Below are 72,089 nucleotides of genomic sequence, written 5' to 3'. Positions count from 1 at the left end.
TTAAATAAAATACTCTACATAGTCAATAATAATTTAGAAATGAAAGAAAATATTTTATTCCATACAAAATAATTAAAAAATATATTTTATTCTATACAAAATAATTTTAAAAAATGGCTTAAAAGATGTTATGAGTACTATAAAAGTTTGTAATATTCTAGTGATTTAGGTAAATACATGATAAAAATATTTTTTCTTTAATTTCTAAATTATTAGTGACTACGTAGAATATTTCTTTAATGCTCTAAGTCATTAGGACATTACAAATTTTTATAGTACTTTTAACATCTTTTAAGCCATTTTTTAAATTATTTTGCATAGAATAAAATATTTTTTTGTGGTATAATTTAAATAAATTTATTAAAAAATATTCATGAGCTATCAAGAATGGGCAGAAGAAGAGTATTATATAGAATTCGAATTGCTCACCATATAATTTGAATCAGAGTGATTCGAACTTCCCCATAATTCGAATCATGTCACCATATAATTTAAATAATTTTATTAAAAAAATATCATGAATATTTTTTAATAAATTTATTTAAATTATACCACAAAAAAATATTTTATTCTATGCAAAATAATTTAAAAAAAAGGCTTAAAAGAAGTTAGGAGTACTATAAAAATTTGTAATATCCTAATGACTTATGACATTAAAGAAATACTCTACATAATCAATAATAATTTAGAAATTAAAGAAAAAATATTTTTATCATGTATTTACCTAAATCACTAGAATATTACAAATTTTTATAGTACTCATAACATCTTTTAAGCCATTTTTTAAAATTATTTTGTATAGAATAAAATATTTTTTAATTATTTTGTATGGAATAAAATATTTTCTTTCATTTCTAAATTATTATTGACTATGTAGAGTATTTTATTTAAAATTTGAGTACATGTATGTATTTACCTAAGTTATTAGAACATTACAAATTTTTATAGTACTCCTAACATTTTTTAAGCCATTTTTTTTAAATTGTTTTGCATAGGATAAAATATTTTTTGTAGTATAATTTAAATAAATTTATTAAAAAAATTCATTAAAAAATATTCATGAGCTATTAAAAATGGACAGAATAATATTGTATGGAATTCGAATTGATAGCTCATTAATATTTTAAAAAAATTTCGTAATTAAATATTTTGTTAGCTTTTTTTTAACGTATGCAATAAAATATATATTTTTTTAATTTTTAAATTATTAATTTTTTTAATAAATTTTTTAATAAAATTTTTTTAATAAATTATTAATTTTTTAACAGCATAATTCGAATTATAATTTAAAAAATATAAATTAGTGTAAAATTTTGCTCCCCTTAACTTATTATTGTGATTTGCCCTTTAAAATACATTATTTAATCCAAAGTATATTGAAATAAATATTCATAAGTGACAATTTTTTTATTTATTTGATTCTGCTAGTGTCAAAATAATTTTAAAAAATTAATATGTATTATGCGGAATCAATGTTGTTAAAAATCTTAGATAGCTTGTATTTTCAATATTTAAAATATCTTGTATACTCTTCTTTGCATTGGGCAAGAGTTAGATGGGCAAAAACTGAAATTTTACCTTTGAAAATTACAAGTTTAACAAATTCATGTATGTGTGGTTGGAGGCTTGGTTGAGTGGCATATCATATGCCTCCTTAACAACCACACCAGGGTTCAAGTCCCATGGAAGAAAAAATGAACCCAAAAAGTGAACTCATGTAGCGTGGGTATGCTAAAAAAATAGATACATATAACCCAAAAAAAAAAAGAAGATACAAATTAACCCATGGAATTTAATTGTAATCATGTATGCTAAAAAAAATTAGGAACTAATTATAAGTGCATTTCCAAATACTTTTCTCACAGGAAATTGTTGTCTTTAGACCAAAGTCAGCGACTAGCCACCCCTTGAAGCTTGACTCCTAATGAATACCATCATGACACATCTAAACCATATAGGATACATTAAATTTCATTAAAAATGAAATCTACATCAAATTTTACATTAAGTGGCTCTAAGTTATGGAAGACTAATCCATACAAAAATGAAAATACTGCTCAACATTTTGGATACTCTATTAGTAGAAGGAGATGCCATACAACAACTTCCGCCGGTGTTGTTTTTCAAAACCACCAACAATGTCATCAATGGTCTCCTCCCATGAATCAGTAGCTTCAATCTATGCACACAATGCATATACACATCATTAACTACGAAACTCAAATCATTCATAATCATAACAGAAAATTCTAGAGTAGGCATCCAAATTAGTCCCCAAAGAATTTTACATCAGACACTCTGGTCCCTGACAAATTTTTGTTCTTTAGAAGTCCTCGATAATTACTTATGTCTGACAGATTGGTCCCTCCGTCGCTCTCAATCAAATTTTTAAAGATGTATGTTGAAGAAATAAGTTCTAACATATTTTATTACAATATGATTAGGTCCTAAAAAATATCACAAGACAAATTAGTCACCTTTAAAACAATGGGGGAACCAAATTGTCTGATGGGAATAATTCTTGAGAACTTTTGGATAATAATTAGTTAGGAACCAAAGTGTCCTATCTGAAATTTCCTGAGGACCAATTTGGATGTTTATTCAAATTTCTAAAATGGCACATTGATTTTAGTCATGCCATTTTGTTGGTCTCTTGGGGCTAATGTTTGGCAAGTGTCGGAAAAACACGTACAAAATACAAAAAAATTCTGTTTCTATCTTGAGCCAGTTACAAAATGGAGACATACAATTAAGATAAGCATCTAAGTTGGAAAATTCGTTTGACCATTTTTAGCATCGACTAGATACTTTTGCGAGAACTATGAGGGGTCACTTTGTTTGTCAATGGTGGAAATCCACACTTGACATACCATGTTAAATAATATGAATGCAAAGATAAAATGCATTGCGTTTGAGTTCGAAACAAACCTCTTGACATAGATCTAAAGTAAGCCTTGCTCCTATTGCTGCTTCCTCATGGTTATCTTTCACCTCCAAGTTGATTACCAGCACACTTTTCATGTGAATGTGATTTCTATTGTGAAGATCTGCACTTTTTTTCAAGTTAGACCATTGTCAGACATTGATTTAAGATTGAAGAGTCATTAGACCCAACATGTTCTTCATTCCACATATGGCTATAACAGCTTTCTGAATTGTACATGACTAGAAGATAGATCATAGATTGGAACAAAAATATCCAAGATGGCCTATGATTCTATGAATGGATTTAAATAAAATCATAGTTTCTGCAAGTCTGCAACCAATTGCAAATATATCTGAGAGTTAAGTAGACAAAACAAGAGTGGACCACTCTAATTCCCTTAAAGCGCCAATAAAGTTCGTAAGGAAAATATTTTTCATCCATGAAAAATTTGACGCCATTTTTACCCCAGCAACATAGAAATGATAAAGAAAAAGCAGAGAAACAGAGAAAATTAGTGAACTCCACTGGCATTGCAGCTCTGCTGCTAATAACACACAGTTAGGAGACATTTTATTCGCAAATATATTGCCTAATTCTTTTATATTGCAAATATATTGCTAAAACCATGGCTGATAATCATCTCTTCGAAACTGCATTATAATGCCAATGGCAGACATCTCAGCTTAAAACACAAGCACGCTATTCAGTATGTTCTATTTACATATACTAAGAAACAGAAGAAAAAAGCTTGTTTTTCGAATTCATTTATCCAAGACACCAGGTTCAAACTCAACAATCAGAAACAGCAAAAAGATTGAAACAAATCAGCAAGAATGACAACCTTCAATAACCATATCAAAAACTTTTTCCTCAAATGTAAATACCACATCAAAGGAGCCATCAGCAGCATTGTCTTGCCATCGTTGAGGTGCTGTTTTGACTGTTGAGTTTCTTTTAAGCATCGGCAATATTCCATTTCGTCTGTAGCTGTGCTCTTGTTAAGGTTTGCCATACACCCATACCATATGAAACAATGAACAAGGGCTCAACTTCAAAGGTAAACACTAAACACAAATGCAAACATTCAAATCCACCAGCAGAAACATATATCATATATGAATAGTATTCAATGGGTAACCAATTTAATCAACTCTGCATCTTATTCAATTCAATGAAGCCATTTGCTAAGGAATCACCATGCACTCCAATTAAAATTCTCGGTTCTACATCTATATGCCAAAATACACAAATAAACAAATCATAGATTTGAAACAAGATTTCCATGGAAAAGAAGACAATTGCCTGATATGACACCACCAAACATTGGAGCAAAACTGCATTCTTCTTAGCTAAAATTTCGATTTTTTTTTCTTTTTTTATTCTTTACCCATTTGAAGCAACTCACGATCTCTGATTTTCATTTTTGGCCAGCATAGCAAAAGGGATACATTTACATAAACAAATCATAATACACAAACAAGATTGAAGAGAAAAAAGTGAAGGATAAAACACGTCCGATGCAAAACACCATTCAAAGACTCCAGCAAAAAAAAAAAATTTGCATTCATTCAGCTTAAAAATTCGAACTTTTTTCCAGTCAAAGAAACCCCAGAACTTCGAATTTTCATGTTCAGCCAAAGAAATCAAGAGGGTAGAAGAAAATGCAGAGAAAACGAAAATTGATTCACTGAAGAAGTAGAAGAAGGATACAGTTCAGGGTCTTTTCTGCGAAGGTCATCGAACATTTGCTTGTAAGGGGTACCGAAATCGTAGACGTTGGGTTCTCTGAGGGAGGGACCAGGAAGCTTAACGTGCGCACCTGTGCCGTAAGAAGAGACGTCGAAGCCCTGCCTCTTTAGGAGGAAGTGCGCTTCCATGCTCCTATTCTGGTTCGATGAACACACCATGGCGTACCGATATCTCATTATTCTAAGAAAAAAAATTCAGTTAAGAGTGCACAACAATGGAATCCAGTGATTTTTCACCGCTAAGACGAAGAAGAAGAAGAAGGTTCTTCAGTGTTGCGTACTATTACTACCAATGAGTTAGGGCTATTTTGCATTTTTGCAAAGTTGTAGAATAAAAATGTAAATTCCAACATAGTTATCAAAACCGAACCGGTAATCAACTCGGTCGTAGGCAAGGTTGCAAGAACCAAACCGGTCATTGAACCGGTAAAGTGACTGGTTCAACGGTTCAATGTCTAACCGGAATCGAACCATGATTGAACCGGTTTAATTAAATATACAATGAAATCATTAAAAATTCAATATACAATTTTAAATATTCAAATATAATATTTTCTAAACCAGTAAAATTTAAAAATTTACATTTCACAGTAATTTGTTCATATTTTATCTTTTAGAATTCATAATAAAAAAAAATTAATTAACTTCTAAACTCTAATCAAGCTCAATTATTTGACAATCAAGATAAACACTTCAAGAGAAGAATTCTTGTGATATAAGAAACAAAGAAATGTATTCAAAAACTTAAAATTGAGAACATAATTATTGAGAATCAATACACATTGATCGTATTATTTTCAACACTTCCAAATATAATGTCTGCACTATATATATGAAAGCTATTGACCTGAAACAGAATAACTAACTAAATCAAGAGTTTACATGCTCTTCTTTCACTCTTTCTTAAACCAAATCTTGTTCTATTACATTTATATTCTCAATACTAATCAAGTATTCAACAAAAACTCAGAATCCAAAAACTTCTCGGCATCCAAAGCTATCCAAAGCCAAAGAATCCAAAAACAGAAAATTAAGCAGAGTCCAAACTCAACATCCAAACTAAATTCAAAATCACATCAGCAACAATCAACAATCCCAACTCAAAACACAAAATTATTTCAGAAAATCAGCAAAAAGGATATTACAATAATAATTGTGCACCCAGAGTAGACCAAAGCAGCTTCACTCACTTTCTGCTAGCTAGCTTGCCCGCGGGTAAAGCCTAGCCTACTTTCTTGCTACAAATAGATACAGAGATATACAATTCGCTTCCATGGCTTGCATATGAGGGAAACTCAGAACTCAGAATAACAATTATTTTCGAAAATTTAACAAAACATTATCAACCAACAGATTTCAGATCTCAGCAACTCAAAATGAACAAAAACAAAAAAAAAATCAGCAACTCAATCAGATTTCAGCAACTCAGAATCAGTAAAATAACAAAATAAGAAAGCATAAATTGAAGTAGCTTTGCTTACGGCGGCGAGGGAGGAAGAAAAGCGACGGCGACGGAGGGAGGAAAGTGAGCTCGGACAGAGAGGGGATCGAAGACAGAGGCTCGATGCGCGCGCGAGGGAGGGCTCGACGACGAGGACAGAGACACAAGTTCAGGGTGGCCGACGACGATGAGGACAGAGGCGGCAATGCCAACAGCAGCTCCAAGAAGACCTAGCGAGCGAGGAGAAGGGATCTAGGAAAAGAGGATCGGCGACACCGGGGCTGGACGCTGGCTGAAGAGAAGAGTTCGTCGGCGACGGCGGCGCTAGGAACTGGGCGCTGGCTGCTGCTGCTACAAAACAAAGAAGTATCCATAACCAGATACGAAATTAAAGACTAGCCACAGCACATTGAAAAATCAAAAAATTATCAACATGACCATATTTAAATTCTGCCACCAACATTCAGCAACAAACAAAGAAATAAAAACAGCAGGACATTCAGCAGCAAAAACACCATTACCAACAGCATTCAGCATTCAGCAACAAACGGGGCATCCAACAACAAAAATTAGCATTCAACAACAAAGTGTCATCAATCAAATCCATATGATCTTATCAAAATACAATCTCAAAAGTTAAATAGTAAAAAGAAATATCTAAATATTAAAAACCAACATGAAGATTTATCAATCATCAAAATCCATAAATTAGAAGAACCTTGTGACTGACTATTATTCGAACTAGGTGGACTAGGATTAGCAGAATCATTTGAATTAGGAGGATTGGCAGACGAATTATTACTCAAACAGGCATTATCAGCAACTGTTTCTTGATTAATACTTTCATCCATAACTAAAATCAATAAATCATAATCCAAACTAAAAACAGCAACAGAACGGCTAGAAATCCAATAATCATCCATAAGACCATAGAACAGAATCAGTAACAAATCCATTACTCAATTTCAGAATAAGTAACAAATCAGTAACAAAAGCACATATTAGAACAGAATCAGTAACATATCAGAAATCAATCACTAACTTCAGAGTTCAGATTCACAAATCCCTAATTTCAGAAATTGCATATTTGAGTAATTTGAAATTTCAGAGTTCAGACCACTAACCTTGACTGAGAGAAATTATAAAAGCTAGAAATTATAAAACCAATCAGAAATATGGTTATAGCATTTCATCAAACATGTTGAGTGCGGTAAAATTAAAACGAAATAAGAGACTCCAAAGCTTAATTTCAATGTGATAGAGAAGAGAACAAAACTATTGTAACTTTAATTAAGTCTATGAAAAAATCCAAACCACTACCAAATCAAATAATTACTTATTGTAGTAGAAATCAGAAGTTGCAGAGTTTGAAGAAGAGTATTGGTGTTGTCTGTTGTGTGAGTGTATTGTCTGGTGGCGGGTTTAGGGAACTCACGGCGGGGACAACAGAGAGCAGTTCGACTGCTGAGTGGAGCACGCGGGTTGGTCGCAGAGTTTGAAGCAGAGCAACGTGGCTTCCAGACGAACGCGAACTCGAACGGTGAACAACGAGTGAACGCGAACGGTGAACGCCGAGCGAACGCGAACGTGAACGGCAAACAAACGGCGACGGAAGCGCGGCTGAGCAGACAAAGACGACGGACGCCGAGCTCGAGGAAGCAACCGCGATCGGTGACAGCGAACAGGGGTTGAAGAATTGGAGCACGAGGGAAGCTAGATAACGGATGGCGAACTTTGAGTGCGACGGACGGCGGCAGTATGCACCTCCTTGTGGCGGTGGTGTAGGCTTACAGTGCTAGGGTTTTGTGGTTGGGTTTGTGTGATTTCTCTGACTGAAAGAAAGAAAGGGAGAACGGGAGAAAGAAACGAAGGAAGCTTCCCTTTTTGTGTAAACCGGCCGGGTTCCGGTTCGGTCTGACCGGCCAATTCTCGTCCGGTTCAACAGTTTTTTCCGATTTTTTGATTGTCGGTTTTATAAGTCTGACCGGACTGTTAATATTATCGGTTCGTAGTTAAACCGATCCGACCGTCCGATCCGATCCGATTTTCAGAATATTGATTTCTAATTAATTCGGTTGAACCAAAAAGTCCAGTTCGATTTTCTAAATAATAGTTGTAGGTCACTAATTTAACCGATAAAACACTTATTCTTCTGGTTAACTTGGCTATAATTAAAAAAATATATAAAAATATAAAATTAAAATTAAAATTGGCTTTTCCATCATGTTTAAAGACACTTTCATCCCAATTCACTTTTACAAAATTTATTTTCAAACATTTTTAAACATCACCAATAAACAAACAACATAATTTATTCAAGAACTCTGTAGAAAAGAAAAACTCCATTGTAAACATCTAAACCAATTAAAAATATGGTTATTGCGATTCAACTATTATAAAGTATAAACATTGATAATATAGTTATTTCAATTCAACCATATACTCCAAATGTTAACAAGAAAGAGAATTTGGCTACGATCCTTGATCCCAGCCTAAAACCAATATGCAATGAAAGATTAGTTAATGAGGTGTTACCGTTCAAAACTCAAAAAATGCTAGACAGTATCTATCATACAATGCAAAATAGTTTCATTTTAGGCGAGTGATTATTTACCGCAACAAATTCAAGGTTTAGTGATGATGATAATAAGTAACAAATTTAATTTAGTGATATTTTTCAACAACAAAAAAAATTGCTTAGTGAGATATTTAGTAATAAATTTAACTTACAGCAATAAATTCAGTTTATTGATAATTTTTAACAATAAATTCAATTATGATCATTTTCAGCAACAAAAACTTTACCTCTAATTCTCCAAATATGATTTACAGCAAAAGAAAAAGTTAGCTAAATTATTATTTCAGTAACAAATTCAACTTTCAACAACAAATTCAAGGTGTACTGATAATTTACAGCAATAAAATTGAAAAAGAAATAACAAGACTAAAGGAAACTGAAACTCACTTGGCTAGGGACCAACTGATGGCACAAGATGGTGTAGGAAGCTAACCAACTGAACACACGATTAAAATAAGAAGACGACAACGACTACTATCCGAGGGAACAGATGCTGGTTCCGTCTATTTCTGCTTTTGACAAAGCAAACGCAGGAAGACGCAACTGAGCTTGAGAAGGTGACAGAGTACGACAGAGTTTGAGATACCGGAGACGAGAGAGGTCGCAACGACACCAATCGTGAGAGAGCTGAGAGAGTGATGAGAACAAGAAAAAGTTTTTTTTAAAAAAAATAAACATGACCCGGTTTGAGTTATATAAACCGGCTGGATCACCGACTTTACTGAAACCCATCCAAATCAAATCGATTTTTATCAAAATCCAATGCTGAAGCAGTTCAACGAGTAATTTGACCCAGTTAAATGATTGAATGACCAAATTTTCAATCGAATCGATCAGGTAGGAGTGAATTTAATAACTATGAATTTTAGTAAAAAAATTCTTAAAAATAATGTGAAAACAACAATTTGAGATTTTAATGGGACTAAAAGCTATTTTATTATTAATTATTCTATTTTATTAATTCCTTATAAAAATAATAACATAAAACTTACGGTCATGTATATTATTTAGAATAATTACTTAATCAGCTCTAAAATTTTATAAATAAATATTTTAATTTTTAATCTAAAAAAATTAATAAACAAATATATTTTCAATGTTATTTTCAGGCAATATCATCTCTGACCATAATTCTTTGGCAATCACTATTATTAATTGTTAACTCACATACATAATAATTAAATATTCACGTGTTGTGAGAGAAATAAATTAATTATAAAATTTTGATTAAAATGATAAACCAATTGCTGAAAAAAAAAAAGAAAATAAGGCCAATAAAATTTGATATAAATTTTTTTTTAGAATTATGCTTCCACATAAAATTAGAAAGTGATATACTCGGATATAATGAAATCAGACTTTTTCGCCAACGAAAAGAATAAATATAATTTAAAAATAAAATAAAATGAAAGAATCTCGCATAGAGTGAGAGGAGGAGTTTAAATTTTTTTTTTACTACTCTTACTAGTATTCTCGCTAATAGCTTCGAATGAGAGCTAAAGTTGGTGGGTTAGCATCATAGAGGAGTTCAAGAGCAATGCAGAGCCGAATGTGAATCTTAAATTGGTGGCCAACTTATTCTGGCAATTTTTAGAAGGTAAAAAATGAACTGATATTTAAAAGATTTCGTAGAGCACCATCTCTCAGGTTAGAACTAACTCAGAAAATAGTAGATGAGAGAAAGGAGATGATCTAATTTCTTTCCCAATTGCTAATAAATGATAGACGTCTTTCACATTTTTTATTTCTCGTGGAACAATTCCAAATTTACCTTTGTTTGTTGTCCACTTTTGAACCAATCTTTATATCAATAAAGCTATTTACCTTAGTTTAAAAAAATAGTGAGATGACTTTTTTTTTTTAAATTAAGAGTCATCTGTTTGTTGCGAGAAGCTTAAAAAATAATATTTTTCTTGTAAAAAAGTGATTATGCACAGTGCATGAAATGATGTTTTCAACTATTCGCAAAGAGCAAAAAACTTACTTTATCAGGTTAATTTAACAGAGTCAGTCTCTTGTTATAAGCGAAATAGCAATAGTTTAATATTATTTATACCCAAATTCACTGTTTTGTAGTGAAGAGTAGTTAAAAATATTGATTTTTTTTGTTTATATAAAGGATTGCCAACAGCGAAATTGGGTTAGCATCATAGAGGAGTTCAAGAGCAATGCAGAGCCGAATGTGAATCTTGAATTGGTGGCCAACTTATTTTGGCAGTTTTTAGAAGGTAAAAAATGAACTGATATTTAAAAGATTTCGTAGAGCACCATCTCTCAGCTTAGAACTAACTCAAAAAATAGTAGATGAGAGAAAGGAGATGATCTAATTTCTTTCCCAATTGCTAATAAATGATAGATGTCTTTCACGTTTTTTATTTCTCGTGGAACAATTCCAAATTTACCTCTGTTTGTTGTCCACTTTTGGACCAATCTTTATATCAATAAAGCTATTTACCTTAGTTTAAAAAAATAGTGAGATACCTTTTGTTTTTCTTTTAAATTAAGAGTCATCTGTTTGTTTGTTGTGAGAAGCTTAAAAAATAATATTTTTCTTGTAAAAAAGTGATTATGCACAGTGCATGAAATGATGTTTTCAACTATTCGCAAAGAGTAAAAAACTTACTTTATCAGGTTAATTTAATAGAGTCAGTCTCTTGTTATAAGCGAAATAGCAATAGTTTAATATTATTTATACCCAAATTCACTGTTTTGTAGTGAAGAGTAGTTAAAAATATTGATTTTTTTGTTTATATAAAGGATTGCCGACAGCAAAATGAGAAAAAAAATTTATACTTTCTCCTCTTTTAGAATTGTGTTGTTTCCTTTTTCGGTGTTTCTTTCTTTCTTTAACTTCAATATCTCAGAGATTTTTAATTTAGATACAACAACTTTTTTTTAGGAGTAATAGAAAGAAATGTGAGTTTATTAATATATTTTGATGGTGAGGTTATACCATATGCAAAAAAGGTGTGAAATTTATTTGTAGGAGTCCAATTTTTTTTATTATGTTTTACACGATGTCATTTGTAGAACTACAAAGTGGACTATGTTAACACATACACAGTGATATTTCAAAAACAAAGTCAAAAGTATTTTATATAGGTAACCGGTGTTAAGGCTTTGGTAGTGTAATACAGTTTCAATTAATGAATGTGATTGATGAAGCCACTATGTTAGAGAGGTTAATGATTTATCAACAGAGTTAGGCTCAAGTGTCGACACTAGAGTTATATGTTGAGTTCGAGAAGTTAACTATTAGTGACGAAGCAAACAAATTCTTGCTAAATGAAGAGGACAACAAGACTACAAAATAAACAGTAGTGACAGTGAAGAACAGTTCTTAGCCAATAATGACACGTTGGGAAGAAATGATGAAGGGAACAAAACCAGTGACCTGGAAGGTGCATGCTTTAATGAACACAGTAGCAAGCCAATATTTCTTTGATTTGCCATCTTTCATGCGTGCTCTGGACCTCGACTCGACGCTATGTGCTCCCCATAATTTCCTGAGTTTGTAAACTCAAGTATGTGACTATCATTTTTTAAAGAATATTGGTTATTTTGATATTTCAAATTTTGCATATTTTTACAGTAATTGTTAATATACTTCGTTTGCACCAAATAAAAAGAAACAAATAAGTTACATTATTTTGCTTGATATTGTAAATGCTTAAATTAAAATGAATACAAATCAGTGATATTTTAATTTTATTTTGAGTTATGACGTTAAATATAATGATATATACTTTTATAGAACTTTGAAATTGTTTTTCGTTGTCTGTAGGTGTTCCCTTTCATGGTAATTAGGAATTACACCATTTTTAAATGGGTCGATTACAGGGTCTACGAGTCTAAGCCTTTGATATTTTATATGAAATGCCTGCAGTATGGTAAAGGTTGTGGTTGGCTGATTTGGGGCTAGTTTGATTCAACGAAAGTGTTGTTGGAAAATTAGGCGATACAATCAAAGTCATATGTGTACTATGGGGACAATTTCTCAAGACCATTCGAAACTGGATTAAAACACAATTGCAGATGCTATAAGGCCTCTAGTTGAAGTTCACCCATCTTTTATGCAAAAGTCAATTGCAAAGTCTTTGGTGGTTGGAAAGTTTTCTTTGAGTATTTGCCGGCATAGTGTATGGCAATGTGTGCTCAGAACCCAGGATCTATGGTTCAAGTAGATACTATATTAGTATATCGTGGATCTGAGGTAGAGGAAGGTGTCAAATTAATGTGCCCGAATATTTTGGAACTTCCATCCATGCATTAGAGTGTTTCGACACTGCAACCCACTCGTGCATGTTGATGGCACACATCTGTATAAAAAATACAAAGGACCTCTTTCGGTTGATGTGTCTTAAGATAAGAACTAGAATATTGTTCCACTTGCTTTTGCCATCATTAAAGGAGAGACTACTGACGCATGACACTTTTTCCTAAATAATCTACAAAGGATTGTCGTCAGAAGAGATGGTGTCAATATTATTTCTGATTGGCGCAACTCTATTAGCGCAGCAATGGCTATAAGTAATAGTGTGTGGAGTCCTCCTGGGACATTTCATCTTTTATGTGTCAAGCATATTGCATCGAACTTCTTATGAAGATTCCAGACATCGTACTTGCAGAAACTCATCATAAATATAGTTAAACATTTTCTTTATAGAAAGTTGGTCTTTGTAGATTTGTAATTTGTTATATACTTTTTGAATTAGTAATGAGTAGTATCATCTTGAAACAATTTTTTTGTAGGGTATTCAAAAACAAAACAACAATACAACGAGCAGTACCAGCGATTGCGGGAGCAGAGAGAGGCATATACTCAATGGTGTGTCAGAATTGATCGTCGGTAGTTGGTTATGACTTTCGATGAAGGGCATTGCTAGGTTTATATTACAACCAATCTGGTTGAGTGCATAAACTCTGTGTTGAAAGATACATGCAATCTCCCTGTGACGACATTGATAAAGGCAATCTTTTACCGCTTGAATGAGTTATTTACCTGAAAGAGCGCAGAGGCTCAAGAGTGCATCAATGTTGGACATGCCTTCTCAGAATTTGCCATTGCAAAGTTACAGGCAAATTTACAAGAAGTTTTCGAGATTCGTGAGATGCCTAGTGGAGTTAAATACACGGTTGACTTCAGGCACATAGTCTATAGCAGTGGTAACTTCTAGGTGATTCGACTTTCATGTCACCAAATTTTTACATGTTGTGCCAAGCAATGTCTCGATTTACGAGTTTATGTTCATGATGTCTACAAGATAGACAAAATTCATAGAGTTTACACTGACTTTGTACCAGTTGGAGATCCAAGAACATGGCCAGCTGACACCGAACCACGGTTGATCCCTAATCCTGTAGTTAGGCAATGTAGTAAAGGTCGATTCAAATCAACCCGATATTTGAACGAAATGGATACTCGCCAAATGTGTCATCTGCGATGATTAACCTTTGTAGGGACAAGGGACATAGCCGTAGTCGATGTCCTCATCGTGCCGAGTCGAGTTCAAGTGGCACATGTCCAATTGCATAGTTAGTTATGATGTGGTTTTTGAAAATCAATATGTTCGTAGGGTTTATTGATTAATTCAGATGTTGTCTTTGTGTTTGATGTATTATTGTTGTTGTGATTAAAGTATTATTGTTGTAACATGTTGACATTAAGTTACTGGTTCTTCTTTTTTTTCCCTACTCATGTAACATAAAAAAGTGTACTCAACAGTAGGTGAATAAGGATCCACGTAAAAACAATCAATGTTAATGGTGTCAATTTAGATCCCACCTAGTGATTCAGTCGCCATGGAATTCTCTGTAGTCAGTGTTCTATTCACCATGCAACCTAACATTGTGATGCTACTCCAGATTCTTTTCTGGACCAAATAGAGGTTGTGGATAGCCAAATTGCTGACGAACTCGATCAGCTGGGTGCCATTCTGTGATCTCAAAGTTGATCAAGGGGCCAACAACAGTCCATACCTCATGATAAGCGTATACATCTTGTGGCACATCATGGTAGATGTGGACTTACGGAAGCCACATAAAATGTATTAGAATGTTACATCAACAAAGCAGATGTTAATAACGACAAGGATACCAATTGTTATTATAATTCAATGTTTTGAGTTATTACCACTTCAGCTTGCATATCATCAAGTATCTACCTAACATGTGTTACCTTCATTGCTCTATAATTTTGGTGTTGCCTCCAGTTATTCCACTTGAAAATATTAAGCTCTTTAATTAGAAACATAACAAAAATGACTTAATATAATAATATACAATTTACCGGATGATAATTCTATTTTTCACAAGAAAATACAATTTTATCTTCATGCCAACAGAAAGACTCCACCTGAAAGAATGGAGAGCCAATGTATTTGCTCCCATGCCCAAATATGCAACAACATCGGTGGACCATCCATATCCTTCGTAAAATAATGCGAGGCCCAACATAAAAACTTATATAGATATGTCAAACATGCCGATTCCCAACTATAAGATTTGATTTCCAAAAAAATTCTCAACAGGGACAAGTACTTGCAGCTCACCATCGACGTCAACTTGTCAGAAAATAAAGTGGTCCCAATCAAATCGCATATGAGACATCGGACATAGCGTTACGTAAACTCTAGAGTGTCCATCGCCTTTGCATCATGGATTTATCTTATCCATGACAACTTAATCGCACTAGATACATGATCATTTTCATCTGACGGTATCCCAAAATTGGCTACGCATTCATCCATCAAGTGAGAAAAACTACTGTTCATCCTTCCACTTACAGCACGACTATCGATTGTGAGACCATAGATGTGTATCATATCTTCCAGTGTGATTGTGCATTCACCCATTGGTAGATGAAATGTATGTGTCTTAGACCTCCATCTACCTTTTAATGCAGTTATTAGAGATGATTTATATTTTACTCTTCCTATTTGAGATACGTGATAGAAATCGATTTTTCATAATGCATCAGTTACCAAGTAACTATACTATTCTGGTGGAATGAATTTTCACAGTTTTAAAACTCTCATCGCCTGAATATAATAAAGATAAAAAAATTAGACTAACATATAACAAAAATTATAGAAACTATATTCATAATTAAAAGTAATACATACATACATATATATATATATATATATATATATATATATATATATATTTCATTAATGTTAATATTAATTATATATTATTAATATTAATCATATTATCATACTATATTTATTAATAATATAATACTATATTCATATTTATGTGTAGCAAATTTTAATTTAACGATATCATATATTAAGATTTTTAATTACTCTGCTAGTCCTTATAGTTTCTTCGAATTTTCAATTAAGCATTTATACTTTTTTTTCCTTTTCAATCGAATTCTTATACCATGTCAAATTTTGTAATTAATTCCTCATTGACTGTAAACAATAAAAAAATATTTATAAAATATAAATTTATTGATTTACCCATACTTTCTACCCTCTTCACCCTCACCACCATATATCACTCCCCCCCCCCCATCCACCATCACCTCACCTTTCTTTTCCGTCACCACCCTCCTTCTAGCAACAAATTTCCTTTCTTTCATAGCAGAATTTTTGCCATAATCAACTTTTAACATGATCAGAAGCCAACAATACACACAATCAAAACTCATAAATAAAATTTTTTAACATAATAAAAAAATTAACATAATCAGTGAGCAGAAATAAAACCAATTCAAAGGCAAAAGTAGAAGCAGAATGAAACAAAAAGAAAATGAAACAAAAGCAGAAGCAAGATGAAGTGTTGAATTCAATTCTCCTGGAATCTAAATTGAGACTTGTAAGTCCAACATCAGTCCAAACTGCGAGGATGTTAACACCAGGAGAGTTGCAGTCAGGGGCGGAGCTAGAAATTATTTTGGGAGGGGCTAACATGAAAAATATAAGTTAAGAAGAAAGAAAAATTAAAAATTAAAAAGAGGTTAAACTAAAAAATTAAAAACTTATACATACACCTTATTAGTTTGGGGGGGCCATTGCCCCCCTTGCTCATAACGTGGCTCCGCCACTGGTTGCAGTAGGGTTTGCAGTAGATGAGATGTAAGATTTGATCATGTCACCTTCATCTGCACCCACGGCACATGTCAGGATGAGGTGAGCGTCGTTGGCGAGACTCTCACCGTTGGAGATTCCATTCACGAGGATCATTCCAACTCCACTAAAGCCCTGGCAACCCTAGGGCTACTTCTCGCCTTCTTCGATCGCAAACCACGATTTCACCTCTTACTAATCTCGGATCCAATGAATTCTCCATGCAGAGTGAATCAGATAAAATATCAGATTTTCTAGGATACATTAATTGGTATATTTTTTCCTCAATGGAGCTCCAGCATAGAGCGAAACTCTGAACAATGTCTTTTTGTTGCCGAGATTCATCATTATATTTATGCTATCAAGTTTTTCCAATTGTATCTTTTTCTCTAGAATTCTCTTTCAAATAGGTGGATTTGACAGAAGAGGTAGATTGCATAAGAGAGAGGAGAGAGAATAGAGGTGGAAGAGGGTGTTGAAGAGGAAGTAGGGGGAGGTGGCCACAACGACAAGTGTCTTAGCTTCTTACTTCTCTTCTCATCCCCTTTGTGAGTGTGAGAGAATGTTGAGGGTATTTTTGTAATTTAGAAAATAAAAGATGTTATCTTTTAAATTTTTTATTTTATGTGTGGTATATTTTTTTTATTTAACAGAGTATTTTGTTAACTTTAATTTTAATGGTAGGGACTTAATTACAAAATTTAATATGGCATAAAGATCCAATTAAAAGAAAAAATATAGAAACCTAATTAAAAATACGATAAAATTATAGAAATTAATAGAATAATTAAACCATATATTAATATAAATATATTTTATTAATATGAATACATAAAATACTTTAATATTAATACATAGAATAATTTTCATATCCAATAATAATTTAATATTGATTTAACATATATGTTAATATTCAAAATTCGTTATATTAATACTAATATCATATTTTTAACGATAATAATAACCTATAATATTCAAATTATTACGCATAATAATATTAATATACATAATAACGATAATAAGTAATAATAAAAAAATTAAAAAACTCTAATAACATACTTAAAAAAACGAAAAATATTTGAATTATATATTACCTACTAAGGTTAATATTTAGGATACTCGTACTTGAAGAATTATTGTAACATATATGCTTTTATATTTAATTATTCATATAGTTTATCATTATTAACATATAAAAATACAACAACAATAAAGCCTTGTCCCACTAAGTGGGGTCGGCTACATGAATCAAACGACGTCATTGTGCTCTGTTATGTATCATGTCTACAGAGAGACCGTTTACATGTAGATCTCGTTTGACCACCTCATGGATGGTCTTCTTAGGTCTTTTTCTGCCTTTCTTCCCTTGTCCATCTTCCATCTCATCCACCCTCCTGACTGGATGTTCTATCGGTCTTCTTCTCACATGTCCAAACCACCTGAGACGCGATTCAACCATCTTTTCCACAATGGGTGCTACTCCAACTCTCTCCCTTTATATCTTCATTCCTTATTTTATCCAATCGCATATGACCACTCATCCATCTCAACATCTTCATCTCTGCCACACTTAGCTTATTTTTGTGCTCCCCTTTAGCCGCCCAACACTCCGTACCATAAATCATAGCCGGTCTTATAGCGGTGCGATAGAGTTTACCTTTAAGTTTTAAAGGCACTTTTTTGTCGCATATAAAACCAGATGCACTCCGCCATTTTGACCAACCTGCTTGGATCCTATGATTTACATCTTGTTCAATCTCTCTATTATCTTGTATGATGCACCCAAGATACTTAAAACTTTTAACTTTTCGTAGGATGTTTTCTCCAATATTCACCTCTATATTAGGGTTTTCCCTTCTCAGACTGAACTTACATTCCATATATTCCATCTTACTATGGCTTATACGCAGACCATACACTTCTAGAGCTTCTCTCCATAACTCCAACTTCTTATTTAGATCTTTCCTTGACTCTCCCATAAGAACGATATCATCGGCAAAAAGCATACACCATGACACAGGCTCTTGGATGTGCTCTGTGAGTACTTCCAAGACTAATGTGAAAAGGTATGGACTTAAGGATGATCCCTAGTGTAATCCTATACCAATAGAAAATTTCTCTGTCACACCACCTTGAGTCTTCACACTAGTTGTGACCCCATCGTACATGTCTTTAATTACACGAATATATGCGATTCTTACTCTCCTCTTTTCTAAAACCTTCTATAAGACCTCCCTTGGTATCCTATCATACGCTTTTTCCAAATCAATAAACACCATATGTAGATCTCTTTTATTACTACGATACCTCTCCATCATCCTTCTTAATAGGTATATCGCTTCAGTGGTAGATCTGCTTGGCATAAATCTGAATTGGTTCTCTGTTACTTGTGTCTCTTTTCTTAACATAATAAATAATTTGATAATATAATAAAAGAAATACATGTATATAAATAATTTGATAACATAATAAATAATTTACATATCGATAATTATTTAAATGAACAACAACATTTTTTTAGAGTTAAATTTCGTACCTTTTTTTTAAAATCAAACTTTAAACACTAATAATTTCACTCACTTTAATATTATCAAAAACAAAAATATATATATTACTCTTTTTACTATACCACTCTTTTTTCTACAATTAACTCTCACAGCACTAATATATATCGCATCACTGACACTACACTATACTCTACCATGCATATAAGGAAGAAGGGTAGAATTTATGCACAATGCAAAAAAAAAAGATGACATTTATACAATGTTTAGGGAGTGGGACACAGTTACATGCAATATGCATAATGTATGCGTATAGCCCTCTCATACTTCTCGTAGTTCAGGGGAAGCCCTTTGCAGGAGAGACAGAACTCCAAGCTATTCTTGAGACCTCTCCTCTTGGGTTTCTCGCAGTTAACATGATACCAAGGTCAGATTCTCATCAATTATGAGAAGCTTTAGTGCACCATACACGCATTCAATATCATTTAGGTCCATTCATCTTGCATCACCAAAACTAAATTAATATAAAAAATAGGGTAAAATACTTGAATAAACCAAAGAGAGCCAAATATTACCAATATCACCTAAAGTAAGAAATGGTATGTAGATCACCCAAAGGCCTTATTTACATAAATCGAATTAGAGTAATTCGATTTGCAATTTTTACTAGTGTTATGTAGGTAACCTGAGCTAAGTGAATTGGACTTGAAGGATTGGGCCAAACGTTAGTGGAAGGTGGTATCCGACTTTTTCACGTTCGGGAGCCACCGTTCGAGTTGTGTGATTGAAGGAATGGGGGGTGGTACCTGCAAAGACACTCCGATGCCTAAGTTAGCAAGAGGGTAAGCATGTTTAGAGAGTATTGGGACTTAGTTTTACCTGAATGTGTCAGTGTATTGATAGTGGTGATCCAATAACCACCGTTGGAGTAGTTCCACTTCTAAAGATGGATAACCATCCCTTTATCTTAGGGTTGTTGAGATACTGCTTCTAGAAGTGGATGAGAGATTTTAGGGGGCGGTTACTTATTTGAATAAGTGTTATCTGTCAGCTCATGTCGAGCCTGACCTCTCTTGAGGAGTTTATGTCGAGCCCAATCTCTTTCGAAAAGGTCGGGTAAGTGGTGAAGGTCAACCTTTGGGTTAGACCTTTTTGGCTTACCTGGGCCTGGGGCATAGTATTGGGCCAAGGTATGAACAGTGGCCCTACTTGAGTTCGATCTCTTAACCATGAGTGGGATTCGAGTATTAGTTGAACTTGGGTTCGTTCATATCGGAAACCGACATGGTTTTAGTTAAAAACTGACGTGATTTCGAATTTCTCAACCGCCGCGTCTAATCAAACGTCGCGTCCGTTTGGAATTTCGCATTTACACGTGGTGGCAGTTATATTGGTAACGACACGTTTCTTTAATGATTGCGTTATTTTACCATTGTGCCCTTGTCATGTTATAAATATTTTTTCCTCTTCTTTCTTTGTTTTCGTTCGTCTTCTCTTCGAAGCTTTTTCCTGCTTTCTTACTCCTTTGCTCAAAAAACTCCCTTTTGGCCTTTCATTCGTGGATACTTCAAGTTGGCTTCTAGAATCCCTCCCTCTTTTTCAAAAGAAGGTTAGTTCTTCTTGCCTTCTTTTGTTGTTTTTGGTCGTGTTTTACTTATACTGTATGCTAGCAGGAGATTTTTGGGTATTTTTGTTGGTGCGAAACTTTAGGATTTTTGTATCCTTCTTTCGGAGAAGCTATTTCTTTTATTGCTTTGAGAAGACTGCTTTGCTACTAGAGCCCTATTTTTTATGGTTTCTTTTTCTTTTATTTATGTAGGTTTTACTGCTTTTACCTACGCTCCCTGTTTTTTGAAAATGTCTTCCCGTGTTCCTGAGCTCTGTCGTGCTGGGTAGATTCTTCCGTTTTGTATGAGCATCCCTTAGTGGAAGATGTTTTTATTACTGAACTTAGGAAGCATCATAGGGTCTGTAGTGTTGATGAGGATGAGCCCAAATATGAACTAGTGGCCCCGGATCCTGAGGACCGGGTTTGTTGTGGGAGGATCGTTGATTCCGATTCTCATTTTTTCTTTGTGTATGACTGACTGTTTGTTCACCCGTCTAGGGGTTACTTTTCCTTTTTCCGACTTCGAGGTGGAGATATTGTCTCATTGTAGGATGGCTCCTTCCCAGATCCACCCTAACTCTTGGGGTTTTATTAAGATCTACCAACTAGTCAGCCGAAAGCTGGACTTCCCAACTTTTTTAAAGATCTTTTTCTACCTCTTTCACCTGGCAAAACCATTTATTGCTCAAAATAACAAGCAACGGTGGGTATCCTTCCGAGCTATTCAGGGACGGAAGGTTTTCTCAATCTTTGACGAATCATTCCACGATTTTAAAAACTTTTTCTTTAAGGTCCAGGTCGTAGAGGGCCATCACCCTTTTTTCTTGAATGATAACAATGAACCCCGATTTTCTTTGTATTGGTTGGAGGCATCCCCTGTAGAAAAATATGGTCTAGATGATTTGGATGAGGTTGAGGAGGCTACTGTTGAGTTTTCTCGAGAGGTTTAGGGACGTGCTCCAAATCTGGATACCAAGAAGTTCTTTCTAGGCTCCCCGAGTTTTGTGCAGACCCACCTAGGTAGTTTTTGTTTTTGTAGCTTTTTCTAGTGATTTCTGATTTGTAATGTGCTTTCTTCCGATTTGTAAGTTGATTGCCTTTTTATATTCTTTTCAAAAATGGTGAAAAGCAGGTCTAGTGCTACTTACCAAAAAGTTCAGGAGGCGAAGAGGAAGGCTCGTGCTCGAGCTGATGCTGCTAAGGTCGGATCTTCTGGCACTCTTCCTCACAACTCGGAGACTTCTTCTCGCCCAATTTTGGTAAATCCAGCTTCTGCTTCTTCTCTTCTTCCTCCTGCCCCTGTCCCCCAGTTTAGCTCCCTTCCAAGCCTGAAAAGAAGAAACGTAAGACCCCGGAGACTGGTTTTTCTCCTTCTGGGGAGGCCAACTTCGATGGTCTGAAGTTCATTTGGAAGCACATCTTTCCTCATAGCCAAATTGCTATGGATGATGCTTCCCTTCGAAATCATCTTCAGATTTTGGTTCAGGGGAAGTTCAGACTGCTGGGGTTCGCACTGCTCTTCTTGACATCTTGGACAAAACTCCCTTGAGTTCTTTGAGTTCTTTCCAAAAAACTGTGGAGGACCTTCAGGGGAGGATTGTCCTGTATCAAGAAGAAGAGAAGAGGCTTCAGGAGGAGAATGCCTGGCTAAAGGAGGAGCTGGCTCAACTTCAGGAGAGGGAGAAGAAGTTAATGGGCCAGTGTGCCATGGCTAAGGGGTTGAAGGAGAAGGCAGAGCAAAATTATATCACGGTTTTTTTTTTGAAAATATTGATCTTCAAAGGCAGCTGGAGTTGAATCGGGAGGCCTATCAGGAGCTGGAGGATTCAATTGTTGAGAGCTTGGAAGAGGCTTTCAGGGTGTTTAAGGAACAAGTCGGAGTCATTGCTCCCAACATGGCCCTTTCACCTCTCCATCCTGATAAGGTGGTCATTGATGGAGCGATTGTCTCTCTTCCTCGCCCTGAGACCGATTCCGAGCTGAAGACTCGCGAGCAATGGATTGTTGAGTCTCCTCCTCACGAGGAGCAACAAGAGGGATTCCTGCCAAGTTCTTCTGAACCTTCAACTTCTTCCGCCAAAGAGATCGCTCCGACCCCTCCTACTTCTGCAGCAGATCCAAGCTCCCTTCCTCTTGATGACTCTAATCTTCCTTCTTAATGATTTTAGCTATTAGGGCCCGACTTGTGGGCCCCCTTTGAACAATTTATATATTTGTTGTTGTGGTGGTTTCTTGACACTTTGACCTTTTTATGGTCATTAACAAAAAGGTTATTTGTTTTTGTTGGTCCTTCTTTGGTATAAGGGCCTTTAACAAAATATTTCGATTATGCATGCTTGGGGTCGTGTTGATGCTTTTATCTTTATAGGGTTTCTATGAAAAAACCCCTTCGATTTTTGTGAAAACATCTTTTCATCGCATGGGCTATTTTGTCTAAGTTTAGACAATTTTTGTCGAAAAACTGTTAAAAACTTAAGAAAGCCTTCGCTTCATCCTCGAGGGGTTCCCTTTTTGTGTTCCATTATTTCAAACTTACATATTCAATTTTTTCTTATCAAATTCTTTTCATAACTTAAGCTATTTTTACGATGCATTTTGTTTCTCCTTGGACTTTCTGACTTGTGGGTCGGTAGTGATAGTATTGCCGAGTTACTATGATCGTTTTTTACAACCTCTTTATACCGATTTATACCTCGTCATTTTATCTCGCCGACTACTTAGGTCGGTCAGGAGATTTTCATGCTTTGTCGAGCTTAAATCGGTGTGTTTCGTAGGATTAATACTAATGGAATCATGAAGAGATAAATGCTTATTTATTTGATGGAGATAGCTCTTACAAAGGTTTGTTTTTAGCTACTAAGGGATTTAAAACTTTTAACCCTTAGTCCCCGCTTTAATGCCTCGTTAAAACCCCCTTCAGGAAAATCCTTTTTCTTTGGGAAAAAACTATGAAGTCGAGAAAAAGAGTACATCAGGAAGCGCAATTCGCTTCTAGCTATAGTATCTCCTCATGTTGCAGGCGTGCCACGATCTAAGGAGATCGGCTCTGCTCAAGTCGGATATCTTGTAATACCCCTTTCTGAGGATTTCACTTATCTTATATGGCCCTTTCCAGTTGGCAGTGAGCTTTCCTTCGCCTGACTTCTTTACGCCTTGTCATTCCTAATCAGGACCAAGTCGTCTGAGGTGAAGCTTCTACGAATGACTTTCTTGTTGTATCTGTTTGTCATCCTTTGCTTTGGCGCTGCTTCCCTTATTTGGGCTTGTTCTTGGACTTCAGGGAGTAATTCGATCTCTTCTTTGTGTGCATGAATATTGCCAATCTCATCATAGAACCTCACCCTTGGACTTTGCTCGTTGAAGCCATAAGCAAGTCGGAAGGGTGTTTCTCCTAGTGGCAGACTGAGGTGTAGTCCGATATGCCCATAATACTTGAGGGAGATCTTCGGCCCAAGCCCCCTTTGCATCTTGTAATCTTTTCTTTAACCCGGCCAGTATGATTTTATTGGCGGCTTCTGCTTGTCCATTTGTTTGTGGGTGCTCAACCGAGGTGAACTGATGCTTGATCTTTATACTGGCTACCAAGTTTCTAAATGTAGAGTCGGTGAACTGGGTGCCATTGTCCATGGTGATGGAATGGGGAATTCGATACCTTGTAATGATATTCTTGTAGAGGAACTTCCGACTTCTCTAAGCTATGATGGTGGCCAATGGTTCTGCTTCGATCCACTTCATAAAGTAGTCCACTCCCACTATGAGGTATTTTACTTGTCCAGGCGCTTGGGGAAAGGGTCCGAGTAGGTCTAATCCCCATTTTGCAAAAGGCCATGGAGAAGTTATACTGATAAGCTCTTCGGGAGGAGCGACATGAAAGTTAGCATGCATTTGGCATGGCTGACATTTCTTCACAAACTCGGTAGCATCTTTCTGCAAGGTCGGCTAATAGAATCCGGCTCAGATGACTGTTCTGGCTAAAGACCTTGCTCCGAAATAGTTTCCGTAGATACCATTGTGCACCTCTTCCAGGACTTCTGCTGCCTTCGAGGCCGGGACGCACTTCAACAATGGTGTGGATATTCCTCTTCTATAGAGGATATTTTTTACCAAGGTGTAACTTTGTGCCTCCCTTCGTATTTTTTTGGCTTGTTTTTCCTCCTTGGGTAGGATGTCGAATCTTATGTATTCGATTAAGGGGGTCATCCACCCGAGGTCCAAGCCGAATACCTCTAGGACATCTTGTTTAGCCTCTATTTTTGTGACAGAGGATTCTTAGAGAGTTTCCTGTATCAAGATTTTATTATTTCTTCCTGGCTTGGTACTCGCTAACTTGGAGAGGGCATCAGCTCTGCTGTTGAGATCCCGAGAATCACCTTACTCTAGAGTTTTGTCTAAGTACCTTTTCATATTTGGGTCTTTGGCTTGATACTCTCTATTGATTTAAGAAGTCACTATTTGAGAGTCACTGAAGACCACTACTTTGGTTGCACTGACTTCTTCTGCTAGTTTCAACCCGGCAATCAAGGCTTCATATTCTGCCTAATTATTGGAGGCCGGGAATTCAAATTTCAGGGAGACTTCTATTTGAGTTCTCTCTTGGTTGACTAGTATTATGCCTGCACCGCTTTTGATTTTATTGGAAGGGCCATCCACGTACAACTCCCAAGTCGTGGAGGCTTCTTCTTGTTCTCCCGCGTATTCCGACATGAAGTCGGTTAGGCACTGGGCTTTAATCGCCGTCCGAGTTTCATACCTTAAGTCGAACTCGGATAGCTCTATAACCCATTGAACCATTCTGCCCGCAATGTCTATTTTTTGAAGAATTTGCTTCATGGGCTGGTTCGTTCGGACTTTTATTGTGTGAGCTTGAAAATAAGGTCGTAGCTTTCGAGATGCTACTATCAAAGCATATGCAAAATTCTCAAGTTTTTGATACCTTAACTCGGGTCCTTGTAGGACTTTGCTGGTGAAGTATACAGGATGTTGCCTGACCTCATCTTCCCGTATTAGTGCTGATGCCACAGCCTTTTCGGCTACAGACAAATACAGGACGAGTTCTTCCCCGATTTTAGGTCGAGTCAGAATGGGAGGTTGGCTTAAAAATATTTTGAACTCCTGGAAAGTTTCTTCGCATTTGGGAATCCATTCGAACTGGCATCCTTTTCTTAGTAGAGAAAAAAGTGGTATGGATCTTAATGCTGATCCTGCCAAAAACCTGGAGAGAGTTGTAAGTCGGCCATTCAGCTGCTGAACTTCCCTTAGACAAGTCGGACTCTTCATTTTTAGGACTACTCTACACTTATCGGGCTTAGCTTCTATCCCCCTTTGTGTTAGCATAAACCCTAGAAATTTCCCCGCCTCCACTGCAAAGGTGCACTTTGCGGGATTCAATCTCATCCCATGCGTCTTTATGGTGTTGAAGACTTGTGAGAGGTCGATCAGGAGATTGGCATCATCCTTGGTTTTTATTAACATGTCGTCTACGTATACCTCCATTAAATTTCCAAGGTGAGGTGCAAACACCTTGTTCATCAGCCTTTGGTATGTGGCTCCTGCATTTTTTAACCCAAAGGGCATGACTACATAGCAATAATTTGCTCTAGGCGTGATGAAGGATGTCTTCTCCTGGTCCGACTTATACATCGGGATTTGATTATATCCTGAGTATGCATCCATGAATGACAAGTATTGATACCCCGAGCTGGAATCTACTAAGGTATCAATATTTGGGAGAGGATATGGGTCTTTTGGACATGCTTTGTTCAAGTCAGTGTAGTCAACGCACCTCCTCTACTTGCCGTTCTGTTTCTTGACTAGCACCACATTTGCCAGCTAGGCCGGGTATTTGACTTCTCTGATAAAGCTGACTTCTTGGAGGGCTTGTATTTGCTCTTCGACCACTTGAGCTTGTTCAGGATTGAGCTTCCGTCTTCTCTGTTGGACAGGTTGGGATCCTGGGTACACTGACAGATTGTACGCCATGAGCTCGGGATCTATCCCGGGCATGTCGGAGGCTTTCCAGGCGAAGAGGTCAGAGTTTTCTTGTAGGAGCCTTATCAGATTCTACTTTAAATCTCCTTTTAAGTTGGCTCCTATGTTGGTATTTTTTCCGTCCTCTTGCCCGATCTGCACTTCTTCAGTCTTCCTTCCGGGCTGTGGTCGCAATTCTTCTTTAGCTCGGATTCCCCCGAGCTCAATGGTGTTAACCTCCTTGCCTTTACCTCTCAGGTTTAGGCTTTCGTTGTAGCACTTTCTCGCCAGCTTCTAATCTCCCATGATGGTTGCAATTCTCTCTGATGTTTGGAATTTCATGCAAAGGTGCGGGTGAATACCACTGCTCCAAGCTGATTTAGGGTCATTCTACCTATTAAGGCATTATAGGCTGAGCCCACATCGACAACAATAAAGTCGATGCTTAGAGTTTTGGATTTCATCCCCTTTCCAAAAGTTGTATGTAGGGGTATGAATTCTAGTGGTTTTATGAGTGTGTCCCCCAATCCGTATAGGGTGTCAGGGTATGCCCTTAATTCCTTTTCGTCCAATCCCAGCTTGTTAAACGCTGGTTTGAACAGGATGTCTGCCGAGCTCCCTGATAGATAGAGTTCTTTGGTGGTATAGAATTTCCTCAATTGAATGAATTCTCGTTGCAAGTATAGTTCTACACCAACAAACAATCCTCCCAATAAAAAATTTGGTTGTCACAAATAACAAATCCCAAATAAGAATTAACCGAAGTATTTAAACTCCGGATCTTCTCACAAGGAATTGCAATGAAGTGGTCAATTATTGGCTATGAAGAACAAGGGGGTTTGGTTGATAGAAGGGGCAACAAAATAAATGACAAGAAAAGTAAAGAGAGCAATTAACAAAGAGAGACATTCATGGCAAGGTTTAAGATCATAGGCTTTCTATCCTAGTCATTAATCATAACAATACTTAACAAGAATTTATCTTATTTCGTCATCTCCAATATTAGAAGAAGGTGTAAGTTATCTTCCATGAGAAAAAGTCAAATAAGACTAGCTAATCTCAACCCAAAAGTCCTAATCAACTCACCAATCAAATTAGCAAGAGATTAGAGTTAATGGAAATGATATTAACTAACAACTCTAGATCACCAACATAGGTTAGGTTTTCATGACTCAAGATTGCCTAATTACTCTTTCCAAGCCAAGAATGCTCAAAGTCTACTCTAAAGTCCAACCAAATATTTTGTCAAATACTTGGTGGGTAATAAAGGAAAGTATAGTAAAAATGCAAGAATAATAAATCTATCAACTACCAATTGCATGAACAGTAAATTCACAACTCAATCATCAATAAAGAAAATATCAAACATCAAATTGCATTAAATGTAAACCAAATCCAACATAGAACATTCATGAGCGTAAAAAGGACATGAAAGTAAAACTAACACTATAAACCATGAGAATGAAAGAGTAGAAGCAAGAAATTGGAAAAGAAACAAGATGAAATCAAATAATTAATTCAAGATCCAAGGCAATTTAACCTAATCCTAACCTAATTCTAGAGAGAAGAGGGAGCTTCTCTCTCTAGAAAACTAACTAAAGGCTCATGTTGACTAACTAATTGCTCTCTCTTTGCTTGGACTTCAATTCTGCATGAAATACACTCAGAAACAAGTTGGATTTGGGCATGGGCAGCTCAGAAATCGCCCCTAGCATTTTGCCTTTAAGTGGGTCACGTGCGATTATCGGCACGTACGCGCCATGTGCGCGTGTGCGTCGATTGGCTGTTTCTTCATCCACGCGTACGCGTGCGCGTCTCTATGCGAAATCACTTCTGCGCATGCACGCCTTGTACGCGTGCGCGCCTATCGATGCATTCCCAATCTTTGTTTCTTCATGCATTCTCCACTTTGTATGCTTTTATCCTCATTTCTTCCATCCAATACTTGCCTTATGAACCTGAAATCACTCATTTATATCCTCATTTCTTCCATCCAATCCTCATTTCTTTCCAATATGCTTTTATCCTCATTTCTTCCATCCAATACTTGCCTTATGAACCTGAAATCATTCAATGATGTGTGGATGGTGTAGCATATTGAAAAAGATCAATGCATTGTGGAGTACGAGTGGTACCACATGAATGTCAGTGCTAGTAGAATGTGAAAATGAAAAATGAGTTTCATAGAAAGTTACATTTCTAGATATGAAAATTTTCTTTGATTTTAAATCAATAAGTTGAAATCCCTTTGTTCCTAATTTAAAATCGAGAAAAGCTATTTTCTTGGCTCTTGGGTCTAATTTTGTTCTTGAATTTGTTAATGTGGAGGCATATGCAAGAGAACCAAATACTCTTAAATATGAAAGGTCAGGTAAATTACCATACAAAAGTTTATAAAGACTAGCATTATCCAGTTTAATGCTAGACAACCTATTAATTAGGTGAATAGCGTGAGCAACTGTATATTGCCAAAAACAATGTGGAATTCCTGATTGAAATAATAGTACTCTAGCAACACCTAAAATGTGCTGGTGTTTTCGCTTTACAATCCCGTTTTACTCTGGTATTTCTACACAAGAGGTTTGGTGTAAAATGCCAGTTGATGCAAAAAAAGCTTTTAGAGTGAATTCTGACCCATTGTCAGTCCTTATACACTTAACTTGTTTTTCAAATTGTACTCTGACAAAATTCACAAAATTAATAACTAATTGTGATGCCTCAGATTTAATTTTCATAAAAAAAAAATCTAAGTGAATCTGCTCTTGCCATCCACCACAGTAAAAAAAATACATATGTCCTTCATTGGAAGGGACAGAAATAGGATCCAAATATCCATATGAACTAAGTCAAAATAGTCTTTTATTTCAGTGGTACTAAGATCAAAAGATAATTTCTTTTGTTTTGCAAGATGACATGAGTCATAAGGAAATTTTGAAGCAATGCAATCTATGCTTCTTTAGTAAAATCAATTTATGCATGTGTATGTGTCCTAATCTAAGATGCCAAATGTTGTTGTGCTCACTGTGTGAAGGTATTGTGGGATGAGTAGTAGTCATAGTTACCGCCAATGAAGCTTGATTTGTTAGAGGAGGGAGAAAGTGAGAGAATTCTGGTTCTCTACTCATTGTATATAACCCTTCTATACACTTAGCAATGCCAATCATCTTTGATGTGGATTGATCTTGTATCTCACAATACTTATCATTGATTAACAATTGATAATGTAAGTTTGAGGTTAATTTTGACACAGAGATCAGTTTAAAATCAAAAGAAGGAATATATAAAATATTTTTGAGAAAAAAATTTTTAGAGAATGTGATTGTGCCAATGATGGTGCTAACAGTTTTGGTTCCATTTGGCAATATTACATTATTTGGAGTAATATTTTGAAAGCTTACAAAATCTTTTAAGTCAAAAGTCACATGATCTGTTGCATCGAATCAATGACGCATAGTGTAGATTTTGGAGTGATGATACTCATAATTCTCGCATTAAAATGTAAGGCAATGGTTTTACCTAGAGTGGAGGTCTGAATGGAATTAGTCAAAATTTGATTTGCATTATGAGGTTGTTGCTGCACACTTTTATCTTTGATCAACTCTAACAAGGCAAATCTTTGCTCCGGGGTGAACCCAGATCTTGATATTCTAGTGTTCTCTCGAAGACAATTGAGCTGGGATTGCTTGTCGCTGAGTATATCATAATTTTTCTCAGTGATCACGTGATTAATGGTGTTGTTATATTGCTGCCGTTGATAGAAATGGGAGGAGTACCCATGCTTCTTATAGCGCATATCTTTTGTGTGGCCTTACTTGTTACAATGAGAGAATGCCAATGTAGCTCCATAGCCTCTACTACCTAAATTTTCTCTAGGGAGAAGAAAATAGGGGTTTGATTGATATTAAATCAAATTTGGGGTGTTCTTCAAAATTTGAGATTGAAGATTTGTAAATTGATGGAGGAGATTTGCATTGCTCTGGTTATCAAAATCACCACTCGACGATCTGTTTACATGTTCGCCATTTTGAGAAATCAATGAATCACAGAGTAATAAGGATTTAGATTTTCTTCCTTCAAACTCGTTGATCGAAACAACTATGTTTACCAAGAAAGAATCTTGCGAAATAGCCACTCATCAATAGAGGAAAAGGTAAGAAAGGGGAAAGGAAATGTCGAAAGAAAAATGAGAGAAAGAAAGAAAATGGCAAAATTGGCAACAATTGGATCTCAATTCACAACTTTTTAAATTTGATTCACATTCTCCACACTCACTGCACTAGGAAGAAAATCTCATGTTCTACACTGTTCAAACTGTGATGTTGATGGTTTGATGAACTAGAAGGGATTAAGAGAGAGAAATAAGTTATTCTCATTATTGAAGAGAATGAAAAATTCCTTTAAAAATATCTACTGACTTATTACACTTTATATATTATGTACTCCTTATATACTCTCACTAAAAAAAATTATAACAAATGAGCCTACATCTACTCTTGATAAAAAAATAATCTAGTTAACACATAACACATGTTGAATCTTTGTAGCAAAAAAAATAGCCCATCTTCTGTTCTTTTTTTTTTTTTTGAGTTTTTCCATCTGTCATTCTTTCTCATACTTTGAATCTCAGTATCCCCAACTTATTTGTGTTAAATTCTTATACTTATTTTTCTTTTTTTGAAAATTAGTGATATAATTATAATTAGTGACATGACGTGCATGCATTAATTACACACATGTTACATAACTGATTCACATTATTTAAAACTTCACATGCTAATGCTACTACAAAAGTAACCATTTTCAACAAATTTTAGTATTTTGTTTAATAATCAAAATACACTAAAAGGTTTTTTAGTTCTTTAATAATTAAATTTTAGTATTTTATTTCTAATACAATTAAAGATCCTTAATTCCATGGTATATTTTAGTATGGATTAACTATATTTAGTGTTTGCGAATACATTCAATAAATCTGAAACTTTATGCAATCGTATAATTCATTGGTTTAGTGAACATGTATAAAAATAATTGTTAGTACAAAAATATATAAGATATAGATAAAAATAAGGGCAAAAAACATAAATAAGATAAGGGGAGAATAATTTTACACAAATCAGCCAAAGCAAAATCTGATTCATCAATCAACCAAACTACGTTTACATATAGTTCGAACCTACTTGCTTCGAACTTGGATTGCATGTAATTCGAATTACTCACTGACACTCAAAGCATCATAATTCGAATTCAACTTATTCGAATTAGGCAGCAACATGTAATTCGAATCAAGTAGATTCGAACTACTTCCATGCACGCCATTCAACGTAATTCGAAGTGGATTAATTCGAACTACACCTGAATACTTTTTTATAAATTTTTTTAATAAATTTATTTAAATTATACAAAAAAAATATTTTATTTTATACAAAATAATTTAAAAAATGGCTTAAAAGATGTTAGGAGTACTATAAAAATTTGTAATGTCCTAATGACTTAGGATATTAAAAAAATACTCTACATAGTCAACAATAATTTAAAAATTAAAATAAATATAGTTATAACCAGTATTTACCTAAATTACTAGAATATTACAAACTTTTATAGTACTCTTAACATTTTTTAAGCCATTTTTTTAAAATTGATTTGCATAGAAAATGGCTTAAAATTGCTTAAAATGACTTAAAATACCCTTTATTCTATGCAAAATAATTTAAAAAAAATGGCTTAAAAAATGTTAGGAGTACTATAAAAGTTTGTAATGTCCTAATGACTTAGGATATTAAAGAAATACTCTACATAGTCAATAATAATTTAAAAATTAAAATAAATATAGTTATAATACGTATTTACCCAAAATACTAGAATATACAAACTTTTATAGTACTCATAACATTTTTTAAGCCATTTTTTTAAAATTATTTTGCATAGAAAATTGCTTAAAATGGCTTAAAATGCCCTTTATTCTATGCAAAATAATTTAAAAAAAATGGCTTAAAAAATGTTAGGAGTACTATAAAAATTTGTAATGTCCTAATGACTTAGAACACTAAAAAAATACTCTACATAGTCAATAATAATTTAAAAATTAAAATAAATATATTTACCTAAATTACTAGAATATTACAAATTTTTATAGTACTCTTAGCATTTTTTAAGCCATTTTTTTAAAATTGTTTTGCATAGAATAAAGGGCATTTTAAGCCATTTTCGATGCATAATAATTTAAAAAAATGGCTTAAAAAATTTTAGGAATACTGTAAAAGTTTGTAATATTCTAGTATTTCTTTAATGTCTAAGTCATTAGGACATTACAAATTTTTATAGTACTCCCTAACATTTTTTAAGCCATTTTTTTTAAATTGTTTTGCATAGAATAAAGGGCATTTTAAACCATTTTAAGCCATTTTTTATGCAAAATAATTTTTAAAAAAATGGCTTAAAAAATGTTAGGAGTACTATAAAAGTTTGTAATATTCTAGTATTTTAGGTAAATACGGGTTATAACTATATTTATTTTAATTTTTAAATTATTATTGACTATGTAGAGTATTTCTTTAATGTCCTAAGTCATTAGGACATTACAAACTTTTATAGTACTCCTAACATTTTTTAAGCTATTTTTTAAAAATTATTTTGCATAGAATAAAGGGCATTTTAAGCCATTTTAAGCTATTTTCTATGCAAAATAATTTAAAAAAATGGCTTAAAAAATGTTATGAGTACTATAAAAGTTTGTAATATTCTAGTAATTTAGGTAAATACTAGTTATAACTATATTTATTTTAATTTTTAAATTATTGTTGACTATGTAGAGTATTTCTTTAATATCCTAAGTCATTAGGACATTACAAATTTTTATAGTACTCCTAACATCTTTTAAGCCATTTTTTAAAATTATTTTGTATAGAATAAAATATTTTTGTGTGGTATAATTTAAATAAATTTATTAAAAAAATATTCAGGTGTAGTTCGAATTAATCCACTTCGAATTACGTTGAATGGCGTGCATGGAAGTAGTTCGAAGCCTAATTCGAATAAGCTGAATTCGAATTATGTTGCTTTGAGTGTCAGTGAGTAATTCTAATCTATGTGATTCGAATTACATGCAATCCAAGTTCGAAGCAGGTAGGTTAAAACTACATGTAAACGTGGTTTGGTTAATTGATGAATCAGATTTTACTTTGGCTGATTTATGTAAAATTATTTTCCCCTTGGCTTATTTATGTTTTTGCTCTAAAAATAAAGCCACACTTTTGTTTGAAAGCATTATTAATAAAAAAGAGTTTCCTACTAAACTTTCTAAGTTCATTAACGTTCTTTCTATGTGCTTATATATACTCTACAATATGAGCTTAAACCTCGTACCAATTTCACAATAAAAAGAGAACAAACTAAATGGATAGCAAAACTAATTACTATCCATTCATCATGAACAATTCTTTAGGATGTAAATCACTTTATATATTATGTATTCCTTATATACTTTCACTAAAAAAATTTTAACAAATAAGCCTACATCTACTATTGATAAAAAAAAATCTAGATAACACATAACACATGTTGAATCTTTAGCAAAAAAAAAAATAGCCCATTTTTTGTTCCATTTTTTAGTTTTTCCACCTGTCATGCTTTCTCATGTTTTAAATTTCAATATCCCCAACTTATTTTTGTGTCAAATTCTTATACTTGATCCACAATATGTTTTTCTTTTTTTGAAAATTAGTGATAGGATTATAATTAGTGAGATGACGTGCATACATTATTTACACACATGTTGCATAACTGATTCACATGATTTAAAACTTTACATGCTAATGCTACTACAAAAGTAACCATTTTCAACAAATTTTAGTATTTTGTTTAATAATCAAAATACACTAAAAGGTTTTTTAGTTCTTTAATAATTAAATTTTAGTATTTTATTTCTAATACAATTAAAGATCCTTAATCTTATGGGGTATTTTAGTATGGATTAATTATATTTAGTGTTTGCCAATACATTCAATAAATCTGAAACTTTATGCAATCGTATAATTCATTGGTTTAATGAACATGTATAAAAATGATTGTTAGTACAAAAATATATAAGAGAAAGATAAAAATAAAAGCTACACTTTTGTTTGAAAGCATTATTAGTAAAAAAGAGTTTTCTATCAAACTTTCTAAGCTTATTAACGTTCTTTCTATTTGCTTATATATACTCTACAACATGAGCTTAAACCTCGTACAAATTTCAAAAGAAAGAGAGAACAAACCAAATAGATAGCAAAACTAATTACAATCTATTCATCATGAACAATCATTTGAGACGTAAATCACTTTATATATTTTGTACTCCTTATGTACCCCACTAAAAAAATTATAACAAATAAGCCTATATCTACTATTGATAAAAAAATTAATTTAGGTAACACATAACACATGTTGAATCTTTATAGCAAAAAAAAGTAGCCCATTTTCTGTTTCTTTTTTAAATTTTTTCACCTGTCATGCTTTCTCATGCTTTGAATCTCAGTATTCCCAACTTATTTTTGTGTCAAATTCTTATATTTGGATCCACAATATGCTTTTTTTTTTCTTGAAAAATAGTGATAGGATTATAATTAGTGATATAATATGCATGCATTATTTACACACATGTTGCATAACTAATTCACACGATTTAAAATTTCATATGCTAATGCTACTACAAAAGTAACCATTTTCAACAAATTTTAGTATTTTGTTTAATAATCAAAATACACTAAAAGATTTTTTAGTTCTTTAATAATTAAATTTTAGTATTTTATTTCTAATACAATTAAAGATGCTTAATCCTATGCGGTATTTTAGTATGGATCAACTATATTTAGTATTTGCCAATACATTCAATAAATCTAAAACTTTATGCAATCGTATAATTCATTGGTTTAGTGAACATGTATAAAAATGATTGTTAGTACAAAAATATATAAGATGTAGATAAAAATAAAAGCCACACTTTTGTTTGAAAGCATTATTAGTAAAGAAGAGGTTTCTACCAAACTTTCTAAGCTCATTAACGTTCTTTCTATTTGCTTATATATATTCTACAACATGAGCTTAAACCTCATACCAATTTTAAAATAAAAAGAGAACAAACCAAATGAATAGCAAAACTAATTACAATCCATTCATCATGAACAATCTTTTGGGACGTAAATCACTTTATATATTATGTACTCCTTAGGTACTCCTACTAAAAAAATTATAACAAATAAGCCTACACCTAATATTGATAAAAAAAATAATCTAAATAACACATAACACATGTAGAATCTTTATTGCAAAAAAAAAAGTAATCCATTTTCTGTTCCTTTTTTGAATTTTTCCACCTGTCATGCTTTCTCATGCTTTGAATTTCAATATTCCCAACTTATTTTTTTTTGTCAAATTCTTATACTTGGATCCACAATATGTTTTTCTTTTTCTTTTTTTTTTTTAAAAATTAGTGATAGAATTATAATTAGTAACATGACGTGCATGTATTATTTACACATATGTTGCATAACTAATTCACATGATTTAAAACTTCATATGCTAATGCTACTACAAAAGTAATCATTTTCAACAAATTTTAGTATTTTGTTTAATAATCAAAATACACAAAAAAGTTTTTTAGTTCTTTAATAATTAAATTTTAGTATTTTATTTTTAATACAATTAAAGATCCTTAATCCGATGGGGTATTCTAATATGGATTAACTATGTTTAGTGTTTGCCAATACATTCAATAAATTTGAAATTTTATGTAATCGTATAATTCATTGGTTTAGTGAAATGTATAAAAATGATTGTTAGTACAAAAATATATAAGATGTAGATAAAAATAAAAGCCACACTTTTCTTTGAAAGCATTATTAGTAAAAAAGAGTTTCTTATCAAACTTTCTAAGCTCATTAACGTTCTTTCTATTTACTTATATATACTCTACAACATGAGCTTAAACCTCATACCAATTTCAAAATAAGGAGAGAACAAACCAAATGGATAGCAAAACTAATTACAATCCATTCATCATGAATAATCCATTGGGACGTAAATCACTTTATATATTATGTACTCCTTAGGTACTCCTACTAAAAAAATTATAACAAATAAGCATACATCTACTATTGATAAAAAAATAATCTAAATAACACATAACAGATGTTGAATCTTTATTGCAAAAAAAATAGTCCATTTTTTAAATTTTTTCACCTGTCATGCTTTCTCATTATTTGAATCTCAGTATCTCTAACTTATTTTTGTATTAAATTCTTATACTTGGATCCACAATATATTTTTTTTTTTTGAAAATTAGTGATAAGATTATAATTAGTGACATGACGTACATGCATTATTTACACACATGTTGCATAACTAATTCACATGATTTAAAACTTCATATGCTAAAGCTACTACAAAAGTAACCATTTTCAACAAATTTTAGTATTTTATTTAATAATCAAAATACATTAAAAAGTTTTTTAGTTCTTTAATAATTAAATTTTAGTATTTTATTTCTAATACAATTAAAGATCCTTAATCCTATGGGGTATTTTAGTATAGATTAACTATATTTAGTGTTTGCCAATACATTCAATAAATCTAAAATTTTATACAATCGTATAATTCATTAGTTTAGTGAACATGTATAAAAATGATTGTTAGTACAAAAATATATAAGATGTAGTTAAAAAAAAAGCCACACTTTTGTTTGAAAGCATTATTAGTAAAAAAGAGTTTCCTACCAAACTTTCTAAGCTCATTATCGTTCTTTCTATTTGCTTATATATACTTTACAACATAAGCTTAAACCTCATACCAATTTCAAAATAAAGAGAGAAAAACCAAATGGATAGCAAAACTAATTACAATCCATTCATGATGAACAATCCTCTGGGACGTAAATCACTTTATATATTTTGTACTCTCACTAAAAAAATTACAACAAATAAGCCTACATCTATTATCGATAAAAAACTAATCTAGGTAACACATAACACATGTTGAATCTTTATAGTAAAAAAAAGTAGCCCATCTTCGGTTTCTTTTTTGAGTTTTTCCACCTGTAATGCTTTTTCATGCTTTGAATCTCAGTATCTCCAATTTATTTTTGTGTCAAATTCTTATAATTGGATCCACAATATATATATTTTTTTTTTGAAAATTAGTGATAGGATTATAATTAGTGACATGACGTGTATGTATTATTTACACACATGTTGCATAACTGATTCACATGATTTAAAAATTCACATGCTAATGCTACTACTAAAGTAACAATTTTCAACAAATTTTAGTATTTTGTTTAATATTAAAATACACTTAAAAGGTTTTTTAGTTCTTTAATAATTAAATTTTAGTATTTTATTTCTAATACAATTAAAGATCCTTAATCCTATGGGGTATTTTAGTATGGATTAACTATATTTAGTGTTTGCCAATACATTCAATAAATCTAAAATTTTATGCAATCGTATAATTCATTGGTTTAGTGAACATGTATAAAAATGATTGTTAGTACAATGATATATAAGAGGTTGATAAAAATAAAAGCCACACTTTTGTTTGAAAGCATTATTAGTAAAAAATAGTTTTCTACCAAACTTTCTAAAACTGGTTTTCTACCAAACTTTCTACGCTTATTAACGTTCTTTCTATTTGCTTATATATACTTTACAACATGAGCTTAAACCTCATACAAATTTCAAAATAAAGAGAGAACAAAGCAAATGGATAGCAAAACTAATTACAATCTATTCATCATGAACAATCTTTTGGGACGTAAATCACTTTATATATTTTGTACTCCCTATGTACCCCACTAAAAAAATTATAACAAATAAGCCTATATCTACTATTGATAAAAAATTAATCTAGGTAACACATAAGACATGTTGAATTTTTATAGCAAAAAAAAGTAGCACATCTTCTGTTGCTTTTTTAAGTTTTTCCACCTGTCATCCTTTCTCATGCTTTGAATCTCAGTATTCCCAACTTATTTTTGTGTCAAATTCTTATACTTGAATCCACAATATGCTTTTTTTTTTTTGAAAATTAATGATAAGATTATAATTAATGACATGATGTGCATGCATTATTTACACACATGTTGCATAACTAATTCACATGATTTAAAACTTCATATGCTAATGCTACTATAAAAGTAACTATTTTCAACAAATTTTAGTATTTTATTTAATAATCAAAATACACTAAAAGATTTTTTAGTTCTTTAATAATTAAATTTTAGTATTTTAATTCTAATACAATTAAAGATCCTTAATCCTATGGGATATTTTAGTATGAATTAACTATATTTAGTGTTTACCAATACATTCAATAAATCTGAAATTTTATGCAAACCTATAATTCATTGATTTAGTGAACATGTATAAAAATGATTGTTAGTACAAAAATATATAAGACGTAGATAAAAATAATAGCCACACTTATGTTTGAAAGCATTATTAGTAAAAAGGAGTTTCCTACCAAACTTTCTAAGCTCTACAACATGAACTTAAACCTCGTACCAATTTCAAAATAAAGAAAGAACAAATCAAATGGATAGCAAAACTAATTACAATTCATTCATCATGAACAATCCTTTGGAACGTAAATCACTTTATATATTATGTACTCCTTAGGTACTCCTACTAAAAAGATTATAATAAATAAGCCTACATCTACTATTGATAAAAAAATCTAGATAACACATAACATATGTTGAATCTTTGTTGCAAAAAAAAGTAGCCCATTTTCTATTCCTTTGTTGAGTTTTTCCACCTGTCATGCTTTCTCATGCTTTGAATCTCAGTATTCCCAACTTATTTTTGTGTCAAATTCTTATACTTGGATCTACAATATGTTTTTCTTTTTTTTGAGTAATTACCCAAATCAGTCCCAGAGGATTTTAGAATCGGACATTTTAGTCCCAAAGAAAATTAATACACGAATCAGTCCCCAAAGTTTTACTCCGGCAGACAAATCAGTCCCCAATTCATTTTCCGGCAGAGTAATTACCCAAATCAGTCCCCAAAGATTTAAAAACGGACATTTTAGTCCCCAAGAAAAACTAATGTACAAATCAATCCCCAACTTTTCTCTCTATTAGACATAATAGTCCCCCATCCAAAAATAAAATAAAATAAAATAATTATTATTATTAATTGCACAATAATATTGTACTATATTTTTTGTATTTTTTAGACAAAAATAATGATAAATTTATTCATTAGATTCTTATATATATATATATATATATATATATATATATATATATATATATATATATATAGTCACTAAATAATAATAATAATAATAATAATAATAATATTTGAGATTATTTTACAAGAAATTCAAAGTTAAAATTATTTGATATTTTTGTATTTAATATAATCAATAGATGTCCTATGTAAAAAAAATTATATATGTTTATATTAAAAAATATGTATTAAAACAAAATATTTTAATTTGAATTTATATTAAATACCTATTTTTTTAATACAAACATATTTTTTAAATAGTACATCTTTTGATTATATTAAATACAAAAATATCAAATGATTTTAACCTTGATTTTTTTGTAAAATAATCTCTAATAATTTTATTTATTATTATTATTATTATTATTATTATTATTATTATTATTATTATGATTATTATTATTATTATTATTATTATTATTATTATTATTATTATTATTACATAATAATATTATACCATAATTTTTTGTATTTTCTAGATAAAAATAATAATAAATTTATTCATTAGTTTCTTATATATGTATTTATATATATATATATATATATAGTCACTCAATAATAATAATAAAATTATTAGAGATTATTTTATAAGAAATTTAAGGTTAAAACCATTTGATATTGTTGTATTTAATATAATCAAAAGATCTACTATTTTAAAAAATATGTTTGTATTAAAAAAATATGTATTTAATATAAATTCAAATTAAAATATTTTATTTTAATACATATTTTTTAATATAAACATATATAATTTTTTTTACATAGGACATCTTTTGATTATATTAAATACAAAAATATCAAATGATTTTAACTTTGAATTTTTTTTAAAATAATATCTAATAATTTTATTATTATTATTATTATTATTATTATTATTATTATTATTATTATTATGAGTGACTATATATATATATATAAGAATTTAATGAATAAATTTATCATTATTTTTGTCTAAAAAATACAAAAAAATATAGTACAATATTATTGTGCAATTAATAATAATAATTATTTTATTTTATTTTATTTTTAGACGGGGACTATTATGTCTAACAGAGAGAAATATTGGGGATTGATTTGTACATTAGTTTTTCTTAGGGACTAAAATGTCTATTTTTAAAATCTTTGGGGACTGATCTGGGTAATTACTCTGCCGGAAAATGAACTGGGGATTGATTTGTCTGCCGGAGTAAAATCTTAGGTACTGATCTGTGTATTAATTTTCCTTGTGGACTAAAATGTCCGATTCTAAAATCTTCGAGGACTGATTTGGGTAATTACTCTTTTTTTTTTAAAAAATTAGTGATAGGATTATAATTAGTGACATGACGTGCATGCATTATTTACACACATGTTGCATAAATAATTCACATGATTTAAAACTTCATAAGCTAACGCTATTACAAAAGTAACCATTTTCAACAAATTTTAGTATTTTGTTTAATAATCAAAATACACTAAAAGTTTTTTTAGTTCTTTAATAATTAAATTTTAGTATTTTATTTCTAATACAATTAAAGATTCTTAATCCTATGGGGTATTTTAGTATGGATTAACTATATTTAGTGTTTGCCAATATATTTAATAAATCTGAAATTTTATGCAATCGTATAATTTATTGGTTTAGTGAACATATATAAAAATGATTGTAAGTACAAAAATATATAAGATGTAGATAAAAATAAAAGCCACACTTTTGTTTGAAAACATTATTAGTAAAAAAGAGTTTCCTACCAAACTTTCTAAGCTCATTAACGTTCTTTCTATTTGCTTATAAATACTCTACAACATAAGCTTAAACCTCATACCAATTTCAAAATAAAGAGAGAACAAACCAAATGGATAGCAAAACTAATTACAATCCATTCATCATGAATAATCTTTTTGGGATGTAAATCACTTTATATATTATGTACTCCTTAGGTACTCCTACTAAAAAAATTATAACAAATAAGCCTACATTTACAATTGATAAAAAATAATCTAAATAACACAAAACACATGTTGAATCTTTATTGCAAAAAAAAAATAGCCCATTTTCTGTTCTTTTTTAAATTTTTACACCTGTCATGCTTTCTCATTCTTTGAGTCTCAGTATCCCCAACTTATTTTTGTGTTAAATTCTTATACTTTGATCCACAATATGTTTTTCTTTTTTTTTTTGAAAATTAGTGATAGGATTATAATTAGTGACATGACATGCATGTATTATTTACACACATGTTCCATAACTAATTCACATAATTTAAAACTTCATATGCTAACGCTACTACAAAAGTAACCATTTTCAACAAATTTTAGTATTTTGTTTAATAATCAAAATACACTAAAAAGTTTTTTAGTTCTTTAATAATTAAATTTTAGTATTTTATTTCTAATACAATTAAAGATTCTTAATCCTATGGGGTATTTTAGTATAGATTAACTATATTTAGTGTTTGCCAATACATTCAATAAATATGAAATTTTATGCAATCGTATAGTTTATTGGTTTAGTGAACATGTATAAAAATGATTGTTAGTAAAAAAATATATAAGATGTAGTTAAAAAAAAAGCCACACTTTTGTTTGAAAGCATTATTAGTAAAAAAAGAGTTTCCTACCAAACTTTCTAAGCTCATTAACGTTCTTTCTATTTGTTTATATATACTCTACAACATGAGCTTAAACCTCATATCAATTTCAAAATAAAGAGAGAACAAACCAAATGGATAGCAAAACTAATTACAATCCATTCATCATGAATAATCCTTTGGGACATAAATTTGGTACTCTTAATGTATGTTATTTTAGTCTGGTTTCCGTGTTGTATGTCATTTTAGTTTAGTTATCGTGTTGTATGTTATTTAAGTTTGGAGCTCTGTGTTGAATGATATTTAAGAAGGGTATTTGCACTGTTTGTTTTTTTAATTTATGACTGGTACTCGTATTGTGTGTTTCTTTAGTTTGGCACTCGCTTGGTATGTTATTTAGATTAAGGAACCGTGTTATTTAAGAAGGCACAACAAACGATAAATAACATCAAGCAATAACCGTTAAACAAATACCAAGATACGAAATTACAAGAGAAAGGACCATAAAGACAACATCACTAAACAAGTGCAACATACAATCTAAATACATAACATCACGCTAAACGGAAATAACACTGAAAAAGTCCAAAGCTAACTCTAAAAACACAACAGCACACTAAATGGGAATAACACTAAACATTAGTGCCAAACGTAGATCCAACGCTGCCTCCTCACTTCGGACATGTCCTACGTGTGTGGCTAGGCTGTCTGCAAAGCCCACATCTCTTGGACCTGTTTGGGTCAACCTCGTTCATGGTCGTCCGAATCCTTGTACTCCTAGGATGGCCTTCGGACGCACGCCGTCTAATGGGATTTGGGATGATGGTCAAACCATCGTATGGTGGCCAAAACCCCTCAGGGACTGGCGGTGTGAACCCCATCCAATATGTATCGAACACCGAGCTTAGGCGATACACCTCATGCACATAACTTGACCAATCCAGACGTGAGTATGAGCAACACGCCAATGCATGGCGACATGGATAATGAAGAGCCTGGAAATACCCACAATCATAGGTGTGGTCTCTAAGAGACATTCTGTAAGACCCAAGGGAGAATGTGTCTGTGGGCGTCGTCTCAGCCATAGTGAACTCTGATTAGCCTGTCGTACAATGTCACTGTGAAATACCTTAAAGCCTTCAGTTTTGCCTCAATTGACTTCATCAGATGCTGACTATACCGATGCCCTATTTCCAATTGCGCCTTTGCATCTCTTCCTTTGCGAGCAAAAAGCTCCACCAATCGTCCATAGGTGGATGACGTTAGGATTTTTGCCAGTAAAGAATGTCATAAAAACAGTCGCGTTGTAGATATAGTCTCTAAACCGACAAAAATCCCTTCGTACAAATGTTTTGGTTGTCACAAGTAACAAACCCCTTTGAAATTGATAACTGAGTATTCAAACCTCGGATCGTCTTCTCAAGGAATTGCAGGGAGGTATGTTCTTATTATTGGTTATGAGTTTGTAAATTGGGGAAATTTGGAGTTTGGGCAATGGGCACAGATATATTTAAATGACAAGTAAAATAAATTAACAATAATAAAATCTCTTGGCAAGGTATGGAGAACTTGAAGTCCTATCCTTATCAATTGTGATGAGAATTGGGTTTTAATCTCACTTAGTTAACCTCTAACTATGAAGGTAGATCAAGTGGATTAATTAGCTTAATCCTCAGGTCCTAGTCAATTCCTATAGAAAGACTAGAGTTATTGGAGCAATTCCCAATTTCAACCACTGTTTTATTTGACAGCTCAAGCGTTACCAATAAATCAACCAAAGCCAAAAGGGAAAAATCTAAATTATTTAAATAAAGAAAAGCAATCATAGATCTGAAAATACCTCAAATTAGCACTAATAAAGATATCAAATGTAACATAGAAAAGTTCATAAATTAAATTAGAAAAATAAATAAAAGGAACATTGAACCTGTGATCGCAAAAGATGAAATAATCCTGAAGTGAAAAGAATCCCAATTCTAAATCCTAAGAGAGAGGAGAGAACCTCTCTCTCTAAAAACTACATCTACTCCTAAAATTGTGAATATGAGAGCCTCCTCATGAATGGATGTATTTTCCCACTTTATAGCCTCTAATCTGTGTTTTCTGGGCCACAAACTGGGTCAAAAACAGTCCAGAATTCGCTGGTTTCGAATTTTGCCACGCTGGATTTCCGTCACTGCGATGCGGCCGCATGGATCACGCAGTCGTGTCGCCTATCGTCAGGGGAACTATAGCATATTATATATCAAAGCCCCGAACGTTAGCTTTCCAACGCAACTGAAACCGCGTCATTTGGACCTCTGTAGCTAAAGTTATAGCCATTTGAGTGCGAAGAGGTCAGGCTGGACAGTTTAGCAATTTCTCTAACTTCTTGTATTCCTTCCACTTTTGCATGCTTCTTTTTCATCCTCTGAGCCATTCCTGCCCTGTAATCTCTGAAATCACTTAACACACATATTAAGGCATCTAATGGTAATAAGAGAGGATTTAATATTAGCAAATATAAGATCAAAGAAGCATGTTTTCCATCAAAGCACATAATTAGGAAGGAGATATAAAACCATGCAAATATTATGAATAAGTGGGTAAAGAGTTGATAAAATTCACTCAATTGAGCACAAGATAAACCATGAAATAGTAGTTTATCAACCTCCCCACACTTAAACACTAGCATGTCCTCATGCTAAGCTCAAGAGAAGCTATAAAGAATGAAGAATGTATGAAATGCAACCTATGAATGTAACTACATGCAGAATGTTTCCACCTACTTAGTTAAAAGTAAACAAATATTTCAAGAGGAAATATGAACTGGATTTCACTAATTTAAATCATGAAAATGAAGTACAAATAGACTTGCAAGAAGAAAATAGCTCATGAAAGCAGGGAACAAGGGATTGAGCATCGAACCCTCACTGGTAGTGTATACACTCTAATCACTCAAGTGTTTTAGGTTCGATTCTCTCAATTCTCTACTAACCTTGCTTTCTAAGGCTTGCTCTTCATCTAACAATCAACATAAATTTAATGCATAAATACACAAATCAAGAGGTCTTTTAAGGGTTGTAATGGGGTTAGGGTCAAGATAGGATTGTATTTGGCCAAGTGGACTAAAATTTGAATCCTTAATTAACTTAAACTTTTTCCACCTAACTTAAACAATCCATGTAATCATAATACAACATCTAACCATCCATTAACCATGTTTTCCACATATTCATGCATTCTAATTTCAAGTACAACTCATATGCATTGCTTTCACCACATATTTTGGGGCATTTTGTCCCCTTTTACTTATTTGCTCTTTCTCTTTTTCTCTTTATATATATATATATATATATTTCTTTTATTTTTCTCAATGCATATGATTAATTTATTGAATGCATGAACATGTCCTAAACATTTCTTTCACATTTTTAGAAAATTCTAACATACTCAATTCTCAAACCAAATATTTCCAAACCCAATTTCCCACACTTAAATCATAAGCACTCTCACTAGTCTAAGCTAACTAAGGATTCAAATTAAGGACATTATTGTTTTCCGCTTAGAGTTAATGATGTGCTAAAGTAAAGAACAAAGGGGTAAAATAGACTCAAATTGGTTTGCAAAGGATAATGAAAGGTAAGGCCATATGGGTATGTAAGCTTAGTGAAACAAAGGCCTCAATCATGTAAGTGTATGCATACATCAAACCATGGAAATATAGAATTAAGCAAGACAAAGATCACAATTTTAGAGAGAAAAATACACACTAAAACAAAATTTTGGTTGATAAAATGCAACCAATTCAAATAGGCTCAAAAATCTCACAGGTTTTGTATGTTCGAGTTCTAAACCATGTTCCAGTATAATATCTCTTCAAACAAGTGTAACATTAAATTTTATTCAAATTAGTGAAATTCTCTAAAAGGTTTCTTGAAAAAGAAAATATTACTTTAACCAAGTGGTAAAATATGCAAAAAAAAATCAAATAAATATGCAATCAAACATGCAAATGCAACAATCAAACAAATAAAATAAGAAATTTGGTGTTGAGTCAAGAAATAGCTAACCCATGGAGATCAGTATCGACCTCCCCACACTTAAAGATTGCACCGTCCTCGGTGCATGCTGAGATGTGCAGGTGGACGGGTTGCTCCAATTGATGCTTGTAGATGGAGGTGTCTTGGTTGGAGATTTCTTGGTTCCTTTCCTTGCTGGTGTCTTGTCAGTGGCCTTCGCTTTTTTCTTTCTTGGTACCCATGCTTAAGGAATAAGAAAAAAGGAAGAGTGTGAAATATAGAAAACTAAGACCGGAAGGAAGGAAATTCCAAGTGATAAGGAATGCCAAAGGAAAGATGATAGTCCATCTACATGGTAGCTACAACATGTAGGGAAGACAACAATAAAGATTAAAAAGGGCAATTCAAAATAATTAGATGCAAGAGGGTAAAAACATGCAAATAATAGGCATGAGAAGCATAGCTCAAGCATCAAGTAATAAATGTGCCAAATTAAAGAACATGTGTAATGATGACAATTGTGAATGATAATCCCAAATACATTGGGTGTGCAAGTTAAAATAGGGATGAAAATAATGTAATCCAAATGTATATGAGAACCATAAGTAAATGTCAATTGTCAAATCTCTTCTCCGAGTAGCCACATGCTCAAATAAAATAAGGCACTTATCCAAATAAAACTCCAACACCAATGAGAATAATGCAATGAATGAAATATGCAAATAAATGAAGTAAAATAAAATGAGAGGGAAAAAGGATGAGAGGAAGAAAAAGAAAGTGAGAAAGGAGAGAGAAGGAAGAAATTAGGATTAGAAAAGAGAAGATAAGAAAATTGGCACTAATCTGGATAGGTTGTGCGACGCTGGCGACGCGGTTGCGTGGTGCGCGATAAGGTTGGGTGACGCGGACGCGTGGGGCACGCGATCGCGTGACTTGATTTGTGCTAGTGGCGCGAGTGCAGCCTCGCGGTCGCACAACTCTCTGTTCAAAACTCAGTATTGCCAAAATCCAGGGTGACGCGGTCGTGTGGTTGACGCGATCGCCTGAGTGGCCATCATGGGGATATGACGCGGATGCGTGGGGCACGCGTTCGCATGGTGAGGCTTGGGCTTCCAGCCCAACTCCAGCTCAACTTTCGGCCATGCACCCGGTTGACGTCGATTTTCAGGTCACGCGGCCGCGTGGGTGACGCGGTCGCGTGAGAGGCCATTATTCCCAGGTGACGCGGACGCGTGGGGCATGCGTCCGCGTGGGTAGAATTGTGCCATTGGCACGCCTCCATCCATGCTCCAGCGTGACTCTCTATTCGTTTTTATTTTTCTCCCCTCTCCTTGCGACGCTGACGCGGTCGCGTCGCGTGGCATTTTTTTTTTGTAATCTAAAAAATGCAGAATGCAGTGTTAATATGAATGTGATGCAAAACTCCAAGTTCAATATAACAAAATAAAATAAAACTAGAAAACAAATAAAACTAAATAAAAAATGAAAAAGGAACAATCATACCATGGTGGGTTGTCTCCCACCTAGCACTTTTAGTTAAAGTCCTTAAGTTAGACATTTGGGGAGCTTCCTGTTATGGTGGCTTGTGCTTGAACTCATCCAGGAATCTTCACCAATGTTTGTGATTCCAATGGCCTCCGGGATCCCAAACTAGGCGCAGAAAGCCTTCAAGTAAGTTAAAGCAAGTGACCAGGCCCCAAGAGTGGTGATTGATAGAATGGATTCCGGGGTCCCAGACCTTGCCTTTGTACCCGTCTTTTGGTTGAGCAATATTGTTCCATCCGGGTGGCAAGCAGTTTGAATTCTCACGTAAGCGGCCAAACAACTTCCTAGACCCATTCAATTGAGCTTTACACCAACCTTTGCATTTAAACCTTGAGCTTCCAACCATGATGAACCTTGCAGGACAATTCTTATCACTGGCCATCTTCCTCTTACTCTTAATGCCACAAAGAGCTCTAAGTTGACCATCCGTCTCCAGTAGCCCATATTCAAGTGGGATTAGAAAGCTATGGGATATGAATTTTACCCACTTGAATGTTGTGAAGGATGATGGCAACTTAGGGGGAGGTGTTTTTAATGAAATTGCAAGCTCCACTCCCTTGTGCTCTTCTCTGATAATTACTACCTCTTTGCAAGCTTTTTCAATTTCAACCTCTTCCTCTTGGTAGCTTTCTTCCAATTCAATCTTCTCTTCATTACTTTCCAAGGGCATGGGAGGTTGTGCTTCTTCTTCTTGAATATCCATCTCTTGATCAACCTCTTCCAAGTCTTCAACTGTAATATGCCTTGGAGGTTGTACACCCTCCTTAGCATCAATTTCAAACGTCTTGGAAGGGGGTTCTATGACTGGACTTTCCCATGGAGGTTCTGCATCTCCTAAGTCTTCAACCAACTCTTCTTCTTGAACGATGACAGCTTCTTCTACTTGTTCAAGTATGAATTCATGCTCTGTCTTGTCCACTGGAGTTTCTGGTATCTCCTTCATGCTACGCTCTTCACTAGACTGTCCACATGGGGCTGTGGCTGATCCTTGTGTATTTAAGTGCCCTGAAACCCATTGAATTACTACTTGCTCCAGTTGTTGAATGGTTGTTTGAAATTTATTTACTATTTCCCTTAGGCGAACCTCTGCTTCTCGGGTTGCCGGACTTGGACATGATACAAAAGAAAGTGGTGGTGGTTGGGAGTGATTGGATTGGAATTGAGGCGGTTCTATATATGGTTCATATGGCTCATAAGGTGGTTGGTATGGTGGTTGAGGGTTAGGGTCATATGGAGGTGAATGGCGGAAAGGGGCTTGTGAGTTTGGTGGTCCAAAGTTATGTTGAGGAAATGGTTCATAGGCATATGGTGGTGGTTGTTGATAGTCCATTGGAGGTGGTTGTTGCCATGAGGATTGATCAAGTCCTTGTGGCTCCTCCCATCTTTGATTGTTCCAACCTTGATGCCTGTTCTCATTGTAATTTCTTCTTCCTGCAACATAATTGTAACCAGACTCATAGCCAAAGGGGTGAGAGTTCATAGTAAATAGAAATTAAAAATAAAAACAAATTGAAATTAAAAGGTTATTTAAATTTTGAAATTTGATTTTTGAAATAAGATAAGATAAAATAGAAATTTTAAAATAAAAACCAATAACCTCTTAACTTAAGAAAAAGCAAAAATAAAAATAAAAACAAATAAACAAGCAAAAATAAAATATTTACAATAACCAATAATAAGGCACACGTTTGCAATTCCCCGGCAACGGCGCCATTTTGACGTTAGGATTTTTGCCAGTAAAGAATGTCATAAAAATAGTCGCGTTGTAGATATAGTCTCTAAACCGACAAAAATCCATTCGTACAAACGTTTTGGTTGTCACAAGTAACAAACCCCTTTGAAATTGATAACCGAGTATTCAAACCTCGGGTTGTCTTCTCAAGGAATTGCAGGGAGGTATGTTCTTATTATTGGTTATGAGTTTGTAAATTGGGGAAATTTGGAATTTGGGCAATGGGCACAGATATATTTAAATGACAAGTAAAATAAATTAACAATAATAAAATCTCTTGGCAAGGTATGGAGAACTGGAAGTCCTATCCTTATCAATTGTGATGAGAATTGGGTTTTAATCTCACTTAGTTAACCTCTAATTATGAAGGTAGATCAAGTGGATTAATTAGCTTAATCCTCATGTCCTAGTCAATTCCTATGGAAAGACTAGAGTTATTGGAGCAATTCCCAATTTCAACCACTGTTTTATTTGACAGCTCAAGCGTTACCAATAAATCAACCAAAGCCAAAAGGGAAAAATCTAAATTATTTAAATAAAGAAAAGCAATCATAGATCTGAAAATACCTCAAATTAGTACTAATAAAGATATCAAATGTAACATAGAAAAGTTCATAAATTAAATTAGAAAAATAAATAAAAGGAACATTGAACCTGTGATCGCAAAAGATGAAATAATCATGAAATGAAAAGAATCCCAATTCTAAATCCTAAGAGAGAGGAGAGAACCTCTCTATCTAAAAACTACATCTACTCCTAAAATTGTGAATATGAGAGCCTCCTCATGAATGGATGTATTCCCCCACTTTATAGCCTCTAATCTGTGTTTTCTGGGCCGCAAACTGGGTCAAAAACAGTCCAGAATTCGCTGGTTTCGAATGTTGCCACGCTGGATTTCCGTCACTGCGACGCGACCGCATGGATCACGCGGTTGTGTCGCCTAGCGTCAGGGGAACTATAGCATATTATATATCAAATCGAAGCTCCCGACGTTAGCTTTCCAACGCAACTAGAACCACGTCGTTTGGATCTCTGTAGCTAAAGTTATAGCCATTTGAGTGCGAAGAGGTCAGGCTGGACAGCTTAGCAATTTCTCTAACTTCTTGTATTCCTTCCACTTTTACATGCTTCCTTTTCATCCTCTGAGCCATTCCTGCTCTGTAATCTCTAAAATCACTTAACACACATATTAAGGCATCTAATGGTAATAAGAGAGGATTTAATATTAGCAAATATAAGATCAAAGAAGCATGTTTTCCATCAAAGCACATAATTAGGAAGGAAATATAAAACCATGCAAATATTATGAATAAGTGGGTAAAGAGTTGATAAAATCCACTCAATTGAGCACAAGATAAACCATGAAATAGTAGTTTATCAGTGGACTTCACCAGGGAACACACCGAAAGGTTCCTTACACCATTTAGGATCGAGTTAACACACTCGGAGATGTTTGTCGTCATATGCCCGAACCTCCGTCCTTCATCACGACGTTGAGTCCACTGTGCATAGTCTATCCGGTTGGCCCAGTCACACATGGCTGGTCCTTAGAGTGGAGGATGTCAAACCAGTAGTCGAACTCTACCTCGGTCTTTGCATAAGCAGCATTCACTAGAAACCTCCTAGCATCCTTGCCCTTAAAATTGAGGGCAAAGTTGGCCGAAACATGCCAGATACAAAATGCCCTATACGCATTAGGCGGAAGCCAACCACCATCAGGAGCCTCTAGTGCAGCCTTGATCCTGTTGTGCCTATCTAATATAACAAGAATGCCTGGTTGAGGCGTGACATGCTATCAAAGATGGGATAAAAAGAATGACCACGACTCTGCATTCTCACCCTCCACAAGTGCGAATACGACAGGAATGATGTTGGAGTTCCCGTCTTGTGCAATAGCAACAAGCAATGTTCCACCGTACTTCTCGTACAGGTGGGTCCCGTCGATACTAACCAGGCTCGCAATGTCTAAACGCCTTGATACACAGTGAGAAAGTCCAAAAACGTCGGTCGAAATATGCTTGCTCCTCACTCACTTGACTACCCAGTCGCACTGGACTCGTCCTCAACACTGCAATACTGCCTGGCATCGTGATCTGCACCCCTAGAATCCATCGCGGAAACTCATTATATGACTCCTCCCAGTCTCTGTAAATCTGAGCCATGACCTTCTGCTTAGCCATCCAAATCCTCCTGTAAGTCAGTCTGAAACCAAAATAGGCCTCTGTCGCATTCTGAAGTACCATGATCGACACGGCAGCATCGGACCTGATCATATGGAGTATGAATGCCGAGATCACATGGTAATCGAGCCTCCTGTGTTAACTAGATATGGAAGTGGCCAGACAGGTATGCGGTCCATTGTACCGTTTCACCTCCCAAATACCTATGCACTACCGGAGACTGATACGAATCAACCATGTGCACCCGTTGCTGAAATACTTACACTTCCCATGGTACTTATGGTAATCGAATTCCATCACTTTATACTCAACCCCACGTCGGATGCTGTATGTCTTCACACTCAACAAGGCATCATCTTTATCCTGAAACTCCTGACAAACTTGGAACTCAGCTAGTCCTCTGGTATCTTGTGTGTCTCTAGCCTCAAATTCGGCAGGCACGGCAGGATCCCCCTGCTGTCTCATGGCATCCAAGTCCAAAGCTGAAAAGTGTGGGGAGTACTGCGGTGTTCCTAAAATACCTGCTACACCACCCCCAGCTAGAGTATTCTTCTCATCCTCATCATCGCTATCATTGGAAATCGTGGCGGACTCCACATCATCATCATCCTCATCCTGAAATACATCTTCGACACCATCCGAGGATCCACCCTGTCGGGGATCTGGGACCACATCATCAATGCCGGCCACTGCAAACGCAACATCAACTACCGGCACAGTTTCAACTTGTTCTGCATCACGAGTGCGGTCCAGGTCAGTAGCGAAGGACGGGGAGGCCACCAAACATGCATTAGGCTCAATTACGGGCAGAGATGAAGAGGCACCAACTGGCCTCAAACTCGACCCGGCGGTCGTGGCTGAATGCAGAGGAATCCGGTTAGAATTTCTTGAGCTAGAGACCACATCCACAAGCTTGGCTAACAGCTCAGGGGTCTTCACCTCCGGAAATTTCCAGCAACAGTGGAACAACACTTCCAAATCTTCATCACTACCTATGACGAACGAATCATACTTCACATCATCCCGTAAAACCGAAATTGGAATTTTGTAGAATAACTTCTCCACTCATTTCACCCCTTGCAGCCCCAGTTTTCGAATTATATTATCCTTAAACTTGGTAAAACTCATCGAAGCTCTAATGAAAACACTAAGCAGATCCTTAGCCGTAAACTTAATTCCGAAACGCATTTTTTTCTTAATCGACCTTCTATAGTGTATCAAAAGAAAAAAGCTCTCATCACTTGGCATTGTGGGGCTCACTATGATAGAGAGTTCACATTCCACAGCTATTTATACACATTTGCTCCCTTCTAAATCGAATTACCCTGCCTCCATTTAAATATCTTGCTGAAACAATAGTAAATATGCTTAACCTAATTTGATTTATGTATTTTGATCTCCAACAAGGTAAATCGAAATAGCCTAATTCGATTTACTTGGAATCAAACCACCCATACATAAATCTGACTAGCCTGTTTCGATTTACTTGATGCATATGTAAATCAAAATTGTCTAATTCGATTTATATGTGGCCTAGTAATTCTACTTAGCTTAATTCGATTTACTAGTAAAAATTACAAATCGAATTACTTTAATTTGATTTATATAAATAAGGTCTTTAGGTGATCCACGTACCATTTCTTGCTTTGGGTGATATTGGTAATATTTGGCTCCTTTTGGTTTATTCAAGTATTTTACTCTAAAAAATAATTTCTGAAAAGAAGAATGAGACGACCATTTATTATCCAACCATTATTATTAAACCAATTTTATAATTTATTATTCAACTATGTTATGTGTACATTAAAATCACCTACTAATATAAAATATATATGAAAATAAAAAATGCTATTTATACACTAAAATTAACTGCCAAAATCGAGTTAATACTCAAAATGACTCCCGAAATTTAACTACCGACTCAATTTGACCCTTTAATTTTCAATTGACTCAATGTATACCCAGAAATTTTAAGGCGTTATTCAGATTGGCCCTTCCGTCCAACTCTGTTACCGCGTGATGACGTTGCACCCAAACCTTACCACATGCCTCTCTTTCTTCCTCTTACCATAACCATCACCACCTCCCCTCTACCAACATTCTCTCTCCCCCAACAAACAACAACATTCATAACCCAAATACTCTCTCTCCTCCAACAAACAGTAACATTCACAACCCACCAACACCTATACATTTTTACCGCAATAGCTTTGAAGAGTATAACACCTACACTCATCATTCCTTCATGATTGGAAGCAGGCAGCAAACTAATGAATGTGACATTGTTAGGGGCAACACCATGAACCACCATAACGGCACCCTAAGAAATAACATCCTTATGCACAATCATGTTAAAAATCTTGAATCCCATTTTCATGTAACCACCCTTAGCATACATATTGAGCAATGCATTTCCAATGTTACCATCAATCACAAGGTTACACCACTCATTGCTCCAAATCCGAAGCACCCTTAGAAGTACCCTTACCCATTGCACCCATCTTTGTGTTCCTATTAAGAGGGATCTAAAGTGTGGTGTTGTATTTTTTTTTTTTTTCTATTTCTATTTCTCTTCAATTTGTTAATGTTAATGATTGTTAATGTTGTTTGTGAGGACGTTGGTAGAGAGAAGATGGTGATGGTGAGAAAGAGAAGGATCAGATAATAAAAAAGCCCTTCGTAAGTGGTTGTAGAAATGTGTGGGTATTGGTGGGTTGTGAATGTTGTTTGTTGGGAGAGGGAAGGTATTGGTAGAGGGGAGGTGGTGATGACTGATGGTAAGAGGAAGAAAGAGAAGCATGTGGTGATGTTTGGGTGCCACGTCATCACTCCCGTGACGGAGTTAGACGGAAGAGCCAATTTGAGTCACGCCTTAAAATTTCAGGGTATAAATTGAGTCAATTAAAAATTAGAGGATCAAATTGAGTTAGTGGTCAAATTTCAGGGGTCATTTTAAGTATTAACTCGCCAAAATCAGTTACCATGTTTAATTTTTTTAATATTTATTTTGTATTCTAATTTTATATTTTATACTAGTAACTGATTTTGGTATATACTTAGTATAATTGTATTGAAATACTAAATATATATTAAAAATAAATTAAATAAGACATGTATTTATATATAGAGCTTGTTTAGGTGCTATTAAATTATTAAAAAAAGATATTTTTTATTGAAAAAGATTTATTTTATTTTTTAGTGTGTTTGACAAAATTTTAATAATAAAAATAAAAATATTAAAAAATAAATATCTTTTTTTTAACGACAAAATTTTAGTAGCAAAAATAAAAAAATATTTTTTTATAAATAATTTTTTTTAAAAAGATATTTTTAACATAATAAATAAACAAAATTTTTTTTATCGTTATACTTATATCCAAATGTAATGGTTAGATAAAAAATATTTTTATATAAAATATTTAAATATAAAATTATTTTTATTTTTTAAAAGAATCTTTTAAAAAATACTTAAAAATATTTTATTTTTTTACAAAAATTTATCCAAATAAATTCATAAATATACGATAAATAATTTTGATAAGGTGAAAATTTAAGTGTAATAAATAAATTGATGGTCGATAGTAGTTAAATAATTTGGCTAAATTTGTATTTAATAACTATCGGTTATTAATTTACTTAAAATTGATTGTAGTTGAATTACCTTTTTGATAGTTGATTTTAATTTTTATATAATTTTTTTATTTATCATTTAAAATTATTTAAACGCACGATTTTTGTGGTGTCTATTAAACTCACAATTAAACAAACGTGTTAAACTGTTACGCATCAAAACATTTTTTTTTCTATTAAAGTTAGGGGGAAAAAAATGGATTGGTAGGAAAAAGGAAAATTTACCGATTTTCTGTTTCTTTGTTTTTTTTGTGTGACTATTTTCTGTTTCTTTGTTGAACTGTAAGACTCCATCGTTTTATCTGGACTTCCCCTTCCCCCATCTCGCTCCTTAGGGTTTCGTCCTCTTCCATCTTCGCAACTCCTCATACGCATCACGTATGCATCACGCTCCACGCTTCAATTACAATGTTATCTCCAGATTCTTTTTTTTTTCCAATTATTGTTTGCTTGTGTCTCCTATCTTCTTTCATCTAACGCTTCTAACTTGCTTTTGCTCAGCTCCAAATGGAAGCACCGGCGGCTGCGGCGGCGGCGGTGAACATCTTCCCATCATTGTCCGGTTCATATAAGCCGTCCATATTTATCAGAAGATCCAACGTACTGCCATTCCGTTCCAATTCTGGCTTTTTCAATAATAAGGTATGAAACTGCCGCTTCAACTTTTGTTCTCTCTTCTTTTATTTTTTTAATGCAAACTTTTCTGATATTTTGTGCTTGATTTTCTGTGCTTGATGAGTTTGACAAATAAAAAACTTGAATTAATTTCTCACTGGTATTCTAGTTGCCTTTACAAGTTATATGAAAATGTGGTTGAATTTGATGTGCTTCGGTTGTTAGTAGCTGCTGCATTGTGATACGAGAAGAGAAAATACAAGTTGAATTCTAATTATTTGCTATTCGTATGTCTCGTTTTATTGTATTTGGGAATTATGGTGAAGCTGTAGAGAGCAAGTATGAGAAGCTTAGGGGAAAAAAGGGCAGCCCATGCCTTGCGCGTTAACGCAGGGTCTGGGGAAGGGCCGCGCCCAAAGAATGTAATGTTTACAACCTAACTAACCTGATAATTACATCAGTGGCTCATGCTGTTTCCACGGCTTGAACCCGTGACCTTGAGGTCACACATAGACAACTCCATTGTTGCTCCAAGGCTCCCTTTCATAATGCAGTACCGGATTCACAGTGACATGTAATATTTTCCATGTAATTATGATCGCTCTTACTCTTAACAAGAACTTGTTTCGATATATTTTTCCTTTGTTGAGATGATTTGAAGTCGGATATATTGTCACACTGTGTCATTTAGAGCTCTGCATATGGTCTGTTCAAGGGTGTTAATTTAGCTGACATTCAAATGAATTGGCATGCTTTAGCATGAGGTTTTGTCATGGGATGTCTCATCCTCTCCCGTCCATTTTTTAAGCCTATATAGTTTCCTTTTCTATTCAAATCTAATAATCATATTGTTCATTGAGCTTATAAATACATAGAATAAGGTTATTATAGTATGTGTATGTGAAGATTAGTGATGTATTACTTTCTCATGATTTTTGGCGTTTGGCAGCTATGCACTTCTGTACCTATTTCCAGACTAGGTCATCTGAGACTTGCTGAGGGAAGTAGAAAGGGGTTTGTAGTTAGAGCTTCATCATCGTCTGAACAGTCATCTGGGTCTAGTTCCAAGTTTGCTCCACTTCAGCTGGAATCTCCAATTGGGCAATTTCTCTCTGAGATTTTGGTAAGTCATCCACATCTTGTGCCTGCTGCAGTTGAGCAGCAGCTTGAGCAATTCCAAACAGACTGTGATGGTGATAAACGAAAGGAGGAGCCTTCTGCTTCAGGCACTGATATAGTTTTGTACAGGTGTGCTGTATACTTGTCATTTGATGATATCTAACATTTCATATTTTATTACCACATTGGCATTGCTTTATTGCTAGTAGGAGTACCTTGTAACAATTCATGCTCTTATTTCTTATAGATTGGATAAATATGGATATCATTACGTAGATGATAGATATATTGAAAAGAGTTTAGTTTTGATGGATTGGGTGTGAAAGATCCTTACATAGTCGACAAATCATGTCCTTCCATTTGTGTGACCATTTAGTAGTGTGAAAATTAACTATTATTGATGTGAGAAGGTATGGTTGGACAACATTGTAGCAAAGTTTGACTGTTAGTAAATCAAAATTACATTCTATTAGAAGAGGGTAACTTAGTTGGAGTTTTTTAAATGGTTGTTTTTAAAGTTTTGCATGTATCATGTAATTATTTCGAAATAGATGGGTATGTGCTACAAAGAAATTCTGCAGTCCATGCTTTTATAAATTGTGGAACATTGAAAGTATTTTGGTTGGAAGGGAGGGAGGGGTTTTTTCCCTTTCAAAACCAGGTTTCGCATGCAAAGTTTTTTTTAATCACCTCGTTTAATTCTGTATTTCATATCTATTCACTTACTTTCTAGTGACTGTTTGGCAGAGTCATGTAAGACACATTGATAAATTCAGTGAGTTTAACTTGCTTCTATAAGATTTAATATTTTAATTTATTTATGATGTATGTTTCCTACTAAGTTTTGGTTGAAACCAGCAAAAACGTGTAATATAAAACTAGCATAGTTTTCATGAATGATTTCTACCTAATTAAACCGATTTGGCAACTAGAATGTAGAAAAAAAAGGTTGTGGAGTATGAAGTTCTGATTGAGTTTTTTGTTGTTCATATCTTAAATTATTTGTATTCATGAATAAATGAGATGTGGTTTCCCCCGCTAAAATATGATGGATTTGAGTATAGACTTCTGATCTGGCATGCAAACTTTTCCAGGAGAATTGCTGAGGTCAAGGCTAATGAGAGGCGGAAAGCTCTAGAAGAGATATTGTATGCTTTGGTTGTTCAGAAGTTTATGGATGCCAATGTTTCTCTGGTACCCTCCATTACCCCTAATCCTTCTGGGCGAGTCGATTCATGGCCAGAAGAAGATGAGAAAATTGAGAAGCTTCATTCCTCTGAAGTCCATGAAATGATCCAAAACCATTTGTCTGTCATCCTGGGTAACCGTACCGGGGATTTGTCTTCTTTAGCTCAGATCAGCAAACTCAGGCTAGGACAAGTCTACGCAGCATCAGTCATGTATGGATACTTTCTTAAGCGGGTTGACCAACGGTTCCAGCTAGAGAAGACAATGAAAATTCTGCCTAACACAGCAGAAGAGAATAACAGTTACCCGACTTCCTTGGAAGATACGAGACACAAGGGTGGAGAGAACCTTTCTTCAGTTATGTCTCATCCTGAGGTCTCTTCCTTGCCTAGCAGTGGCATCAGTTCAGGGGGATCCAGCTATGCGACAAAGGCGTCCAGATTGCGTAACTATGTGATGTCTTTCGATGGAGAGACACTACAGAGATATGCAACAATAAGATCCAAAGAGGCTGTCAGCATGGTTGAGAAGCACACACAGGCACTGTTTGGAAGACCTGAAATGGTTATAACACCTCAGGGGGCAATTGATTCTTCGAAGGATGTAAACATCAAAATTAGCTTTGGTGGTCTTAAGAGACTTGTTTTGGAAGCTGTTACTTTTGGTTCTTTTCTGTGGGATGTTGAGAGCTATGTGGACTCTAGGTACCATTTTGTTTTGAGCTAAGTTTTTCCCCACTTGTGATTTGCGACCACTACTTTAATCGATGCAATCAAATGTAATGCATATATTTATATATTTCAATTTCAATCAGTATCACTGATTGATGAATTGATCTGTAAATATGGATGGTTTGGTGGTTTCCTCTCTTTCTTTTCTGGTAAGTTTGGCTTAAGCCATGCTTACATTAAAGGACACTGATTATTTCTACAGGTTTTATAATTGTCATGTCATATATGTGGATATTGATTAATGAAATAATATGTGTAATTTACATATTCTATAATATTACTCTTGACATCATATACTATGAAGTATAAACATATGTAATCAATCTTGTGATTTATGATTTAATCAAAATCGTTTTAAAAGAAGTTGGGATCCTAGCAGAAGTGTCAATAATCAAAACCTTTGTTTTGTACTTTTCAGTTCTTCAATCAGATCTAGTGTTGGTTTGAATATTCCATGTGCCTAAGTTGTTTTGATTGTAGAATGTCGGAATAAAGGATCTCTATTTGGAGTTCTTTAGGTTGGACTACGGTGTTTGTGACATTGGTGGAGTTGGCAACCTCATTAGGGTATTCTTTTTATATTCAATAGCAAGTCAAGACCTGGACAGGTGGACTACTGGCTTGTTTAATCTTCCATCAATTGGATGCGATGAGTTCAAGACTTAGAATGGTTAAATCCTTCCATAAGCTATAATTCATTTGCGAGAGATGAATGTTACTAAACAATATTTAAACCCTAAATCCTAAACACAATAGTTTTCACGACAGAAAAATGTTGAACCCTCGTTCTTGTGAAATATTTCCGAATCTTATCTATCTGTGCAAACCATTTTTGGCTTCTTCAAGTTTTGATAGATTGTGTTTTCGTCTCAGATATTCAAATTAGTGAATATAATGATGGTCATGAATGGTGCTATAAGGTATTACTAATGTTACAATTAATATCTTCATGTCTAGCCTATTGTTCTATTGATCAGGTTTAATCATGTATCAACCTAGAAGCTAAATAGCATCATGCAAAGTTGGTTATGGTCAATATGAAAAGCAACATTAGTTACACAATTCACAAAAGCCCATCATATGTTTACAAACACAAATCCTTCACTCAAACTGGATCATGATGTACATAATCCTTACAAAGCACTACACATTGCCTAACTGAAACATTGTTCTTTAAACATAAAATAAAATACAAGGTTGTAGCTTCTTATTAGTTCAACATCATAGGGGCATCGAACATGTTGAATTGTTAACTACACATTTGGACCCAAAAGTTGGAGAAGAAAATCCCTGTAGTGACCAGATGTCTCAGAATGAACTGCATCGTTCAGTGTCTTCCTGTATTTCTTCAAATATTCAGCTTTGATATACTGCATGTCAATCTCAGTCCTCGTTACAATGACCCTTATAAGCGTGGCATCATTCGTCCCCAAACCTTTCATCGCCTTATGTAACACCTGTATGGCGATGAAACTACATTTCATTAAGACATTCTTCAAATGTTCCTTCATACTTGCAAATGCAGAACCAATTCCTACAAATCATTATGAGATATTGGCATTTCCGCCACATTCAAATGATTGGAGATGGACTACTGGCAATTATGCCACCACCAATGAAGATTTGAACAGAAATCCGAATGAATTAGCTAACAACAAGCTTACTCTTGTATATATTTTAGAGAAAAGATGCTACCATTCCTTGCACATCAGAAAGTGCAGATCATGATTCACAAAATTTGCAGATGTTCGCCTTAATTCCTAACGTTGGACATTTTACATTTTGTGCATTTCTCCTGCTTATGTATGTACACAAATAACACCACAGACAAGACACGACACATGCGCACGCATGCACACATTTTGAATGATCAAGCTGTCATTTTCCTCTCGTGATTTACCTTTCAATGGAATAATCGCAATGTTAACTATGGTCGAAGTTTAAAGGAATACCTTTGCAAAATACTTTCCAGGATGCTCAGCACATCGGACTATTGTCAAAAGAGCATAAGCAAAATGTCCTGATGTTTCATTCTTTACTGCCTGTAATAAAACCACAGCTTCAATAAACCGCAGCGGCGGGAAAAAGTTACAAAAGAAATAATACATTTAGGAATTAGGACGAGTTTAGTATGGGAGCAAACATGAAGGCCAAAATTTCAATGATTAGAATTACATGTAATGTAATTTTACTCGTAAATTTAATCTATGAAAGTTTCTCCCCCATATTTCACTGACCATAATTGTAACAAACCTTCTCGAGTGAGTGACCATACATATCGTGGTAATAAGAGCTGATAGCAGCCAAATGTGCTGCACTCCGTTCACTGAAAATGCGAATAAAAGCCTTCTCGTCGGTGCCAAGTTTCTTTTCCCCTGCCTTGTAGAGAAACTTGGCATCTTGCTGAGCTATTTCTCTATTAACCTCATAGCCTTCATGTCGAGGTGTAGTTAAAAATGCGAGCAAGATCTGGAGCAAGTTTTTCAGATGTGATTAAACAACCAAATATTATGGGAAAACAATCACAAAACATGTAATAAGTATACCTCGATGTTGTGCAAAGTGACACATAATTGAACATTGATTTGAATTGATGAACAAAGATAATTCATATGACTATAATTCATTAAGGCTCAGGTTGCACAAAGACAAAGATAATCAATCACCTTTTTATGGTCACCGAAGGTGGTTGCTTCAATATCATGCTCCATATAGGTACCAAATTTGGAATGATAGATCTGTCTTAAATGTTGCAGCTGGGATGGAGTGCGTGAACATATTACTTCGGTAGCACCTTGGATGTTTGCATCCACAGTTAGACACTTCCTAACGATTGTTGCATCGCGTCCTGCAGGATCATGCATCCAAAGCAGAACTGCAGTCTGCAAACACAGAAAAAAATATGAGACAAGACACAATATTAGCAAAAATTATCTACTACTCTAAAATACTAAGATACATATAATTTGGTCAATTTAGGTGGTACTAAATGACCTAAATGAAGTGATTTAGTGACCACCTCTAACTTTCCACGAAGCTCCTTCTCGAGGCGTTTAGAAAGTTCCTCGGAATATATTGTTCGGTATTCTTGTTGGATGTAGGCTCGCTGTGTCGCATCTCTATGAGCAAGGATATTGATAACGGCACTAGTGTCACACCCAAATCCTATCAAAGCACAGAATTAAAAAAAAAAAAAAAAAAAGAAAGAAAAGAAGTGTTTATGGAAGCAAGTCTAGAGGAATAACACTTGACTCTGTATAACTGTCTCCACAAAAGAGGAATCAGTTGGGTAAAATCCTATATAGCAATTACAGATCAAACTATACGTGCAATAACTTTTTTCTCCCCTTCTATTTTTATGCAAAAATATTCATTTTTTTCCTTCTATTTTTCAATTAAAAAGATATGGAAAGGAAAACACACTAGAAAACAAAACATATAAAAAAAAGCAGGTCAATATAGCAGTCAACATCTTTAGACAAAACTCAAAAGTCACAAAACAAGTAAACAATGTAGGAATTTAGGGCTTTTCTGATGACTGGAATCAAAGACTTCTTCTGTAGTGCAAAAGCAAGTAAAACAGGAAAGGAAAACAAAAAGGTTATAATTCAGTAACAAACCAAACCATATAGATTCGGAACAGCATCCTCAAAGAAATTGATACATAAGCAATTTTACTATGCTTTCAAGTATGATTATTTTCAACCGAGTGAAAAAAAAAAAAGAAGAAGAAAAGAAAAAGAAAAAGAAAGAGAATAATTTCAGCAGCTCATTCTGTTTCATCAGTAAGCAATTAAACAAACCCAATTCAAGAATATCAAACGATAAGGAGCAGTTTGTGACAAGAAACAACCATGTAACCTTTTTTAGAGCATGATTATAACTTTATAACCAAATCATATACACAAACATCAAAACTAACAATTTCAGAGAGAGAGAGAGAGAGAGAGAGAGAGAGAGAGATGGTTACCCTTGAAAGCACGGTAAAGTTGCATGGCGTCATCTCTTGGGGAAGGAGGAATTGGGGGTACAATCAAAGTAGACATGTTCTTCTTCTTCTTCTATGGAAAGTGAATACACCACACAATTAAGAATTAACACACAAGAATAAGAAAAAGTAGTTCTTTTTAGAGAAGAGGACGAAGGCAAAGGAATTAGGTAGGAAAAACACTCTTTTATTAGATAAGTTTATTTATGTTGCAACGGTTTGTTCTTGTGTCATAAGAAATGAGGAAGTAAGAAACAATTCAAATTTATTCAATTTTAAATATTCCGTTGTTGTCAAGTTACCGTCAAGGTGTTGATTTAATATTTCCTTTTTTCATGCATTTTGAAATTTGAATACTTCATATCAGTTTTTGCCATTAAGCGAGGTCAATAATTAACACAGCAGGATTCTTCATGAGCCATGTATCTTTGGTAATAATGGACGAAGTAGGGATATTTTGTTGAATTGTTGTATCTGTCTGTTAGATAAATTTTAAATACGACTTTCATAGACACTCGTCTCTATCATATTAAATTGTATTTTAATAAAAAATAAAAAAAATTTTGACAACTTAAATATTATCATATATCAGCGTATCTAATTTTATTCTTAATATATATTTTTAAAATGAGTTTAAAAATAATATATATTATTATTTATTAAAATAAAAAATATTTTAAATACTTTTAATAATTAAAAAATATTAAAAATAATTAAAATTTTATTTTATATTTTAATATCAATAAAATATTAAAATATTATTATAATTGATCTAAAAAATATTTTAAATTTTATATATAAATTTTTTATCAAAATTTTAAAATTAGTATATCTACATATTTTATATTGTATTATTGTCTTGTCCAAATTAGTGTCCGTACTGACTGTACATCTTAGATAATAATTAACACGTGCAAGTCTTGTATTTTTTGTGGGGTATTACTCATTTACTTCTTCACTCACGCGTTTTTGGTACTGTTTTTTATCCGATAAAAAACTATATTCAAACAAAAAGTAAAACATAAAAAAAAAACTGAACTAAATGTTACTATAATAAAATTATGGGCCAAGCTACAAGATATCTGTTGTTAGCAATTTCCACATAAAAAAAATAGTTATCAAATCAAATATTATATATTTATATATAAATATATATTATTTTTTATTTTTAATATATATTATATTTTTATTTATATTTTATATTAATAATTAATTTAATAGTTGATTTTTTATATTAAACTACCTTGATTGTTTTGTTCAGGTTCATTTTTTTATATGCACTACTATGTGTTGTGTCTTATTATGGAGATTAGGTATGTTAGACTTTATTATAATGACTATTTTTTTTAAATTTATGTAAAAAAAATCAAATCGTTCGATTTATTTATTTACTTTCACAAATTAGACTGTCCGATTTTAGTGTTATTTAAAAAAATTTTTATTTCACACAAGAATAAATTAGACCGTTCGATTTGCTTAAAATAAATTATTTTAATGTCTAAATAGAAATTAGACCAACCGATTTGGTTCACTATATATATACACAGCTCGCACCCAAGTTGCTAGATCTCTCTTCTTCTTCTTCCCTCAGTCCCTCCAGAACTCTCCTCGTCTCGTATTTTTCTTTGTGCTTCAAAAATTAAGGTGAAATTCATATTAATGTGAGAAAAAAATAGATGATGGAGTTGTATTAAAAGTATATTATTATGGTCATATTTTGTTACAAACATTTGAAGGAGTGAAATTTGTACTTCAACAAATTACGGTGAAGTTCATATTAATGTGAGAAAAAAATGGATGATAGAGTTATATTAAAAGTATATTATTATAGTTAGATTTTGTTACAAACTTCCGAAGGAGTGAAATTTGTATGTGAGAATTCGTTAGATATTGTTATTCCATTTACAATCTCATTTGAAGAACTAAAAGGTGTGATTTGTGAGAAGATAGCTTCTGAAATGTCAAGGAGAGTATCATGTATTTTATATAGGTATCTTATACTGGTATTTAGTAGATTCGTTCGATTTCAAACCAAATATGTAACTGATGAAGCGAACATGTAAGAGATGTTTTCGATTTATATTGAAAGTCGCTCTCAGATGTCGTTCATTGAGTTGTATATTGAGTTCGAACAATCTGAAGCCAACCAAAATATTGAACGGGAAGATTACAACAGTAACAATGAGGAAGAGTTTGAAAGCAATTACGAGATCGTTTGTCCATATGGAGACGAAGATCAAGTTGACGGCACTATAGAGGCAGATATGGTAGAAGTGGCAAATGCACTAGCAAACCAACATTTATTTGAGGAGCCATCTTTTATGCGCACTTTGGATTTTGAGTCCATGTATGCACCGGAATTTTCTGAATATATGAATGCTGGTACGTATTTTAGATATTTGTTCGAGAGATTAAAATTTTGTTATAATTTATATTGTCGAGCGATTAATTAATTACGTAACGTGTGAAAATATAATTAATTAGCATTTGTTTATGACTTTATTTAGTTAAACCTAAGATAATAACATTATTTATTTATTTATTTGGTTAAAGTTTAATTCACATTTATTTATGTATTTATGTTTTTATTTGGTTAAAATTGAGATAATTACTTGATGTGAATATTTATTTATAATAATATTAATTTAGTAAATATTAATTTTTTATATGAATATTTATTATATTAATATTAATCACTTGATGTGAATATTTTTTATGTGAATATTTATTATATTTATTTATTTGGTTAAATTTAATTAGTATTTATGTATGCATTCTTTATGTTTTTTATATTAATATTAATTACTTGATGTGAAAGGTGAAATTAGTTATTGTGGAAGTACAGTCGAAGTTCAATTACACCATTAATTATCTTAAAGCATGGTTAGCAAAACAAAAGTCAGTGAAAAAATATTCAGAGGTTGAAAAGCATTGTACGAAGCTTTGCTCATATGATTTGAGGCTATGTGTCATAAAGAGCGATCAACAGTCGTTCATTTTGAAACTATGCATGCATATCAAAGCAATGACTTGATAACTTATATCCGGGTATTACATTGAGTCTTCTGGAGTTATTACCCTTGCATTAGAGCATTCAAACATTGTAAGCCAATTGTCCAGGTGGTTGGGACTCACTTGTATGAAAAGTATAAGGGTTGTTTGTTGGTTGTAGTTTCACAGGATGGTAGCAACAATATCGTCCTAATTGCATTTGCCATTATGGAGGGAGAGACTTCTGATGCTTGACACTTTTCTTAGTAACTTGCAACAACATGTGGTGACTCAGGATGGTATGAGACTTATCTCTGACTGACACAAATCTATCAATTCAGCTATTGGCCATAGTAACGGAGCTTGGTCACCTCCTAGAACTTTCATATGTTTTGCATTAGGCATATAGAGTTAAATTTTGTTTTTTTTTTTTAATTTTGCAGGATATTTGTGGATGATTCGTGAATACGACATGCGTTACCAGTGGTTACGAGAATTCGGCGAACAGTATGCATTAACATTCGACGGTGGTTACCGATGGGGTCACATGATCACGAATCTAGTAGAATGCATCGGTTCAGTCTTGAAGGATGCACGCAATCTCCCTGTCACTGCATTAGTCAAAGCAATATTTTATAGGTTTAATGAGTTGTTCACCCAAAAAAGAGCCAAGATTGAGGCTCGCATTAATGTTTGACATATTTTTTCTAAACTTATGACCTCAAAATTGTATGCAAATCAATGTGCATCAGGAAATATCCATATTAATTACTTTGACATGCTGAATGAGGTGTTTGAAGTGCGTGAGATGTCAAGTGAATTGAGTATACTGTCGACAACGTTGTGACTGTGGCGAATTTCAGGTGGCCCGAATCCCATGTCGACATGTATTTGCATGTTGGGCGAATCAACGGATAGATTGGCAAGTGTACATTCATGATGTTTATAAGATGGACCAAGTTTGAAGGTGTACCGAGCTAGGTTTAGGCAACTGGGGAATCCCACTACATGACCTACTTACCCCGGACCTCGATTCATACCAAATCCGTTCCTCAGACAAGTTACCAAAGGTTGACCAAGGATGACACGTTTCTTGAACGAGATGGACACGTGAATATTACATGGTCCTAGGCAATGTAGGCAATATGAGGTCGAGGGCCATAGTCGTAGTAAATGTCGACAGTCCTGTGGTGCAAGTGCCGGACCTAATACTTAGTAGAGTTATATATTTTATCTAAGTATTGTATTAGATTTGTACTTTTATATTGTATCCAAGTACTCTATGACAACGTTGTGACTATGGCAAATTTCAGGTAGACCGGATCCCATGTCGATATGTATTTGCATGTTGTGCGAATCAACGGATAGATTGACAAGTGTACATTCATGATGTTTATAAGATGGACCAAGTTTGAAGGGTTTACCAAGCTAGGTTTAGGCAACTAGGGAATCCCACTACATGACCTACTTACTCCGTACCTCGATTCATACCAAATCCGTTCCTCAGACAAGTTACCAAAAGTCGACCAAGGATGACACGTTTCTTGAACGAGATGGACACGTGAATATTACATGGTCCTAGGCAATGTAGGCAATATGGGGTCGAGGGCCATAGCCGTAGTAAATGTCGACATTCCTGTGGTACAAGTGCCGGACCTAATGCTCAGTAGAGTTATATATTTTATCTAAGTATTGTATTAGAGTTGTACTTTTATATTGTATCCAAGTACTTTATGACATTTGCAACTTTATATTTTATCCAAGTACTCTATGACATGCACATTAATGCTACATAAAAAAGTTAACTAAACAACAACCAAACCAAAGGAGTTCACATAGTCATGAAACATAACTCTAAAAATATACTATTTTCTCATCGCTTACTTTACATATTTCACAAAATTTTTGCACTTCTTGACGACCCTTTTGAACGCGGATGGGGTGAATCGCTTAGCGCTACGACGTGGTAGATCAGCTCTAAAATTGTAGCCTTTGCCTATATCAGTTAGAGTTGATGACTCACTTGTTCCTGTACCTGTACTACCTACATAACCATACAATTACATCATATACATCAACTAAATTACTTGAATATAAAAAGTAATATTGCATCTACCAACCAAAAAAAAACCAAATATGAATACTAGATAATCAAACAACAAAATACTAAACCTACACTAGGCCTTGGATCATCACCACGATCGTAGTCGTCATTGTGGGGTTCCTGATCGGCATCCTCATCCTCATCTTCATCCTCATCCTCATCTTCACCGTCTGGGGACTCTACTAGATAGTCATTAGTCTCATGATTAATACCCTTAGTATTTTCTTCAATTAGACCCATTGAAACACGTCATGGATTCCCGCTGTGTAAAATTTCTCGACCTCCGTCACTCCTTCTAGAGTCTCCAGATACTCTCTGGTGCGTGGCAGAAGTTAAGCCAATTAAGATATTATAATATAATAGAACAGCGTTGTGAGTATAGCTCTTAACCAGCAAAAATTCGCCTCACCAATTTAGAAAGGTGTCACAAAAATTTAGAATAGAAGAATACTGGGAGTATGAGTCCCAGGTCGTCTCTCAACGAGTTGCGAGAAAGGATGCTATTTTATTAATTAGGAATTTCCAAGAGAGTTTGAGTTTGGATAATGAGTAATTAAATAGTTGTAAATTAAAGCAATAAAAACTAAGAATGATTATTAATATTCTAGATAAAAAGGCCTTGACTGGGGGAATGATTAATTGGAAGTTCTATCCTTGTTGGGGTCTCTTAAGTGTAGTATTAAAAAGGTTGTTGTTTTCACTTAGTTAACCCTTACTAAATAAAGAAAAGTCAAGTGATTGAGCTAACTCTTATTCGCAAATCCTAGTCATCTCCCTTGGGAAGGTCTAGCGTTAGTAAATACAGAACTAGCTAACAACGTCCAGTTTAATCAGCACTTAAGCCTTCCAACTCAAGTGTCTCCTTTTAATCAACCCCATGTCAAGGATGGAGTCTACTCCATTGACATGAATATAACGCTCATAAAAATATAAGAAGAAGACATGATAAATTAAATAAAATAGGGATTCAAAACTAATTAAAAGTAAAAGCAATCATTTGCATTAACAATTCATGAAAATAATCCCATTACTACTTTAAACAAGAATTAAGAATATGGTATAAATAAAAGAGTAAGTAAAGAAACAAACTAGAATAGTATCTTCAACAGAGGTAATGACTCTTCAATATCCAAAAGCAAAAGCAATAAACTGAGAATGTAAAGAGAACCTAGAGGAAGAGTAATCCTCTCTAAATTCAGATCTAAAAACTTAAAACTATCCTAATGAGAATGTGTGAATGTATCTCTGTGTAAAAAAGGTGTGTTGAGTCTCTGCATGTTCCCTAGCTTTATTCTGTATTTTTGGAGCAAAAATTGGGTCAAAACGCGGCCCGAAATCGCCCCCAGCATTTTTCTGTTAATTCTGCAAATCGCGCAGGTTACGCGTACGCGTCAGTCACGCGTGCGCGTCATTCAGCGATTTTCCTTGTCACGCGTACGCGTCGTCCACGCGTGCGCGTCATTTGTGCAGACTCCACTCCACGCGTACGTGTCAGGAACGCGCATGCGTTGCTGCAATTTTCTCCATTCCGTGCGCTCGCGTGACTCATGCGCGCGTCGGTGTTCGCTGGTCATCTCCTTAGTTTCTTGTGTTCCTTCCATTTTTGCAAGCTTCCTCTCCCTTTTCTAAGTCATTCCTGCCCTATAAAGCCTGAAATACTTAACACACGGATTACGGCATCGAATGGTATAAAGGAGAATTAAAATACATAAATTAAAGTTCTTTAGGAAGCAAGTTTTCAACCATAAAACAATACTAGGAAGGAAAATATAAAATCATGCAATTAGTATGAATAAGTGGGTTAAGACTTGATGAAACCACTCAATAAAATACAAGATAAACCATAAAATAGTAGTTTATCAACCTCCCCACACTTAAACATTAGCATGTTCTCATGCTTAGCTTAAGGAGATAAAATAAATGAGAAGGGAAAAGTAAGACTCATGCAATGCAATACAACCTATGTATATGAATGCAGCTATATGATAAAATAATTTTGTCTAATTAGTAAAAAAATAAATAAGTTCTTTAAGACGAAAATAAATCAAATTTCACTAATTCAAATTATACAGTAAAAACAAGTAAACTCGTAGGAAGACAGCTCATGAAAGCAGGGAACATAGAATTAAGCATTGAACCCTCACTGATGGTGTATATGCACTTCAGTTACTCTAGTGTATAGGGTAATCACTCTACTCCTCTCTAATCATGCTTTCTAAACCTTGTTCTTCACCTAACTAATCAACAAGTATTTAATGCACCAATGCAAACATCATGAGGTCTTTTCAAGGTTGTAATGGGGCCAAGGTAAGGGTGAGGGTATATATATAGCTAACTGAGCTATAAATTGAATCCTTGATTATCCTAAGCTATCACCTAACATACATACTCTATTTTCTTCTTAAATCATCCTTAGCTACCCAAAATTTTCCCACTTTTGTTTTACATACTCATGCATCAACTTTTCTCTTAACTTGTATCAGATATGCATTGATTTTTATTAAACTTAACTTAGCATTGGGGTAATTTTGTCCCCTTATTCATTTATCTAATTACTTATTTATTTGATTTTTTTTAAAAATAAACATAGCTTATCAATGCACATGGATTTATAATTTTTCTAGTTTCACATGAGTAGGTACCCAAATTTTCAATTATTTTAGCATAACACATTCCCTTGTTAACCTATGTTCCCACAATTTTCGCACACTTAATTGACACACAATTTATATATTAAGCTAACCAAAGATTTAATTTGGGGTATTACTTGTTTTTCTGCTTAAGGTTAGTAATGTGGTAAAATATAGAACAAATGGGATTAAAAGGCTCAAATTGGCTAACAAAGGTAAATGGAAGGGTAGGTTATTTGGGGTAAGTGAGTTAATAAAATAATGGCCTCAATCATATCCATGCATATAACACATTAAACATTGGACATATAGGATGGAACAAAATATAGATCACAATCATAGAGAAGAAAACACACAAGAATAAAACTTTATGGTTAAATAATGTAACCATGTCATTAGGCTCAAGTCTCACAGGTTGTGTGTTCTAGCTTTTAACTATGTTCCAAATACAACTTCCAAACAAGTTTAACACAAAAGTTTTGATTTAAATTAGTGAAATTTTTCAAAAAATAGGGTCTTAAAAAGAAACTTTTTATTTTCTAACCAAATAGAATATGCATGCAAATAACCTATTACTATGCAGTTTATCCTATTCTAAACAAAAGAAAAATTAAATAAATATCCTATTCTATTGGTGCTAAGAAAGAGAAATTACCTCTGGAAGTCAGGTACTGACCGACCTCCCCACACTTAAAGCTTGGCACCGTCCTCGGTGCCATCAGTCAGGAACAAAGGGGGCTGGTAGCAGCATCTCCACAATCGGGACCGTCATGGCTCCCTGTGCTGGTAAATGAAGTGGAGTCCGGGGTGTCTGGGTCTTCTTTAGGTGGGTGGTGACCAACAAGCAGCTCCTTGAGGTATGTAAATCGGCGCTTGTTATGGCGCTCCCTTTGCTTTCCTTTCCGGTCAAGCCGGTCTAATCTCTCAATTATCTGATGGAGCAGTTGGT

General features: G+C 33.8%; 3 protein-coding genes and 1 pseudogene across 18 annotated transcripts; 1 reads left to right on the top strand and 3 right to left on the bottom strand.

The window, feature by feature from the left end:
- Positions 1-1,821: 1,821 nt before the first annotated feature.
- LOC107644096 (uncharacterized) lies at positions 1,822-7,973 on the bottom strand. Of its 15 annotated transcripts, none has more exons than XM_088488357.1 (7): positions 7,452-7,972; positions 6,156-6,463; positions 5,820-5,951; positions 4,637-4,855; positions 3,768-3,913; positions 2,929-3,047; positions 1,822-2,179 (listed from the first exon to the last, which is right to left on the bottom strand). In XM_088488357.1, the coding sequence occupies exons 4-7, from the start codon at positions 4,849-4,851 to the stop codon at positions 2,078-2,080; spliced, it is 582 nt and encodes a 193-aa protein (XP_088344483.1). In that variant the 5' UTR covers positions 4,852-4,855; positions 5,820-5,951; positions 6,156-6,463; positions 7,452-7,972; the 3' UTR covers positions 1,822-2,077. The 15 variants fall into 15 exon arrangements, with proteins under 15 accessions (XP_088344483.1, XP_088344480.1, XP_020958396.1 ...); XM_088488354.1 differs by having other exon boundaries at positions 5,817-5,912; positions 6,156-6,466; positions 7,551-7,972; XM_021102737.2 differs by lacking the exon at positions 5,820-5,951 and having other exon boundaries at positions 6,156-6,466.
- Positions 7,974-51,477: 43,504 nt separating this feature from the next.
- Positions 51,478-53,398, bottom strand: LOC148565939 (uncharacterized; annotated as a pseudogene).
- A 2,551-nt stretch (positions 53,399-55,949) lies between these two features.
- LOC107644095 (UV-B-induced protein At3g17800, chloroplastic) lies at positions 55,950-59,702 on the top strand. Of its 2 annotated transcripts, none has more exons than XM_016347890.3 (4): positions 55,950-56,152; positions 56,276-56,416; positions 57,339-57,637; positions 58,603-59,702. In XM_016347890.3, exons 2-4 carry the CDS (start codon positions 56,282-56,284, stop codon positions 59,420-59,422), a joined length of 1,254 nt encoding a protein of 417 aa, XP_016203376.1. In that variant the 5' UTR covers positions 55,950-56,152; positions 56,276-56,281; the 3' UTR covers positions 59,423-59,702. The 2 variants fall into 2 exon arrangements, with proteins under 2 accessions (XP_016203376.1, XP_016203375.1); XM_016347889.3 differs by having other exon boundaries at positions 55,976-56,184.
- Positions 59,703-60,453: 751 nt separating this feature from the next.
- Positions 60,454-63,858, bottom strand: LOC107644094 (annexin D5). The gene is made up of 6 exons (XM_016347888.3): positions 63,398-63,858; positions 62,447-62,592; positions 62,094-62,309; positions 61,681-61,896; positions 61,380-61,469; positions 60,454-60,884 (listed from the first exon to the last, which is right to left on the bottom strand). Exons 1-6 carry the CDS (start codon positions 63,471-63,473, stop codon positions 60,681-60,683), a joined length of 948 nt encoding a protein of 315 aa, XP_016203374.1. The 5' UTR covers positions 63,474-63,858; the 3' UTR covers positions 60,454-60,680.
- Positions 63,859-72,089: the final 8,231 nt, after the last annotated feature.

Source organism: Arachis ipaensis, chromosome B5 (assembly GCF_059453495.1).
Source record: "Arachis ipaensis isolate K30076 ecotype BB chromosome B5, ASM5945349v1, whole genome shotgun sequence".
NCBI classification, from domain to species: Eukaryota; Viridiplantae; Streptophyta; class Magnoliopsida; order Fabales; family Fabaceae; genus Arachis; species Arachis ipaensis.
This window is presented reverse-complemented; position numbering and strand designations above follow the sequence as displayed.

What these genes read in the sequence shown, in the direction of transcription:
- LOC107644096 (XM_088488347.1), bottom strand. Translation starts at nt 4,851, where the DNA reads ATGAGATATCGGTACGCCATGGTGTGTTCATCGAACCAGAATAGGAGC. An exon ending in TTTTGATATGGTTATTGAAG is followed by an intron (nt 3,048 to 3,767) that starts GTTGTCATTCTT and finishes AAAAAAGTGCAG; the next exon opens with ATCTTCACAATAGAAATCAC. An exon ending in CTTTAGATCTATGTCAAGAG is followed by an intron (nt 2,180 to 2,928) that starts GTTTGTTTCGAA and finishes TTGTGTGCATAG; the next exon opens with ATTGAAGCTACTGATTCATG.
- LOC107644095 (XM_016347889.3), top strand. Translation starts at nt 56,155, where the DNA reads ATGCATCACGCTCCACGCTTCAATTACAAT. An exon ending in CTCCACGCTTCAATTACAAT is followed by an intron (nt 56,185 to 56,275) that starts GTTATCTCCAGA and finishes GCTTTTGCTCAG; the next exon opens with CTCCAAATGGAAGCACCGGC. An exon ending in ACTGATATAGTTTTGTACAG is followed by an intron (nt 57,638 to 58,602) that starts GTGTGCTGTATA and finishes AAACTTTTCCAG; the next exon opens with GAGAATTGCTGAGGTCAAGG.
- LOC107644094 (XM_016347888.3), bottom strand. Translation starts at nt 63,473, where the DNA reads ATGTCTACTTTGATTGTACCCCCAATTCCTCCTTCCCCAAGAGATGAC. An exon ending in AGCTTCGTGGAAAGTTAGAG is followed by an intron (nt 62,310 to 62,446) that starts GTGGTCACTAAA and finishes CTGTGTTTGCAG; the next exon opens with ACTGCAGTTCTGCTTTGGAT. An exon ending in CTGGAAAGTATTTTGCAAAG is followed by an intron (nt 60,885 to 61,379) that starts GTATTCCTTTAA and finishes ATCGCCATACAG; the next exon opens with GTGTTACATAAGGCGATGAA.